At 39.0% G+C, this 72089-nt stretch overlaps 3 protein-coding genes across 6 annotated transcripts; 1 reads left to right on the top strand and 2 right to left on the bottom strand.

The window, feature by feature from the left end:
* Window positions 1-15671: 15671 nt before the first annotated feature.
* dhx38 (DEAH (Asp-Glu-Ala-His) box polypeptide 38) lies at window positions 15672-33691 on the bottom strand. 2 transcript variants are annotated; one of them, XM_040121514.1, is made up of 27 exons: window positions 33392-33691; window positions 32002-32330; window positions 31369-31562; window positions 30820-30981; window positions 30536-30698; window positions 30204-30322; window positions 30036-30112; window positions 29776-29931; window positions 29446-29607; window positions 29219-29326; window positions 28144-28268; window positions 27857-27994; window positions 27579-27765; window positions 26425-26610; window positions 26145-26285; window positions 25838-25948; window positions 25212-25328; window positions 24457-24564; window positions 24226-24338; window positions 23044-23252; window positions 21378-21532; window positions 20362-20517; window positions 19846-19980; window positions 19242-19367; window positions 19054-19149; window positions 18378-18499; window positions 15672-15753 (listed from the first exon to the last, which is right to left on the bottom strand). In XM_040121514.1, the coding sequence occupies exons 2-27, from the start codon at window positions 32325-32327 to the stop codon at window positions 15672-15674; spliced, it is 3774 nt and encodes a 1257-aa protein (XP_039977448.1). In that variant the 5' UTR covers window positions 32328-32330; window positions 33392-33691. The 2 variants fall into 2 exon arrangements, with proteins under 2 accessions (XP_039977448.1, XP_039977356.1); XM_040121422.1 differs by having other exon boundaries at window positions 31369-31565.
* A 1299-nt stretch (window positions 33692-34990) lies between these two features.
* On the top strand, window positions 34991-41081 carry LOC120786266 (cytochrome b5). 3 transcript variants are annotated; one of them, XM_040121806.1, is made up of 6 exons: window positions 34991-35065; window positions 35336-35499; window positions 36658-36786; window positions 38896-38922; window positions 39072-39103; window positions 39512-41081. In XM_040121806.1, exons 1-6 carry the CDS (start codon window positions 35047-35049, stop codon window positions 39603-39605), a joined length of 465 nt encoding a protein of 154 aa, XP_039977740.1. In that variant the 5' UTR covers window positions 34991-35046; the 3' UTR covers window positions 39606-41081. The 3 variants fall into 3 exon arrangements, with proteins under 3 accessions (XP_039977740.1, XP_039977575.1, XP_039977659.1); XM_040121641.1 differs by having other exon boundaries at window positions 35019-35499; window positions 39512-41080; XM_040121725.1 differs by having other exon boundaries at window positions 35019-35499; window positions 39515-41079.
* Window positions 41082-45764: 4683 nt separating this feature from the next.
* zgc:162592 (uncharacterized protein LOC561993 homolog) lies at window positions 45765-49685 on the bottom strand. The gene is made up of 2 exons (XM_040138214.1): window positions 48657-49685; window positions 45765-47051 (listed from the first exon to the last, which is right to left on the bottom strand). The coding sequence occupies exons 1-2, from the start codon at window positions 49492-49494 to the stop codon at window positions 46756-46758; spliced, it is 1134 nt and encodes a 377-aa protein (XP_039994148.1). The 5' UTR covers window positions 49495-49685; the 3' UTR covers window positions 45765-46755.
* Window positions 49686-72089: the final 22404 nt, after the last annotated feature.

A 72089-nucleotide genomic window follows, 5' to 3' on the forward strand; every position in this document is an offset into this window, starting at 1 on the left:
ATCTCTAAGGCCTGGCGTCAGCCTCCTTAAGTGCTGTCAATGTCACATGGTAACAGCAGCACTGCAGCCTCTTAATTGGTTTAGGAAAAGCATCCTTGTCATTTTGCGGTCAGTAAACTCCACTAGAGAAAATGAAGTCCAAGCTGCTGTCACCTCCTCAACCCCCACACAGCCAGCTAACAAAAAAATAATGATTATGTGCCGTGTATATTTGTGTGTTCGCTGTCTGTTTTCACTTTTTGCTTTTAGAAATAATTGCTGTTGGTTGTGTGGCTGCATCAGAGGAAGGGCATTAATGATTCTCACTGGCCGTGAGGAAACACTGCGCTGCAGAGGGCGGGAGGAGAGCTACTAATTTTTTTAGAACTAAACGTGTGTGTGTGTGTGTGTGTGTGTGTGTGTGTGTGTGTGTGTGTGTGTGTGTGTGTGTGTGTGTGTGTGTGTGTGTGTGTGTGTGTGTGTGTGTGTGTGCGTGTGCGTGCATTTGTGCCTGAATATGTTTGTTTGGCAATTTATTTTCAGTAGTTTCCTTTATCGTGCAGTACATATTGTACGCAGCCCATAATAATTAGTCTTGCAGTGTGTGCAGAGATGTATGTATCTCTGAATGACTTTAATATGTGTGTGTGTGTGTGTGTGTGTGTGTGTGTGTGTGTGTGTGTGTGTGTGTGTGTGTGTGTGTGTGTGTACAGTGTATGTGCATGGCTGTCCTTTTGCACGGATTAGCTGGTGAATGCAGCGAGAGGATGATCAGACTGGGAGCACACCAGGGTTGCTCTGCGATCACACAGGGATTATGGGGGATATGGAGCTGTAGTGCATTCCAGGGCTGCCTCCAGTTAGGCTCATCTCCGCCACGCTCCCCTCACACACACCACTTTAATTGCCTTTGCTTCTTTCATTACTTTTATTGCCTCTCCTCTGCATTGCGTGCTCCCTGGGCTTGTGGAAAGGTCATTGTGATGGTGGTTGTGTGCTCAGAGTCTCCGTCTCCCTGAATAGCAGGAAATGGCTGTGGAGCTCAAGCTGGGGAATCAAGAGACACAACAGAGTAGCCACTGAAAGGCTGTATACAGATTTTCATCAAAACATCTTAAATTCATTGTTTCAAACCAAGTCTATGAAGTAAGTCTACACCAGAACTGTATTTTCAACTGCCACTCAATGTGTGTCATTCAGAAATAAGGGGGATTTCATTAGGTGGCAACCTCAGTGGTAGAGATATAGATCCTTACTTTGACCACCTATATGCAAACTATGACACTTAGAAGAATGCTAAGTAAGGCAAATGCATAATGATTGTTAAAAATGTCTTCATCACTTGACAAATGGAGGAGCGGGAGGGGCAATGTAAAGGGCATTGGCAATATTGTGGGTCGGAAGCAGTGAAGAGGTGACAGCCCTTGAATGAGGGACATGTTTGTGCCTTATAGCAAACATGTGATTAAGGAAAATAGATTTCTTAGTGGTGGTAGAATCCCGAAGTGACTTTGAATTATGGTACAGTCAGGTTTGTCTTCCTTGGTCAAATAAGTTACATCTCCCAAAACATCTTCAAGATGTGCACTTTCCTGATAAGTACATACGTAGAGCCTAGCATGTTTTAGTATATGTACTATACACAGATGTTCCATTTTAGCAGTATTTGTGGTGTTAATCATACTCTAACAACATGACAATTGCACTCAGAAGGGCTCAGATTTTGTTGTCGTAAAGTTAATGTTGGATTTTTTTTTTTTTAATTATTATTCTTTTTTGCAAGTAACCATTGCTTATACCACCTTTAATAATGTTTTGTCTAACTGCAGGCTTGTATGAGTGAGTGCAGGCTTGCAGAGCTGAGTATCCAACTAGTGGGGCCAAGAGTAGCTGCCATGGCCGGTAGTCTGGGAGGAGTGTCATTTAATAAAGGTAGTGACAGTATCTCTCAGGGAAAGCTATAAATTTAAGGTAATCCAGGTCAAGCAATATCACATGCAGGGGCCTCATCATTCCAACACCATGACTAGACATCTAAATTTCTTCTTGCTTCTTAGTCCCCCTGTGTGTCTTAGTTTAGAGGCTTTACACTCCAAGCTTTAGTCTGTAACTACAGAAGTACAGTAGAGTGTCAATACCTCAGCTGTAGAGCAACAGCTGAGGTATTGACACAAACAGTTTGCTGCGGATATGTGGATATTTTTTATATTTTTGCTTTCCTTCCATTGCCTCTGTCCTTTATTCCCCATCTCTCTCTTCCTCCCTCTCTGTCCCAGTACACGAATCTCGTGTCTACAACGTCTCCACTGTCAACCAGTTTGCCCCGGAACGGGGCCTTAATAGATGCCATACTACTACTGAGATCCCTCTGCAGTTGCACAGTAATTGGTTTGTATCCCATCAATAGCTAATGCACATGTTATCATATTCCAACATTGCTGCAGGCGAGCAAATGAAAAACTTGCTGTGAAAATAAAAGAGCAAAGAACAAAGATCGTGCATCTCTGCCAAGAAAGAGAAAGTGGACAAATGAGGTTTTTTTATATATATATATGTGTGTGTGTCTGTGTTTGTGTGCTTTACTCTCAAATGCAACAGCGTGTGAAATATAGTCAACTTTTTGTTTGTGCATATGCTTGTGTCTTTAGTTGTATGTACAGACACACGAATCCACACACAGGAGGGTGTGCAAGCCTCGCAAATTGAGATCAGGAGACTTAAAGCTGAGCTTGAGGAGAGGAGGATTGAAAAGCAGAAGGTCCAGGTATATACCAAGAAAATATACCCAGACATACAAATATGGTGATGCAGGTCAGATTTTCCCATTTTTAGTTTTATTTATACACTTTAGGCCATCACAGAAATGTTAATGAAACCTTAAGAAGGTATACTCAAGTAGCATCTTTCAAATATTTTAGAATGATTAACACATATAACTTAGACATTATAACAGAGACCTGATTGGTGAAATTCATCATAATCATTTATCCGATTTTTCTGAAACTGCTTTTTTGGCTATGATGTACAGTGGTTATGTGATCTTGATATTTTTTCTGTAATGAAAAATAATCAAACTATGTTTTATTTTTTAGACATTTGTTTTATGTGATGTTTTTCCAGGAACTAATTACCAAGACAACAACATCCACTCCTCACCCTTACTCATGCAGATGAACAGCTCTCTCCAATGTATGTGTGTTTGTGGTGCTCATCAAATACACAAGACATTTCACTCAACTTATATTTAACAGATTTATTATGTTGATACAGAGTATTAGAAGAGTTTAGATTTGGCCTAAAACCGTATATCCGTGGGTGTATTTACACAGTACGGGTGGTCAATACGAGTTCATATAAGCTGTAAATACAGTAGCTCATAGCACACAAAGTAAACAGTGCCATAATTTCACACCAGAGGAAAAATCTTGTTTTTGATGATCTCTGGTGGTTGAAGTTATCACCCCCCTTCTGCAGCGACGAAGAAGTGTATATCACTGTTGATCACAGCCAACAGAGATGCAGGCTGTGGTCAGTGGTGCAACGGACCTGAAAGTTTAAACTAGAAGAGGTCATTGAAAACAGTACTTTTCAGCTTGGTATTAAGCTACTTTTTAATGCAAAGCAGCCACGGGATGCAGTACGTATTGCAGTGAATAGGGTGTGTGATGTGTTAGTGTAGCAGCATGAGTTGTCACTCACTTTGCTTCTTTTAAGAAACAAAACATTTTCATCAGCATCTGTGAATCCCTATTTGGTTTTGGATGCGTACCGATGACACAGCCAACGGGGCAATTTGGGGTTCAGTATCTTGCCCAAGGACGCTTCAACATGCGGACTGGACGAGCCGGGATCAAACCACTGACCTTCTGGTTAGTAGACTACCCGTTCTACCTCCTGAGCAACAGCCAGCAATGTTACATGTTCTTTGTTAGGCCTCTGAACCCAGTTTGAAAGCCCAGTGCAGTACCCTAGCCAGATTATCCGTCCACTTGATCAACAAAAAATTAGTACAACTACTACCATAGACACAATCGGACCATCATCCTTAGTATACCTGGTGTGGCTCCCTTCCTCTGCCTCCTCTGACCAAGTATACAAGCAACACATTGCAGACTCTGACCTGAGACAGTCCATGACTGCGTAACTTTGGCTCTGATCATTCTACTGTGTAAAACCCTTATAGTCCTGGCAAAGACCCCAGTTCTCTTCCAGAAGAGGGGTGGAAAATCTATACAAGCCCCTCTCTGTGACTGCATGTTTCTGCTTTTGCTCCGGCCGACTCCAGAGACAGTGTCAGTGACAAAGCAGCAAGCTTTCAGACAGAGCGTGAGTGTTTCTGGAGTGGCTCATCTGAAACATGGGTCAATACAAACACTCACCAGCACATCACAGAAAGTATCACTGAAAAGCAAAGCTGCTGCATAACTCCCAGGATTTTATTGGCTGTCATGTTGATTTTTCTTGTTCTGGGATTAGCATTGGCCTCAGTGTGTTTGTGTGACTAATGGTCTGTGTTTTCCGGCTGTGAAATCAGCAGCCTGAGAGCCCTGAACAGCCTGCACATCAGTGTTTGAAGTCCCCCCCCGCCCGGTTCTGCATCTGGGTCGTGCTGTTAATGCATCCCCAGCATATTTCTCTCTTCATCTGACAGAGCAGGGGCTCTCTTTTACATACAACCATGTTTAGCACTCCTCTCCTTCTGTGCCCACGATGACCCCCACTGTAATCTACGCAACTCGGGCTAGCTTGTGTCATCCCCACCTGTGTGGCCCAGCCTCGACTGATGGCTAAAGCTTGTTAACACTGAAGACACATTTTTGCAGTTAGCTGGGAAATGTTGGGGGTGGCTGTGATCAAAGGACACGGTGCATTGGAGGAAGAGGTCTCACCTCCCTGTTCAGAGTTGGCATCTTTTCACCCAACTGACCTAATGACATTCTCTCCTCTGGCCAGACAGACAGATAAGTGTTAGTCGCTGTTAGTGTTCACCGAGACCACCTAGGACACTTTAAGTAAACATGTCACTCAAGCATCACCATGGAAACTTCTAACTTTTTCTAAATAAAATATGAATTTTATGTGTTGCTTGAGAAGGTCTTACTTGTTGGCGGAAAGGTGTCCCACAGTTGAAGACATCTCATTTTTCTCAGCCAATACCACCCTGCCTCACAGTAAGCCATATTTGTGTCACCTGGCATCTGCCTGCAACATATTCCTATCTGATATCCTCTCAAATTGAAAGGAGGGAAATTGGGGCTGATTGAAGGGATACGATTTTGGTGGTGGAAGGACAGGGGCAGCACAAGAGCAAGGGGAGAAAGATGTGAACCCAATCTGCCATATGTTGACTGTACTAAATAGGGGCTTGTGCTAAGAAGAGCCTCTTTATCCCCTCATTCCCTCTGTTTACTTTGAGCCTCACCACCCTTCTCAACACAGGCATCACTGCAACTAGAACGCCCTCCCCATCCTTCTCTTCTCAGCTTCAGCGATATCACCTGCATCACAGGAGACACAATTGCTCCTTTGTATATCAAGCTAGTCCAATTAAAAAGATGACAGCTTAACCAGGGCTAGAAGGGGTTTTGTTAAGTTTGTTAATCCATTAGGAATTGAAGAGTAAGCAGTGTGATTGGTATCCACAGATCTGTGACAAGTCTGAATATCTGCTCAATTTACAGTGGTCTGACAGCTCTTCATGTGTGTTTATTTGTGGAGAGCCGATGCAAACTCAGCCCATTAAGGGCCACAGGGTGAGTGGAGCAAAGTCTGACTAATGTTTTGGGGCATTCAAAAACCTGCAGGGAGCCAGGAGTATAGAAGTTGGCTGAAAGCAAAGCAGCGATCCAGGGAATAATAATAAATAGATAAATAAGTGGATGAAATGGAATGAGAAAAGCTATTGAAATACCACATCTATTCTCACGCAGCACGTTTGTTTATTTATGGCATCTGAAGGCTTGGTCTTGATGCCGGGTGGGGGCTGGGGGAATACATGCACAGGCTTTCCCTCTCAGAGCCCAGCTCCCAAGCTTTCATTAAGTGTCATTACCAGTACTTTCAGAAAGCTGGCCAGGCTGAGACCTGACATCCCCTCTACAGATAGTTGGCCATGCATATGGATGGATTTCTGATCCCTGTTATCCACCACTGAGGAGGGAGAATTAGGCCAGCGAGAAGTAGAGTATGGGGCTTAAAGGGTGCATCCATATCTGACTTTAATGGCAAAGATGGAGCTATTACTTCAATTGAGGGACAGTGTTCATGCTTGGTTAGTTGTTGTGTATGTCGCTCAGGTTATCAACACTGTTAGTGTTTCACTCAATATTTTCCTTTTTATGACCATATGGGTCATGTACACCCATGCCTGTAAGATCAAACACATTTTACGCTCTTGTAAAGAATTGCATTTTCACCGCAGCTTGTGTACAATATACCACAATGCCATTTAAAAATGTGCATTTCTAGCAGCAAGGCGTTCATTAACAATTTGCTCTTCCAGTTCACTTACTTTGAGATGTCCCCTGATTGATGGGGATTGATGGCTTGTTCTGTTTATTTGTATATCTGGGAATGAAATATTCATATTGTATGCTTTTCCGAGCAGAAGTTATCTAGATTCAGTGTAAATGGTACTTGGGATTAGATTTTCACAGCAGATTGCTGTTATTAAGGGGAAAAAGCCAACTTCTTTGAGCAGTCATCTTCTTGGGAGGCAATCTCTCTTTTCTCTTTCACGCAGTCAGAGTGCTGGACCAGGCTCTTAATGCACTGAAGCAAAAGTGCTTCGGTCCGCAACCTTTCACGCCTTCAGCTCTCCTTTATGTGATTGAATAGTTAATAACTATGAGTCGCCTTTGAAAGCTCTGTGTCGTTGGTCCTTCTGAGGCACTTCTCTTCTTTTTGTCTGTTTGGCTGCTGTACCTGCCCATTGCTCTGTCTGCCTGCATGTCTACTTGCCCCAGATGCCAAGTCAACTGATAGCCCACCTCTTCTCCACCAGCCCCTCTTACTTTTATCTTTGTCTCTCGCCTGACTTGCCACTTGTGTGTCTGGCTGTCTGGCTGTCTGGCTGTCTTAGTCTGTACATCAGAATTTTGAGGGCGAGGGATCAGCTTTTTCATCTCCTACTTCCTCTTTCTCTTCCTATACACATTCACACAGACAGACAGACACACACTCGCTCACACAGCTCATTAGCCCATCCCACGCTCACAGCTGTGGCAGAATGTGACCCTGCCTAATTGTGTACCATGCTCATTTGTTCTCCCTGCATGATGTGACGATTGCTTATTTATTCTCCTCAGGGCTCCCATCTCACATTAAAATGATTGACTCATTTCATTCACTGCACATTTTCAAGCTTTATTTGATAAGCTCATTTCCCTTGGCATTCAAATCCCTCCTTTTTCTCATGCTTAAAAGTTATAATGTTAGCGAGGCACATTATTATTCATACTCAGGATTGTTTCTTTCGGCTAATTATATGTGTTAGAAAATAATTTTGCACGTGTGATTCTGTTTATTCCGGTGGAATTGAGCAGCACAAAAGGGTAGACATTAACGATGCAGTCGGAATAGCTGAGGAGCCAATTGTGTACACAAAGCTGGCAGACGCGGTCAACAAGAAGCTTAAGAGGGATTGGGACACTGTGGAAACTCGGCCAGAATAAGCAGCGCAAATTTGCATTCTATTAGAATTTACATCTGGTTAGAGACCTGTTTTACAAATAAAGAAGCCATCAACCTTTTTTGTCCAATCATGTAATAAAGGAGTGTTTTGACACAGAAGGGACCATAACGAGTGATTTCTGATTGGGGATTTAGGCAGCGTTGTTACAGGAGGATTTTAGCTCTTGTGATCTCGCCAGCTGAAAGTCGATGTTTTCTCCCTCCAGCTACTGTATATCGACCAGGCCTCAGCGACACAGCACTTGCAGGAGACCTGCTCAGTGCTCTGGTCAGCCAATTCAGACTGAGATATGTGATAGTGACACAAAAGCACAAAAAGGTGTGACTGGCAGAGGATAGTAATCTAATGCGTACGAGGCATCATTAGGGCTAGGTACTGAAACTCTCCTTTTTTTTGTACTGACCAGAATACAGCAGGTTGACACGACATGTTTGGTCAGATTTTTAAGTGTACTTACTTATTCTTAAATACATTTTTTTAATTAATTTTAGACTGTTTTATTTAGCCAAAGTTCTTATAATGTTGCTGGTTAATAACATTTACCATTTAAGAACTTTGGCTTCTTATGATTAAGGGGCACAGCACTTTCATAAGGTTGGATGATATCAAATTAAAAAACTCTTCAAACTCGAAGCAGAAAAGGCCACGGCATCCGGCCTTTTAGTCTCTAGTATGGGCCTGGCTCCAAAAACTCTGCATTTCCCATAAAGCAGCTCAGTAGTGTCTTTAAATAGACACCTGACAACATCATCAGTGTTATTAAGTTATAAAGGTTAACAGCTGTTTTCACAGGTCACAGCTTGAGTAGCACAGTCATACGTAAACTGAACTGAACTAAAATCAGTGGAGTTAAATGAAAATAAGGTTTTTATAAAGTTTCAGAAAATGCATCAGAAAAAGTATTGTTTTAGTATTAAAAACCAAAACTGAGCTTTCAAGATTAATATATTGGCAATGGTATAAAAAATTCAAACAAAACCCAGCCCAAGGCATTATCTAGTAGTTCTCTAAGTCCATTGAAACATCCCTTGTTTCTAGGTGCCTTAATGCTCTTTGATCATCCATTTATTGGAATGAAGTCTCTTTTGCTTTTGCAGCGCCTTGACTACGAGAGGAGCTTTGATTAGTCAAGCAGACAGCCTGCAGAAGAGGAGAGGAGTGCCAACTTCTACATGCCTTTATGTTCCCAGCCAGCCATGAGTGTTGCAGAGTTGCGGCAGTTTCTGCAGGCCCCGGAGAGAGAGAGACCTTGTCCTCAAGCAAGCACCTAATAAGATTTGGACATCACTTTGATTATTTGGATCCCACCTTTCCAGTCCAATGGACATTTAGCTATTAATGATAAGCACCTAAAACACATGAAAGGAGGATCTGTTAAACCTCACCAAGTTTTCATGGTTTTCGAGTCTGGGGAAAAATAACTTGTGCTGTCAAGAAAAAAAAGCTATAAAGATGTATTTTCTTATGTGTCATTTAAGTATTCAGTTTTGTTACTTTTTGTCCTTTCTGCGTTTGCAGTCTCATTTGAGAATTTAACTGATGTGTATTGTGTTACAAGTTTCTTTAGATGGCCAGACATGGCTGTTATTATACTTTCAGAATGTATGAAGCTAAGGAACTAAATATTGAACTAATTTTACTCTGAAATATTAGCTCTGAATTATAAACAGAGACTTTATCTGTGTGGGAGGAAACATCATTTTGTACCCTGCTATTTGTTATTTGTCAGAATGTCCTAAATCACATAAGTGTTTTCATTTCATCAGTATTTAGTACATGTAAGTTGAATACATGAGGAGCTAAAGCGAATATTAATCTATTTTTATGATTAAGTTTCTTTACATTGATTTCTGCAAAAGAAAAGTAGAGCACTTGATGTGTTTTGAGTCGCACACAGTAACTACTCCTAGAGCCATAGACCCCACAAGCCAAAGTATCCAAAATCTTAATGAATATGGGCAGATAGACAAGAAATTGCAGCCAAATAAAAGAATAATAAAGGCATCTAAATCCTAACAAGCCTGCCTTTGTTCTTCCACTCCACCCACCACAAGTTGGCTGTGTGAAAGCAGGCATTGTTGCAGCTTTGAGGGCAGCTCTGAGAGTTCCATGCCCATCGGCCTTCAATCACATGGGATGTCTGAGTTTGACAGTATAAAGTCTTGCTTCTAGAACAAAATAAGACCCCTAAGCAATAGTGGATAAGCTGTTAGTAACCATACAGTCCACAGGGAGGTAGACCAAGCATGGTAGTACAGTATACACAAAGTGTTGGTTAGGGATAAGACAAAGGACCAGTGAAAACATTACTGGATGCTGCAACACTCTTAAATTTCTTACATTTATTCACAGAAGTAAATGGTATCTGCTATTTTGTGTATTAAAATTCAGTCTTACCAAATAAAGACCAAAAGCAAAGTTTAGTAAAGTACAAAGTGTGGAAAAACTGAGACTATGGTAGGGACTATGAAAAAACACTTAAATTACTCAGTGATACAAAAGATAACCCGAAGCATTCTCTTTCGCTGGCAGAAGTTGTATTGTGTATTGTATTGACTCTCTCCTTCCCCCATAAAAGTTGCATCTGGTCTTGCAACATAGTGTCATTCCATACATTTGGTTTTGCCCATCTCTCGTTTTCTTTGACTTTTCAGAAGGCATCGGTGAGGATATACTGTGAGCTCACACAGAAGCAAGGCTCTTCAGTTGCTGAGCTGTGGTAGGTGTGTACACTCACTGGCAGCATGTAAGGATTAATTCCAGCCTTACAGGAAGAGGACACCATCGGTTTCTGCCTTGGCCAAATCAATAGGCAACATTCTATCTAGCATAGCAGTCAATACACAACACTTAAGGTGTCTGAGGAAACTAAAGAACACCAATAATTGTTATTAATGCCTTAGATATCCCCGAGCATTGCATTTAGAAGCAGTAAAGGCCTCTTTGGCTCTAGTAAAGTGTGTCTGTTCAGGAATGTTAACACAAAAAATAGTGTCCAATATTATATAATCAATTTCTTACCAAAATGCCTTATATGCCTGCAGTATTGACAATCAGAGGAAATTTATTTGTGACTCTAGGGTTGGCGATGCCGCTCGGTCAACCACATTGGCCACGTTGGAGTGAAATATTGTGGATTACCATGAAATTTTGTTCATGGTCCCCAGGGGTTGAATCCTAATGGCTTTGGTGATCCCCTTACTTTTCCTTTAGCAGCACCCTGAGGTTGGCTTTTTTGGGGTTTTACTTCAAATTCTCAAAAAATATTAATTTAATTCAATCCCAGAGTATGAATTGTAATAACTTTGGTGCCTACACCTGATTTATCCAATACTTGTCCAATACTGCTAATTAGAAAATGTTATCGTGTCAACGCACTAAACTAATATTGTGAACGTCATACATGCTAAAGATCAGCATGTCAGCATTGTCACTGTCAGTGTCAGTGTGAGCATGCTGATATTAGCATTTAGCTCAAAGCACCACAGTGCCAAAGTACAGCCCACTAGCATGGCTGTAGACTCGTGTTGAACATTCACACACAGATGGTACTTTGGAGTAGCTTGTGTTGGTTGTTACTTGTTATTGGCATTAAACTTGAATTAAAGAGGTGCACGATTCAATTTACTTTAGATTAAAAAAAATATATGGAAACAAAGAAAATCACATTTTCAGGACGGACTTAGCATAAACCACATACAATTAGCATCTATTCAGTATAAAAACACCACACTTCACTGATTTTAAATAATTCTTACACAAGTCCTCACAAGAATATGCAGTTTGTTGGAGGGACACAACTCACAAACAGGCTTTAGTGCACCAATTCACACCATCTATTACACATCTTATACAAAGCCACTCTATCAGAACAAGCAGTTATCAAGTGAAGGACAGCTAACAGCAAGCATACGTTGCTTCCTGCTTCCATCGTAAACCACATGTGGGTTCAGAACTGGTGAAGGTAAAGGGGGGGGGTTACATTCAAAATTCAATCAAGTGAAGGCCATCTCCAGCAGGGTAACAGGGAGTGGAGAGGGGTGAGGGGAAACTCAGCTGAAGTTTCCACTGGGCCTGCTGTGCTCCTAATGCAGCCTTGGATGTAATTGGGTCCCAGAAGGCTGTTCATTATCTGGGGTGAGCGAGGCAACAAAACAGAAAGGGGTGGAAAGAGAAAGAAAATGTCTCATTCTTTGCTCAGTGCCTCCGTCCCAGCACCATTATGGGACAAGAGTTAATTAAAAGAGCAGTTGATGCCTCTGTTTTTCTCATCAATCTCACTTCTGCTCTTATTAAGTTTGTAATGACAGGAGAGCTTGTCCCTGTCTGCCACAAGACACAAAAACAAGTGGGGGGAATGAGAGGATGGGAAGGGCGGGGCAGTTAATGTGAGGGACAGTTCATCTCAAATAATCTCACAGTGGTCAACAACTACCATTCACCGTAATACCTCCATTGGGTGACGATATGTAGTCAGTAGAGAAGAGCAGCACTCTTATGAAAAGGCGGCTTCTTTATTTGGGGTGTGGCAGAAGAGCCCATATAAGAGGTGTGGCTTTGCACCCTAATCCTGTGGCTACTATCTCTGCCGCTTTGGAGGCCATTTTAATTCCCTCCATCATTACAGGGACCTTCCGTGGACAGCTTTGGTAAAGGTGACTGCTGACACTGTCATTCACAAGGACTATTTCAAAATGTCAGCCCATAGCGGAGATTTGTCTCATTAAAGTTTGCGGAGTCTATTATATCCAACCCCCTCCGCCGCCTGCCACACTCAATCAAGATGACTTGGAGAACTGAGGAGGTCAAGGGAACGCTCATAATCATGCTTATTTGCATATGGGTTACAGTGAGAGAGACTATCACTGACCAACAAGAAAGGAGACTAGCAGAGGGGATTAAGCAAAGAGAAGAACACAGCTCGTTGTTTCACACTACATTGGAAGAAGTCACAGGCAGGCCAGCTTCTTTTTGTCTTTCCTCCTACAAATTGACGCCAGCGATTGAGACTGGTTTCAGCTTAGCGACATCAAGAAATGTCAGCATAACCATGATGAAGACACTGGAACACCATCCAGGCTTTTGTTCAACAGTCCCGTGACCTGAAGATTTACATACAGCTTCAATAAAGCCAGACCCAAGATCCACCCACATATAGCCGGGCTCTTCATCTAAAGCATATCAACATCTTTACAGCTGAGGGGTTTCAAAGCCCCGGGATCACTCATGTAAATGTGTGACATCTGTGGATGCGAGTGCCTGAGTGAGGGAGGGACAGACCCAAGCTTTTTGTTTCTCTGTGATCAGCCTCACTCGCCTCAGCTCACAATTGTGAAGCTGACAATGAAAACAACCATTCTAGGAATTTCATTATGTAGCTCACAGGACGTTGCTGTGGTTAGGCATTTTCATATTTGTATTTCCATATCGTGCTACCAAGGCCAATGACGTCAAGTTAGTTGTAAGAAAAAGTTCATCATGCACTACAGTTGACTGTTTAGAGTTTAGGATGATATGGAGTCCTTTCCCAAACAATCAGTGTCTACATCATGTATAATAATTTGGATGAGGACGTTTTGTAGAGCTAACTAGCTAGTGGATTGACAGAAAATTAATCAGCAACTAAATTTTATAATCAATTAAGTGTTTCTGTTAAGAAGAAAAAATGCCAAAATATTACCTGGCTCCAGCTTCTAAAATTTGAGGATTTGCTTGTGTTTTTTGTCATGATAGTTAATGTAATATATTTAGATTCGGGTTGTTGGCAGAACAAAAAGAGCAATTTAAAGTAGAGCTGAAACAATTATTCAATTATTTACTTGACAGAAAATTACTTAGCAACTATTTTGATGTCAAAGCAAAAATGTCAAACGTGGTTTCAGCTTCACAATTGTGAGGACCCACTGCTTTTTTTTGTCACGTGGCAGTAAACAGAGATTTTTTTTGTTTGCATTGTTGATCAAACAACGAGCAATTTCCATTGGAGCTGAAACAAACTATCACGAGAAGATTAATCAGCAAATATTTGATAGTTGTTTAAGTTACTGCATTGAAGTAATTGTTTAAGCAAAAATCTCAAACATTTTGTGTTGTCAGCGTCCCAGTTGTGAGGAACTGCAGCTTTTCTTTGTTGTTTGTGATTGTAAACTGAATATCTTTGAGACTGTTGCTCACACAGAACAAACAAGTTTAAAACGTTACCTTGGGCTTTAGAAAAACTGCGATCGCACTATTTTATTAACATTTCATAAACCATACAATAAATCGATACCGAAAATTATCATTAGTTAAAAGCTTAATTTGAAGACACCCCCTTGGGCTCTAAGAAATTATAATGGGCATTTCACTATTTCAGTTTCACGACCTGTTAATCCAGAAGTAATCGGCAGATTAATAGATAATGAAAATAATGGTTTGTTTCAACCCTGAAGTGGTGTTACCTTTGCAGTGCCTGATTAAATCTCTGGAAAAGGAATGAACTGTAGACAAACTGTATGTGCACAGCTGGGAACTTCTAAATGAACCATTCACCACTGTTTGGCTTTTATAGATACATGAGCAAGAGTACTGACTGAAGAGAGCTATGCCACATTTAGATAATTTGTAGCCTAAAATAATTTGCATCACTTTCAGTTTTTGAACTTTGACTCATAGCACTGCTAAACTAACTTAAAATGCTTCAAAATGACATTATCTTAAGCACTTGCAGTGCACAAAAAGACATTAGTATTAAATGAAATCACCTTGGATTAAAAAAATAGCTAACATTTATTTATTTTTTTCCATTTACAAAAGATGTTGAGAGAAAAAAAAATCCATTAGCTGTCCCCCTGCTGTCTGAGTTCCATGTAGAAAAAGACAAAGCAGAGCCACTGTCACTATCCAAACATGGCCTTCACTAAACTGTTTTGTTACAGACCGACCAGTCTATCAGAAGCTGCGTGATATTCTGATCAGCTGAGAGGGGAGAAGAGGGTGAACATCAACAAAAGCACATTGTTTACCCATTTAAAAGATATGTTTGCAACCAATTGTTCAGAGGAAAACCACAAAGGACACTGTGTGCTATTTTGAACACAAGGACCATGAAAATAAAACAGTTGATATGTTTAATCCAGTGTGGTGATGTTTCGTGTGAAACAAAGCTGTGGTACATTACATTGTTGGAACAAGGGTAACTAAAAGTACAAAAAGGTCAATTGCATGAGTGTGTTGTGTGTTTATTAGGGGATGTTAAAATACAAATCTAGAGTGTGAAGACACTCGTGCCACAAGTACAGTTTGAATAGTGCTTCAGTCTGTCAAGGAGCACTTCATGGTGACACACACACACACACACACACACACACACACACACACACACACACACACACACACACACACACACACACACACACACACACACACACACACACACACACACACACACACACACACACACACACACACACACACACACACACACACACACACACACACACACACACACACACACACACACACCTTAAGCCACAACAGTACAAAAACTAGTACATGCAAGGACACAAAAGACAGGCAACACTGAAATAAGATCAATGTTTATCAGTCTCCCTCTGATGATACACTCAGGATGTAAAAAAAAAAAAATGCAACAGAATATAGAAAATGAAATGTTTCTCTAAAACGCTTTTCAGTAATGACCACATATAAATACTGTATATACAAAAAAACAACACTGACATCCTTTAGTCTTCCTTAAAAGGTATTATGGAAACAGCTGGCTGATGAAGATGGAGGGAGGGATTTTGATGGTCCTGGCTCATCTTTGAGTCTTGTGCCTTATACAAGTTCTCACTCTAGTGGTCTGTACATGAACTGCAGTTGATTCTGGCCATGCTAGGAGGGACTAATGTTAGTTGGAGGTTACGGTTTTTCCTTGGGCCGGTGTGGTCCAAGTCCGGATGACGCTGAGTTGTAAGGAGTCGACATGGTAGGTGGCCTTTAACTTCTAGGAGGAATTTTACAGTCCAAAGCGGGCAGGGGTGCGTCTGGGTGTCATTGGGGTCTCTTCTCTTCTTCCTGGTGTGCAGATTTTCACCGCCCTGAATTAGAGAAAAGTCAGAAGCGAGACAAGTTTTATTTGCTGTGACAATATACTATTCAGCCTCATTCTTCACTGTTCTATTTAATCAAACGCTAAACATTGCTTACATTAGGTAAGCAGCTGTGGGTTTTTTTAATTAAAAAAAAAAAAAAAAAGGCTAAAGGTGAAGGGCAGACTGGGCTGTGCAGCTGAATGTGAACATGAAAGCAGTGGGACTGGAGGCGAGTGAAAAGACAGGCTTGTGTCTCTCTGTGAAGAACGTTGGGATGTAGAGCCTGACGCCTCTGACAGCACAATCTATCATCTTTAATTACGACAGCGTGACACCCTCACACTGCCCACACTTCCCTCATCTCCCTCTCTTCCTCTCACACACACACACACACACACACACACACACACACACACACACACACACACACACACACACACACACACACACACACACACAAACACACACACACACACACAAACACACACACACACACACACACACACACACACACACACACACACCTTCAGCAATTACAACCATCGGGCCATAACCCCCTACTGTCACTGTGTCCCCCTTTCTCTGTTCACATCAAGAGAAATAGTTGTTTCTCTCCATACACAAGCTTCTACTAGTTTCAGCAATTCACACGATAGTAGTAGTATCAGGATTTGAACACACATTTGCTTCTACAGGGCCTTTTAGGGTCATACCATTTTGAATGTTTTAGATTATTTACAACAAATTATGTGTATTTTAAATCACAATTCATCAAATCATGCTACTGTGTTTTAGAAATTACATTATTTTTGTCCTTCAAATATACAGAAGGGATCCACTGGTTTCCATTCATTTCTGTACAATATGAAAATCTGTTAGACCTGCATTAATTTTTTATCAGACAAATTGTTGTTGAGTCAAAATGCAGGCTTTTCAAATTAATATGTAACTAAAACTGCATGACCACAGAACAGTAGTCTAACTTTGACAAATATTAAAGCAGACTTGATGCACGCTGTGATGGATTACACAACTCAAGTAAGTTTATGCTAATTGATTTTCATCCATGCAGAGATGAACAGAAACCTTTGGCTGCCTGGAATTGTGGGAAAAATTACATCCATAAATCTATACCTATATAGCCGTCAAAATGGTCAGCAAAAATGTGAAGCATAAATAGATCTTCGTATTATTTGAAATTTGTTTGATATTAGTGAAGATGTGATACCAAAGGTTCATTTTTCTACGAACAATGTATGTTAAGAAGTCAAACCTATTAAACACAGGAAGCTGCATGAGAACTATGTCTAAAATTGGGAAAATTACAACTTCAATCAGAAACTGATAAGTAGGGAGAATAAGTAAGGAGTAGTGCAAATCTGACCATGGATTTGATGCCAACTTTCCGTACTTTACAGAAGGGCTGCTACTAAGGATTTGTTAGGGTTTTTTTGTTTTTTTTATATAAATCATTCATCTGCAGATTATTTTCTTGAGTAATCAACCAAGTGTTTGGTCTATAAATGTCAGGAAATGGTGAATAATGTCCTATCAATTTGGGCTTTAGGAAAGTGTTATCTTAAAATGTTTTGTTTTGTTCAACCCACTGTCCAAGACCCAAACATTTTCAACTGACAGTTATACAAGACAAAGAAAAACATCAAAACATCACAACTGCCTGAGGAGTTTGTGGTTGCAACAACAACAAAAAAAAAAAAACAAAAAAAAAAGTAATGAGGTTCAATACCCTGCCCTAAGTATACATTAGGGAACTAAAAGTTATGGTATTGTCCTGTAAGTGCTTCATATGGAACAACAAGGGCCCCCCACTTCCAGGCCACTGACGTGATTCTAAAAACACTCACTCACACAGTTCTACATTTATACACAAAACAGATGACTGGGCCATTTACTAATTCACACCATAGATCTGTTCTGGTGAGCAGGGAGACAGGTGATAAGCAGCTGCCATATGAAGGCGTAGCCGACGAAATGTTTCATCCTGGTCACACTGAGCTCATACGGGAGCTGCTTGTGAGGCCTGCCGGAGGACAAAGGAAGCCAAGAGCCCAGGAGAGCCTTCAGCCTTCATTATCACACATTCAACTTCCTCTGCTTAAATCTAATTCTTAATCACACTCGAGGTATGGGATTATTTCCAAAGATCTGTCACGGATGTCGTCACACAAACTCGAGACAGATAAACCTGCTGATTAATTAACTATAAAAGTTCTTTTTAAAATCTGTCTTTATAACATTATTTCTCTCTATAAAAGTCATGGATGGGTGTGAAATTAATTTTTTGGTCTAATTTGAAAATGAACGTTCCCCTCCTTTCTCTGCTCTGCTGTGGCACAATTTAAATTGCTGCAGTAATGGGGGTCAGCCAGGAGTCAATATTATTTCTTTTTGTCTCGTCTGGCGGGACCAGAGGTGAGAAAAGCTCATCATGAAGAGTGAGAGAGTTGGAGAGGAGGAGGGAGGGGTGAAGATATGGATTGGCAGCGAGGTAGTTAAATTAAACATTTCTATCTTGACTGTATGGAAAATGAGGGCCATGGGGAACTATTGTATGATCAGGCCCATGTGTGAAGAGGAACCGAAAGGAGGAGAGATGGTCGCTGACTTACTTAACACTGCCGGTGTTGCTCTTCTTCTCGTGCTCATCTCGACGCGCTTTCAGCTGCTCCTCAGCCAAGGCCATCTCCTCCTCCATGTTGCTGATCTCCTCCTTGGCCCGCCGCCGGTTCTCCTGGAAGAGCAACCCAAACAGATGAGGAAGGTATAGAGAAAAATAAGACAAACATTAAGATATGTTTAAGTCAATATAGCAGAGTGTATACATGCACAAGGTACACTGTATGACCAAAGTATGTGGAGATCCAAACATTACACCCATTTGTGACTTTTAAACATCTAATTCCAAAAACATGGGTATTAATATGCTGCTATAACAGCCTCCATTCGTCTGGGAAGGCTTTCCACCACATTTTTTAACCTGGCTCCAGGGATTTGCTCCCATTCAGCCGTTAGAGAAGTAGTGATGTTGGCCACTTAAATTGGGCAATAAGGTCTGGGTCAACATCAGTGTTCCTGTTCATCCCTAAAGTGCCAGCCAGTAAAGTTCTTCCACACCAAACTGGGAAAATCATTTCTTTAGAGACCCGGCTCTCTACGCAGAGGCACTGTCATGTTGAAACAGGAACATATTTTCACGAATGCGGTCAATCCTGTCTGCATACTTTTGGCTGTGTTGTAAATGAACCTCATATGAATTGAGCATGTACCAGCCATGTCTTGCCTTACCTGTCTGCTTTTTCCCGCATGTTTGATGCTATAAAACATGGGTCCCAGTTCTGCCAGCCACTCTCCGTCCACCGCAGTCACACACTGCATGTACTCCTAAGACAGAAAGCACAAGCTGAACATCAACAACATATGTATCCTTCATTAATTTCGTGCTGGCTAAGTTCTGTAGTAAACAGACTTTTTACCTTGGTGGTCATGACAAGCTCGTGGTAGATGATGTAGTCAGGAGTGTAGCCCATACCAAACAGCGAGCTGGTAGGATGGAGGTGGCACGGCATGCCTGTCCTCACGTTCACATATTCCCCAATGCCCTGGGAGCAAACAAATGCATAAATAACAGATTCAATGTGTGACTCAGAATTTCTAGATGAGGGAAATGGGACCCTGTGTGCTTTACTGTGCTGAAGTTAGACTGTGTGTATTGGTCTAAGTGTGTGTTTGTGCCTCCATCTATGGTTACACTTTAAGGTCAGAGCAAAGCAGGTCATCTGGGCTAATTTACTTCTTCACCTGACTTAGGCAGCAGGAAAATGAATTTTAAGTTTCACCAGCACTGCTACGATTACTTGGGTTACCCAGCTACTCATAAGTCAAACTGAGAACCTTGATGAACCTTGACTACTTATATAGTCATGATTTCAAATTCCCTTTCAGATAGTAGCACTGTATTAATGTGAGGCCAGAAGGGATATTTTACCACTCTGTAATTATGTTGCTATAAATCTGCCACAACCAGTTGCCACTAGGGCTAAAATATTAACTGAGGAAAACCGAGAGTTCAGAAAGTACCTTGAGCTTGGCAGCCTGGTGGAAGTAAGCGGCACATATGCACTTTCTGATGATGTCCCAGTCTGAGCCACAGGAAATCAGGTTCATCCTCTGCTGAACCATGATGTCCTTTAACTGGGAGCGCACCTCACGCACCTGTACAAAAACAGTATGTATTGGAAGTGGAACCATACAGAACACAAGCGCTATCTGTTGCAACATTGTCCCCCAAGTGAACAGCTGGCTTCAAATAAGTTGTTTGATGGGAAAATAGATCACTGAGTATCACAGAATGAGATATCAGAAGTTGCCATATTTTCAGACTGACAGCAGTTACATTTAAAAATGATTCAGGAGGATACTGAACAGGCTTCAAAGGACCTGAACTTTATCATTCATAAATTCAAACACTTAACTAGAAGCAAGAAAAATACCTTAATTTTAATCTGGGAGATTTCCATATCATAATGTTGACATGCAGGAATTTAACAAGTGAAAACTGAATGACAGGTTTCCATTCAGCAGTGGGAGTCTGACCTTTCGCATGGCCTTGGTGTGGATGAAGTGCTCGTTGCACCATATGCTGGAGTAATTGTTGTTCTTCCACTGCATGTAAACGTTAAGATAGGTCAGGTGGTCGCTCTCTGGGACTGAGAACTTCTCCCTCACCTGGTCACTCTCCTCCTCACGACCCTGCAGAGACACACAGATAGTTTTCCATATATAACTAGAAATGGGTTTTTTTTTGTTGTTTTTTTTTTTTAGATCATTTGAGGTCAGCTTTCTTCCATTGTGGAATATCACAAACAAATTGTTTTAAAATATTTAACAGTGCAAATTGTTAAATACTGTATTTAAAAATGCAATGCACACATTTTTTGGGCATGTAGCGGAAACAAGCTATGAACTCAATATAGATAGATGTCACCTTTTAAGATGATACAGCAAATTTATTAGCAAACACTTGCATATGCACTCTTCCAGCAGATATGCAGCAAAATTAGCATTCATTTGGAGTCAAGTTTCTTCCACACCTGGCAAATTTAAATCCAATATCGATGCTATATTTTCTACTATGTTCACCAGCTAGTCTTAATTGTGTATGTCTGCTGTTTGGTGCTGAGCAGGTAGTGGACAGTGGGCTTTTAGTGCCGTTTCACTGGAAACAGCTGCCTGCTATGGCCAAAAAACAACATTATGAGAGCAGTGAGAGTGAAACACAACAGTAAATTTGTGGTCCGGAACACCTAAACAATCAGCTGAAAAACACTATAAGGCGCCATAGAGCTGAGGAGAACTGCAGAGTCAGGTGATAATTCTCTGTGGGTTCATTATTACAAGCAACCCCTTTCAAATAAAAGCAGTTATGTTATCTATTGTAAATATAAAAGTATTAAACACAACAAAAAACATTAATACTAATGGATTCTTAAAGAAAATATAACAATATGGTTGGTAGCCTCCCACCTATTTTGCACTGGCACTTTTGGAGTAAGTGGATAATCAACAGTAGGTATTTCATTTATGCAGTAACTGCATCAAATGAAATATACCTTAGGTCTGTAGAAGATGGCCGGCACAGACAACATGGAGACAATGATGAGGATGTCAGCACTGCAGCCCATGTCGCATGACACAATCAGCATCTTGGAGAGGGCGGGGTCGAGGGGAAACTCCACCATCAGACGCCCCGTCGGTGTCAAAGCACCTGAAAGGGCAAAAGATAACCCAGTTACAAGGTCACACAAGTGCATGAGATGTGGAAAATGTAGGAAGGACAAGCACAAGTTGAGTGATAAGCTTCTTTTCCATCAAAAGCCTGCTGGCGTGAGGGTGTATCAAGTATAACGTGACACTTATTTGTCTATCATCGTTAGAGCGGAGGATGAACTGCTGACAGTTTAGAATACTTGTGGAGAAGAAAAAGAGGGTGAGATCAAAAACTTTTCCAGTTCTGATTTAAATGATTATACTACAGAGTCTAAGAAGCTTATGAGGAGGAAAAGCAGAGAACCAGAGCAGCCAGTTTGGGGCAGGTAAGCCTTAATCAGAGATAATCTGCTGTTAACACACCATACAGGGAATCATCAAAAGTCCCCCCTTATCCCCAAATCCCTAAATCCCCTGGAATCTGGCTAAGGATGAGACAGAAATGAGACCCGACCAGTCAAATCAAACACAGGATCAGGTACTAGGCAATTACTCCACTGGCTAAACCTCACAACTACCTCCTCCAGGCCTGTTTGTAGGGTCTGCATCATCGCTGCAGCATCCTTTACAGAAGCTAGTCTCCTGCCTGTGTTTGTGGTGTCAGTATAACTATGTAGCAGCTCAAAGGTGCGCTGAGAGGGAAATACAACCTTCAAATCCACAATATTCTCTGTCACATCTTCATCTCAAAAGGAGGATGATTTGTTTTGTTTGGCTCTACTGTATATAAGTACTGTATGTACTGTATAAGACTGTTCTAGGCCAGGTACCAGCTGCCACTACTAGCAATACAAATGGTAATATACCCTAAAATTTCTTGTGACAATATTAATAAATTATCGGCAAGTAATTACTGTAAATCATTGTTTAATTATCACTTTGTTTAAATCTAGATTGAATGGTGTGCAAAATACAAAATGGTTTTACAGTACACACGTTAGTCTGCGTATTTGCATTCAGTGAGGATAGTATAGAGTACAAGTTGTGGAAATTAACATAATCAATTCAGGCTTCATCCAAGTATATTAAAATTTTATGTTAGTTATTTATGTGAGTCTTTTCGGCCTGTCTACTTTACAGTGCCATTTAGCGGCAATAAAACAAGACCAAGGTGAACTGATCTGATTTAAAACTTTACCTATAAAGTTATTTTAAGTTGTGTTAAATTTAATTCTACAGATAAAACAGAAAGTCTTCCTTGGGGGACATAATTAGTTGTAGGGCTGTAAATAACATTCATTTTCATTAATGATTAATCTGACAACCATTGTCCCAATTAATTTATTAATTGTTTTGTCTATAAAATTTCATGTGAATATGAATGTAGTGGGGGAAAAAAGCACAGCATAATTTCCTAAAAACCCAGAATGGGTTTTTTTCTTTTTTTTTGTATAATGAAATATATTGAAATATTCAACATACTAAAAATCAACTGAAAACAATACACTGTATTATGATAACATCATATTATGATGCCTCTGGGTATTCCTACTCCTGTTCACCACCCACCTGTGTTGTCCAAAGATCCCAAAATCCAGAGCTGGTACATGGAGTTGAGCATGTTGTCCTCAGGTGGCGGATCCATAAAGTGGAAGAGGAGCAAATCCTGAACACCCAGAGACTTCAACAGTAGGACTACATTGGCCAGGTTGGTCCTCTGGATCTCCGGTATGGTGGTAGTCAGCATCTCATTCTTAAAAGCACTCTGAGTATAAAGCCTGGACAGAGACGAGGGCACAGAGACATGTGGACATAGACAAAGTAAGTGTGAATTTTAAGCCACAAAGAATGATATACTAAAATCAGTTTATCTAAACTAGTGAAATGTATCGATGTTGCTACATCCTATTTTAAAAAATAATGTTAATTTTAATGTAAACTGAAACACTGTACAGAACACAGGGATGCTTCTGTGGGTCATCTTGTTATGTGGTACTAATGTAAATTATTTTGTTCTCTAATATGTGCAGACATGTCAGTGGGATTCTAACTATGGAGTAAGGACCAGATGAAGATCAGCTGCAAAGGAAAATTCAGGAAGCTACAATTTATTTAGGTAATCATCCAGAGTTTCAGTAAAGAGCCTGACTCAAAGCCTTTTCAACAATTACAGCTGTCTGATGAAGGATCTTAGAAATGCACAATGATTTGAATGTATATGGAGGTTTAGAGCTTGTGTGTGAGTGCGTGCATTCACAGCTAAAAGGGCCTTTGAGTGGGGAATTGTTCATGTGAGTGGAACAAACCAGCGTGACTCACTCTGTGCACTCTCTAACACACACACACACACACACACACACACACACACACACACACACACACACACACACACACACACATACACATACACATCTATTCAAACAACTTAACTGTACTCAGTGTAAAGCTGTATATGCTGTGTAAAGAATCTGAACTAAAATAGATGCCAGAGTGGTAAAATAATGCATGTTCCTGCTCTCAAGACGCTGTAAAAAGAATGACAAAATAAGAATATCATTCCTTTTTTAGGATCAAGAGACTCTCGGTATTGATGAGTAAAAGCCAAGGTTAGGAGCAGCATTGCAGAAACCCAAATGGAGCAAAATATGAACTATGCACTATTTCCAGAGTCACTGAGACACTCTTGTGACAGTGTGCACATATTTGTACCTGCAAGTGTATGCTGACAACAGATAAGGGCCTAACTATTACCTGTAACACTGCCCCGGTCCTGTACGTCCTGCTCTGCCGGAACGCTGGTTGGCATTAGCCTGGCTTATGGGATAAACCTGCAGTGCATCCATTCCAATGCGAGGATTGAAAACCTGTTGATGGAAAAAAAAAGAAAGAAGGGAGTAAGACATCAATGCTGTCAGTTTGCTTAAATATTGTACACGAGTATTAAATATTGTACACACACATGTGACTGACGCCTTGGAGTACCTTTAGTTTGCAGTATCCTGAATCCACAACAAACATGATTCCATCCACAGTGAGGGAAGTCTCAGCGATGTTTGTAGCAACAATGCATTTTCTCACACCATCTGGAGCCTAGCACAGGATAAAAGAAACGTAATCAAAAGGAGGTCAGCTCTGTTTTCTCACTTTGTGTTAATTACAAGTAGTCTGCAAAAAGTGTAGGAAAGCATTTGAAACGAATGAAATCCATTCACAAGTAGAGTTTACATCCATGTCTGTCCAGACTCATATAATATACAGTATGTAGTGAAGACTTTCAAGGAATTTAATAAAAAGGTATTAAGTGCATTTTATCATAATTAGTGTATGAATTTCTGAGTTATGGCCAAAAACTTGTTTTGTGAGGTCACAGTGACCTTGATGTTTGACATCTGCCAACCAAATTCTAAATCAGTTCATCTTTGAGTCCAAGTAATTTGTGCCAGATGTAATGACATTTTTCCTCCAGGTGTTCCTGATATACCACGTTTACAAGAAGGACGTGAAGTCACAGTGACCTTGACCTTTGACCACCAAAATCTAATCAGTTCATCTTTGAGTCTAAGTAAATTTTTGTGCCAAATTTGAAGAAATCTCCTCAAGGCGTTCCTGAGATATCGCATTCACAAGAGTGGGACGGAAGGACGGACTGACAACCCAAAATCGTAGTGCCTCCAGCCAGGGCTGTTGCTGGCGCGGAGGCATAAAATCCAACACTATGAGCAGTGACTGATAGAAACCTTCTGGAAGATCTTGGCCTGGAGGTCAGATGGCAGCTGGGAGTAAATGGGCAGCACAGCCAGCGCTGGAGCATTCTCCAAGTCTTCCAGCCGCTCCACGATCTGATCTGATGTCACCTGCAGGGACAAGTAAATACTTTAATTCCCTTCACACCACAAAATGGACAGTATCTCTTGGTCCCTGTCAACAGACAAAATTTGTTCAAAATAAATACAAAAAGTATGCATACACTATAGACAGCAGACGGCATGCGAGGCAGTTTGCTTTCTTTAGTTAAGTCAGAGTTGATACGGTTTTAGTTTAATTGATTACATTTATTTGTCAGGGACCATGTACAATAACACTAATCTCAAAAAAAGAGAAGAGGCATATTGAACGAAAAAAATGTTTAAAGGCAGAAACACCTTATATGCCCATGGTTGAGGAAACATTTAACAGCATCAACCATTTTGGAAATTTCCCTATTAGTCAACTGATATTTTATGGCTTGATGAAATTTTTCGAAAGAAATCTTATTTATATATGCAGCACCTTTTTTACGTGAAATTCAAATCACAGTCCTTTATGCAAAGTTAATACCCAGTACTTGAGTATCTTGAGTGATAATACCTGCAATGTCCCTCACCTCAATATCCTCCTGCCCAGGCATAAAGATAAGGATGTCTCCCACCAACCCACTGAGGTGGATCTGCAGGGCCTGCTTCACTGCTGCCTCCACATAGTCCTCCTGAGGTGTCTACACATCAACACATCACACAACATAACAAATTATTTTTTGTTTTTGTTTTTTTAAATCGTATATGCCAAAAGTTAGTTCCCATTTCAATTTGCACAGTATACTGTATGTTTTACCTAGAGAGTACTTCTATAGAAAGCTCAGAAAAACTGTAGTGTAAGTGCCTAAAGTGAACGTAGAATGGAAACCAACATACCTTGCTAAACAAGATATCTACTGGAAACGTTCTTCCTGGAATATGGAATATGGGTACGTTGCCAAAAAATGCTGCAAACTTGTCCGAGTCCATAGTTGCAGAGGTAACTATGAGTTTCAAATCAGTGCGTCGAGATACAACCTGGCAGGGAACAGTAGACAGACGTGACAAAGTGAGAACATCATTAAGTCAATTTATCATCAAATCACATACATATACATACAGCTGCCTGTCTTGGAAATGGCAAAAAGAAATGGTTGTTAAGTAGTTGTGTACTGACCTCACGTAACAAGCCAAACAGTACATCAGTATTCAGGGAGCGTTCGTGAGCCTCGTCCATGATAACAGCGCTGTAGTGGTCCAGATCTGACTCCCTCAGTGACTCCCTGAGCAGGATACCGTCTGTCATGTACTTTATCAGAGTCTTCTCTGATGTGCAGTCCTCAAAACGGATTGCGTAGCCCACCTGCAGGCAACATTGTCAGTCAGTAATCAACTGAAAATAGTATGCATGGATTTTAAAATACTTTCTTAAATCAAATACTATTGTATGACATGCTTAAGGATTTCAAAAAATACCAACAAATTATACTACCTTATTAAAAATCATAAATATTATCTAATATCAGTGTTTCTGCCAATAGCAGTTTTAGACAAGCTCTATGTAATATTTAAGCAACTCCAGGGTTTCCCTTTACTGATGCTCCTCAGTTCAGACTGTTAAATCCCCAGCCAGCAAACACGTCATACTTTCATTTTGCCCACTAGATGGTGATTCTACACCACGTATGATTTAATATGGAGTTTTGAGCCAGGGGGGCCTCAGACTGGCTATTACACCATCCATTAAATACTATACTGTACAAGCTATTGTAATCAACTTCATAGCAGAGATACAGGAACACAGGACACAGGAGCTGTGTTTGTCTCTACTCAGAGGTCATGGGGCAACTACATCAGACTGGAATCAAATAGGTCCACAGTTTTACTATATTAGTGAAACTACTACAAGTCAAAACCAGTGCTGAAGCTTCATTCTGATTCAATTTCCGTTGCCATTTTAGATAACTGGGAATTTTTTTTAAACCTGAAGGAAACACTTATGAAGCTGTTGCCATCCGTCTTAGTTTTAAGACCTCTAAATGTTATCATCAATAAAGATGTTGAAAACATAAATCGTGCCTCCTTTTAATTCTGCACATGCAAAAATAGGTTGAATTAGCAAAATTAGACAAATTAGCAAGGGAAGGGTTATGGCTAATAGTTACAGTGAACTCCTAAACTGCTTGTCTACATGCTCAAATCAATATGTAGGACATTATTGTTCCATCCACAGCATTTTAATCTGTATTAGATGGTCATTATGTTTTCAGAATTAGACATACAGCAGCTGGTTGGCTGGGTGTTTGCTTGAGCTCCAGCCAACTGTCTCACCTCTTCTCCAAGGTTGGTGCCAATCTCCTCGCTCACTCTCTTGGCCACACTCATGGCTGCCACTCTCCGCGGCTGAGTACAACCCACCATGCCGTAGCTGGTGTAGCCATCCTCATGCAAGTACTGGGTCAGCTGGGTGGTCTTTCCACTGCCCGTCTCCCCAACAACAATCACTATGCTGTTGTCCCTGCAAGATGGCCATTGAAAGAGTCAAAATTATTACTCAGTCTAAGAATAACTCATCACAGTTTTGATGCGAACACACTGAGTATCCATACCTTATGATGTTAAGAAGTTGCTGTCTGACGGCAAAGATAGGCAGGTACTGTCTCTGCTCCAGAATACTCTTCTTCTTAGCAAACTCACTGCTGGCTTCTGTCTTGTCCTTCATGTGGTCTGCAAATTTCTGCTCTGCTCTGAAAGGCAGAGAGAGAAAAATCCCTGAAAATTAATATGGCAGGTCAGGTAGTCTCACTCTACAGTTCTGCGGTTAAACCTGTGGATTATTAAAAAGAAAATGTTATTTATCATCTAGATCCAAACATTGCACAGACAGTCTGGTCACCTGTAGTCTACTTTGCCGTCCTCGCCTACTACTTTGCCTCCAGAGACATCTTCATCCTCCTTCTTCTTGATCCCCATGATATCTCCCAACTTGGTGCCTGCCAATTCCCAGTGTTTGTGCTGTGCCTGAAAACAGAATTATTCCAATCATATCATGTAACACTAAAGATTAAAGTTTCAGCTTCCAATGTCTTGCACATTCAACACAGAAGAGATGACAAAGCATCTGGTGTCACATTTGTCAAGTTTCCACCTTGCTGATGGTCGTTTGCAGTGAAAATGTCAACATTTGACCAGGTAAGGTAATCATGAATAAATTATTTACTAAAGTGATGAAGTTAGCAGGGGCATCATCAACTGGACAGGTGTGCACCAACAGAGCCCATTAACATTTCTCAACAGCAGAGTATGAAGATTGTGTCTGCTTTTTAAAAAAATATTCCTGCATACAGATGGACATAACAATGATACAGTAATTTTAAATTCATACTGGTTTAACTTTCAAATCTATACATCAACAACAGTAACATTAAGTATTATATGGATGTGCAGCCTATCAACACTTTAATTAATAGCAAATGAATAGTATTACTTACAAATGCAACAAATCCCATAGAAAAAAATGAACGACCAAACACACTATTACTGGTACACTAACCATTGGTAACTTTTCTTGGTCTTGTCTCATTTCATACACAATTTTATCGTGTTTATTTTATAAAGGGTCGATGGTATTTTCAAGTGCTTTTACATGTAAGAACTGTAGCACTTCTGTCTGTGAGATCCAGGACTTGCCATTAAGATATGACTGTCAAAGTAATTTTATAGCAATCTTATACTAATCCTACAACCAATCCAGCATATATATTATAAAAAAATGTGTTAACCGTTTCAAATTTAGTCAAGCAGTGTCACACACATATTAAACCCTGGCCAGGAGCTGGATCATAAACCAGGTCAAACCCATTCAAAAACAACAACAACATTTTTTTTCCTCCATCAGGTCTCTGCATTGGTTTGAGAGCAATAATCATTTACTGTGAAACAGTTACATTTTAGTTATTAATCCAGCAAACCTTCTTGCGTTCTTTCAGCTCACGATGTTTACGGACAAGCTGGCTGCCCTTTCGAGAGATAATGGCCATGTCTGAGGTAGCATCTTTCACAGGGATGACAGGCTCTGGCTGCCGCAGGAAAATAAACACACACACATTTAGATCAAAAAACAAACTTGAGTATAGTTCTGACAAAAATATGACATTTAAGGCACTGAATCATTATTAAATATTCCAGTCTTGGTCACCTGTTTAGTGAAGACTATTCTTCCATCCAGGAAAGGAGGGACCAGGTTGTGAACCAGCAGGTGAACCTTGGCAGCATTGTCCTCCTCAAAGTCTTCATCCACCTCCAACCTCTGCACCACTCCACTGGTCAGCATACGATTGGTCTCCCATCGCTCATTATCCTGAGACAAGAAGTACAGCTTTTTAGAGAAATGCTAACACATGCTTAGACATGCTAACACAGAAAGAACCCCTAACAAGACAAATACACAAATAAGAACATAGAGTATTTGCCTGTGCATGCACACACACAGTTCTGATTAGGCTGATATGAAGCACTGTGGTTGTACCTCATTTATCTGTCGCTTCTGGGCAGATATCCTTTTCTGAGTCTGCTTCTGAAGGATCTGTTCTCTCTTCTTTACATATTCATCAGACGTGGAGGTGAAAGGGTTGTGGAACTCATCATAGCCTTCATCCATCATGTACCAATCCCTGTCAGCTTGCTGCAAAAACAATGAGACAATAAGAGTTGTCAAAAAAAACTTATCACCAGAAAATAGTTAATAGTTTCTATGAGGCATAAATGAGGGATAACTGTACCACCCACCTTCTGGTCCTCCTCCCACTGTCCTTTCTCATCCTCATTATCAAACATAATTCCCCCCTCCCCATCTTCTTTCCTACCTGAAAAAGAGAGAGAGTAAGAAATGGTATTAGACATACAGTATTTAAATCTTGCATGTGAGCATAAAATGGCTTGTCTTTAGAATAGTACCTTTGCCTTGTGATAAGCGAGGTGTAGAACCCAAATGCTTTCTGTCATTGGCCCACTCGTTGTACTTATAGGACGGAGTAGGCAGGGGTGTGTCATCAGGGTAACGGCCTCTGACTGACCTAAGCACACAGCAGACAGATGTTATGTAGGCATCAAGTAGCATTAGTCTCTCAGCCGCGAAGCATTTCAAGTGTCTGAAGTGCACTGAACCATCAAGTATTGTTTTCTATCACAATTCCACTATTAACCTTATGGAGATTTTTCAAATAAAACTACGACTTTGGGGGCAAGGGGAAGAAAATGTGAGATAAAATGAATGATGGATGTTTTACCTGTCCCTCCTCTCACTCTCTCGGCCAGAGCGATGGCTTCGATCTGAGCGATCCGACTCTCTGTGAGATGGGGCAGGGGACGGAGACTCCCACTGGGAATGCCTTGAACTGGCAAAACCACTGTCATCCTCATCCCAGTTGGAGCGTGATGGTGTGAAAACATCTGTTTAAAATTAAGTTAGCTTAGTCAAACAATCTAATTAAAGGTGGTTTGTACAATTACTATAATACGATTGTGCAAATATGATATAAAGAAATAAATAAAATAAATCAAACAAAACTACCTCTTGAGCGATGCTGTGGTGTCAGGGGTTCATCTCTCTTACTACCCCGGCTGATGCGATCAGACCAGCCATCTCTCTGTGAGCGCTCGCTCCTCTCACTGCGCTCCCAACGCTCTGACCGGCTGCTGCTGCTGCCACGACTATAGCCACTCTCTCGCTCATCTGACAGACAGACAAGGGAAAGTTACCCTCAGCAACCCTGACTACTGAACAGGGCTGAATCTAACATTTGCTTTCATTATTGACTGATCTACCAATTGATTTTTTTTCCAGATACTGTACTTGATCCATTTTACAATAAATAAAGAAATGTTTAAAAAAAATAATAATAATAAAATAATGAACAATCATCAAAATGTATTTTCTTATTGTTGTGACATCAGTCTAAAACAAAATGCATCCAATTTAAATTAATATGAAACAAAAAAGCAAGCAGAACCAGGATATGTGTGGAATTTTTACTCAATAAATGATGCAAGACCAAGGACAAAAGTCTAGTCGCATTAAAATGCAATAACTGCTACATGACTGCGTCACCATTAGAATCACCTCTTTCACTCCTTCGGTCTCTGCCCTTATCTCTGCTCCTTTCTCTGTCTCTTTCTCTGTTCCTGTCCTCTTTGGAGGAGGCGTAGACTCCATGCTCACGTCTGTCTTTCTCTCTCTGCTGGTGTCTGCGTCTGAACTCTTCACTGACCCCTCCGGGGTTTGAGGGTGTTTCGGAACCAGTCACACGATACTTCCTGCTGGCAAGACAAAAATAAAATATTACACATTAGTCATACTGTACATATTTGTACGCTACTACAGTAACTAAAATAATCAATAAGTTAAAGGGGAACAAATAACATTCCAGCAATACATAACCATTAAAAGAAAGGGGTGTTATGTTTTGCAATGACTCAGTCACTTTTTTATTTCACAAAGCTTTTTCTCCAATTACCATTACATTCGTAATGTCACTTTTGCATCTCAAAGTCTTGGCAGAGCGACATTATGAAATAAAATTATATAGTTTGTTTGTATTTATTCACTATGATTTTTTTTATTTCATAATCTAGTTTATTTAATACCGAACACTTTCTATCTCCACAGACATAAGGGATGGGTGTTGTCTGTATGATTATACATTATCCATAACTTTCAATAAAATATTATTCTGTGTGAAGCACTGACACCTACCTCTCCTTCTTAGAACCTCTGTTCTTCTCATCGTCTTCTTCATCAGACTCAGAGTCACTTTTACCTTCCTCCCAGTCCTTGTAGGAGGAAACCTTTGACTTCTTTCTATTTCTGTCTTCACCACTAGAGTCTGCCTGTTCCTTACTCTCACGCTCCTTCCTTTTCTGGGCTGCCAGTAGATCCAAGCCCAGCAAAGATGTGCGTGGAGTTGGTGCCCGAAAAACATGGGGCTCTACAGCAGCACTCTTCTTCTTTACGATAAGACCACCAACTTGAGCAGCTGGATCAGTCCCCTCCAGCCTATGCATAGACACATCGTCATCCATTATCTGTGGGGAAATAACGACACATGCAAGTGGTGAAAATGTGTAATGCTGCTTAATTGTTGTTGATGATAATCTGTGTAAAGATTTCTCAGTTACCGTTTCTAACTAATGGGTTGAGCTTTTGAGCATCCCTGAACTAGGGCTGAAACGAATGATTATTTCCATTATCAATAAATCTTTCAATGTTATTTTAGGTAAATCATTTGTTCAAAAGATGTCAGAAAATTGTGGTAAATGCCCATCACAAGTCCTAGGAGTCATAGATGGCATCTACTAATAGCTTGTTTTGTTCATCCAACAGTCCAAAACCTAAAGATATTTGGTTTACTGTCATAGAAGCAAACAGATTTCACATTCGAGTACTTCAAACCAGCGAAATTTTAGTATTTCTCCTTTAAAAAATAACCTAGACAAGATGCTGGAACAAGAGAATGTTTACTAATTTTTCTTAATAAACCACTTGAACAATTAAAGCGTTAGCAAATTTTCCGTCAGTCTACAGTGAACTGCGATTTGTGTCTGTTTACCACCTTGGACACAAAGTGGGTTGAAAAATTAAAGGCTTTTGTCTTTATCTACCTTCAGAACAATTAATTAACCCATCTAATCTTACTTTCAGCTCAAAGGGGCGACGTATAATTGTCTTATAAATTACACGGAAACAACCCAACAACCAACAACCCATAGTTAACTTAGCTAAAGAGTCGTAACTCATCCTTATATGACATGCACACTATCAGCCTCTTATTGGCCAAGAGTGGCCCCATTTGTGACCATAACACGTAGTACATTACTCAAAGATGACAAATGGGGCTAGGCTCTATTGTAGCTCTCCGATCTTTTGTTTTCTGTCACCAGTAATGTTGTTTTACGGTTTAATGTTGCAGGAGTTGCTTTGTTACTGGTGTGTTTCAGAGGAGGAAACGTGAGGGCAGTTAACCGTGAGTCAGTGAAGAACCTGTAAGTAAAATAATTTAACCCCCCCTCCACCCACACTGACCCACACACCTCAAATTAAATGTTAAATTAAATATCAGATTAAATGACATGAAACAATTACGTACCTCAGATAGCGCAGCTAGCCTTAGCTGAGCCGAGGTCGGCTGCAAAACTGCGGGAAACTGCCGCGTGTTTCTTTGGGCCTCAAATGCAGAAACTTTCAATTCGAGTTAAAGGTCTACAGTCAGCTAATGGACGGATAGGCAATACAGAGATTGAGGGATCTATGGCTGCCACTGGAAAATATTCAAACCGCAGCTGTCGCAAATACGACGCGTATGTTTACAGACAAGACCGCAGCCATTGCAATCCCACAATTCTACGCAGAGGCAGAAAAAAAATATTTGAAACTTTATTTAAGCGAGTTGTGTTAACAGCGGGAGAGGAGTGAGGAAAAACGCAGCATATATGCATGAGGCTCATGACTACACGGAATAAATAAACCAGGTAGAGAACAACCAGAAGGAAATGTGAACGATAAATACGAAGGAATGTATGGATTGGAAAAGCTAAAGTGCACTGAGTGATTAAAATAATAATTGTAAAAACAAGAAAAACTGAGTTGATTTTTTTTAAATGTCTTTCAGAGATTTAAAGTCTTCCAAACAGTAAATACAACATCCCAAGAGAGTACCTCACCTCACCTCTGTCAATAGATAATAGACAACAGGAATTAAACCATAACCATAACCATTCTGTCCATGTTATCAATGTCAACAACTGAGATAAGAAATGCCGGTGATAAATATTATTTAACGTCAGCATTTTTTAGTTAAGGTCTGAACAAACTTTAATAAGTCGTACAGAGGTATTCAAGTACTCTTTTGGGCTGGGGGTGGGGATAGTGACAGGCTTTGTAACTTATAGTAGTAGAGATATTTTATCTCCAGACTTAACGTGAATTTTTTGGTGAACCACTGAAAAAGCACATATCTGCCCCTATCATCTTGTGGTTGGTAACCATGACCTATCAGTAGAAAACATATGCTTCTCATGCCACTCATCTCCACAGAAGGCAGCACTTCAAAACTTCTATCTGGCCATTTAGCACAGCATCAAGGGGCATCACTGCAAATTATTATTTTCTATTGTAGTAGTTACAATCCTTAAGTTTGTGTTCACACTGTGTAACAAGCACAACGAATGGCTGGGCACTGATTTTTTTTGTTTACTATGTGACCTTACTGTAGCATGTCTACTATGCATATATTAGATGATATGAATATATGCTGTTTTTTTTGTGTTAACTAATGATTCTACTGTTCCAGGATGTGGTATATAATACAATATATTTACTCAGCATACAGTTTTAAATTAAATTGTGTACCCTGCCATCAGTTATTGCAAGCCAGCAATATCATTTGCCAGCCCATTTTCGAATTAGACAATAACTTGTTCGTGTAATTGAATGAATTCCACACTCGTTATTATTGCTTTTCATCTGAAACGGGAAAATTATTGAAATGCTTTTTAAATATCACCAAAACAAACGAAATGTTACGAAATGTTAAACAGACGGGTTATGTCATTGGAAACGGGGGGGAAAAAATCGTATGCGCACTGACAGCGCATAGTTGACAACCTTTGTAAATTCAACGTCTCATGATCATCAAGTGGTCGATTGTGATTGGTCACGACTCTGAGAGTCACATTTTCGTTGGTCAGTTGTGGTGTTTGTGCTTTATGGTAAAAATACACGCATGTCATTGGTCTGTTTCACATGTCTGCTGATATGCCGGGTTAGGCTGTTTTTTATTTCGTAACACAACATTGTGTAGTGTTTGAGTGCTGTTTTTTTTGTCATCCCTTTTCTGCGAGGTCATTAGGAGTTTTTCTGGCACTGCTAGCTTTATTCAATTAGGGGAGAAACTGCTCTAGACGTAGCTAGCGTTACATCCACCCATACCTGGCAAAAAGAAGCTAACGTTAGCTAGCTGCACAGTCAATATAGGTCTTTCTCATTAACATTAGAATGGGTGAGGAAATTAACGACAACCTCATTGATACAGGCAATGGATCTGCTAATAACGCCAATGTTGAGGAAAATGGTGAAACAGTTGGAAGTGATGTACAATATTACACATTGGAAGAAATACGAGTGCACAATATGAGCAATGACACATGGCTCATCATCCACGATAAAGTATACGACATCACAAGTTTCCTCGAAGAGGTAAGAAACCCTTTCTTCCAGCTGGAGGCAACTACTTAATCATTAATGCTGCCATGATTTACGTTTTTGTTTTAAACCAACGGTTACCTCATCTCGGCCAAGACTACTTCCTGGAGTTACAAGACGTATTGTTAGCGTTAAATGTGATGCTATATAATGTTTGCAGACTGTCTTCATCCAAACAGTCGCTGATAGGCATTTAAACACTGTTTGTATAAGGTCGCGATCTCAAGTTACCAATGGGTGAAATTAGGTTATGTCAAACGATACCTGATCTAAAACTTGGAGCGACATACATGTTAGCTATCGTTAGCGGTTAGCCAACGTTAGCTCATGACCAATTAACTAAGTTAATACCCACCGTTTGCATAACGTTGCGTCAAAATATCTGCATCACATTAGATTTAACGGAAATATTGTCGTCAGCCCAGCATTAATTGTAGCTACTACCAGTAACTTAGGCTGACTGTGAAAATTGCACGTTGGTGACCCTGTTTCATGGGTTTAACCTAGGTAATACCAGCTGTAAGATAAGCAGCGGTTTAATAAGTTACATGGTCATTGAAAAAAACAGTACTGGAACAAGTATTAGGATCCCAGAGTTAAAAACAAAAAAATACATCCTTTACAAGTAGAAGTTCTGCATTCAAAACTTTAGAAGTAAGTTTATGGACGTATTGTGAACAAAAAAAATTAACTTACTCAACGTATAGAAAGTGTTCATAAGTAAATACTAATGCCAAAACTGCCCTTCTCAGTGTTTCAACAATATTACGTATAGTCTAATTGGATTAGCGTTGATTCTGTAGATCCTTAAACATGTAAGCAGCATTTTCATACTGTAGCTGCCTTCAGTGGAGCTAATTTTAACTACTTTATACACAGTTGGGTAGTTTAACTAATAAGAATGCATTGTATTTTAGAAGCTTACCATATGCTTTGTGTGTAAAGTCTGCATAGTAAGCAGTAACATTAGCTGTCAAGAAACAGTACAATGCTTCCCTCTAAAAACTAATGAAGTAGTAGTACAAGTACAATACTTGAGCAAATATACTTAGTTGCTTTCTGCCAATGAGAAATCATATTGGTGCTTTTCTCCAATTGGCCTGTGATTTTAAGTCTAGAGTTTTCATTGCTTTTAAACTGCTTTTATTTCAGCATCCGGGAGGTGAGGAGGTTTTGCTGGAGCAGGCAGGTGCAGATGCCACAGAAAGCTTTGAGGATGTGGGTCATTCCACAGATGCCAGGGAGATGCTCCAGCAGTACTACATGGGGGAGCTTCATATGGTAAGAGGAAAAAACCTGGTTTCCTGTCTGTAGTGTCTGTACATGATCATCCAGATCCTCTCTGTGAAATACGGAAGGTAAACATCTAAAAAGTCATTATCATTGCTTAAATCTAACCTAATTAAACAGAATAATTAACCAGCGTCGCCAGACCTCTTTGAGAAAAAGGTTGCTTGGAGTCACAAGATTGTGCCATGAAATGATTTTGGTTTTACATGCTAATCAGCCAATCGAGGGAAATTACATCAAATCAAATAGAAACTTTCTGTAACATCCTTTAGGCTGCCATGTGGGCATTAGTTATGTGTCCAAATTGTTTCTAACCTAACTGCTAAAAACTATATCCAAGGCACAGTTTTAAGCTAAGTGTTTTTTGAAATATCTCTCCTATATCCCATTCAGTCTCATTATTCAGTTTTTGTTATTCTTTGGTTTTCTTCCATTCATTAAGAAATGATATGGAAATATTGAGGGATGGTCATCCAACTAAACAAAGCAAAACTATTGGTGCAGTTGGAGATCATGCCAGTAGGACAGCAGGCAATATTAATCTAGTATGCATGGAAGAGTGGCTGGAAAAGACCCTGTCTTCGGGGACAAAAAAGCATGAGTGTATGCCAGAAGACTCAAAACAGTCATGTGAAAGAATGTAAGCCAGATGCAACAATTCTGTTGTATGATGAAACAAAAACTGAACTTTATAACCCAAAATCAAAATGTTATGTCTCTTGGAGACATAAAATTTTCATCAGCCCATCTACAGAACACCTACAATAAGTATATTTTAATGTTCGTTAGGGATAGATACAGACAGGTGACAAATCAAAGGAAAAACCTGAAAAATTAGTAGAGAAACAGGATGACAGTTCCCCCATCCGTAGGCTACGTGGGGCCGCTGAATGGTTGGATGAGAATGAAAATGATGTGGCTCATATGCTATGGCCCTCGTAGTCAGCAGATCTCAACCCAGTTGAACAACCATGGGAGATTTTGGACCGACGTGTTAGACAGTGTTCTCCACTACCATCATCAAAACACCAAATGAGGAAATATCTTTTGGAAGAATGGTGTTCATCCCTCCAGTAGAGTCCAAAGATTTGTAGAATCAATGCCAAGGCGCATTGAAGCTGTTCTGGTGGCCCTTGGTGGCCCCGCACCTTACCAAGACACTTTATGTTGGTTTTTCCTTTTAGTGTGTGTGTGTGTGTGTGTGTGTGTGTGTGTGTGTGTGTGTGTGTGTGTGTGTGTGTGTGTGTGTGTGTGTGTGGAATATATATAGTATATAATAATACAGTCAGAATTTGTATTACCATCATCATAGTATTAAAGGATAGGTTTTCTAAAGGTAGTGTCTTTTTAGTAAAATACTTCTTTGTGTTACTATCCCTCCACTGCAGTTCAGCAAGGAAATACTGTGGAATTTTCATAACAGCGCATGTCCTCTCATGTTATTACTTTTTACATGAAAGCAGTATTGCATTGCTCCCATTTTTTATGTCCCCAAAATTTCACGTTGCTATATCACTAGTTTTCTTGTTGTTTTTTCAAACACACTGCTTCAAACACACAATTCTGTTCAAAAATTCATAAGACTGTCGAAGGTGGAATCTGTCACTGCTGTCTTCCTGTTCTGCTGTTTATTGCTGTGGCTCTCTAGGGACTGATTTCTGTTACTGGCATCTTTCCAATAAGTTTTGTTTTGTCTGCCCTTTGATAGGAACTAGCAACAGACCACACAAAACATTGAAATCATTGTTTTCAATCCAGTGGATTCAACCATCCACAAAGGAATTCATGACTTTGTGATAATCAGCTTTCTGGTGCTTTTACCAGTTCCATTTTTCTCAAATCTTGACTGCTGAATGATATTTGGAGTGTCATGTTTATTACGGTAATAGTCATGTGACAATGATCATGATGTGGCTATCATCAAGAGGAATGGTTGTGTACATGCTCCAAAGTCCAAGTTTAGAGTGATGTTATAATTATTAACCCGGTAATACATATGAATACATTTGAGTTTTACATCTGACTTAATTTGTGTTCCTGTTAATGAGTGCCAGCTATCGCATGGAGACAGTAATGCTAATTTATTGAATTTCTTTGTAGGATGACAGGAAAAAGGATAACACAAAGGTAAGCTCCATTGTCTGTTTCTCTGACCTTGTCTTAACTGCAAGGGAAAAATCACTGTTTAAGAACTTGCAAAGATGCTACAAAGTTTCTGGTTTGTGTCTAAATGATAGAATATCTATTTTTAATTTGTGTCCTTTTTTCTGCTGCAGGATGAACATGTCACAAATTCAGGAGAGTCCAGGTGAGTCGTCATCATGAACATCATGTGTCAGGCTCATTGTTGATCGTTTCACATTTGTGTTCATATGCACCAAAAAGTCAAGTTTCTTCAAGATTGATCACTGCAGTTTGTAGTTAACAAAGCCCTCTTGCAATATTGACCAAGTTCAGAAAGTGTTTGTGGAAATTGGAAGTTAGAAGACAAACAGGGGAAATTATCTGCTTTATGTTTATGAATCCCTGTAAATATGTAAAAATATAAATAAACACAACTAAATAGTGTTTTCTTTTCCTGCATATGGTTAAAAATATGATTTTCACAGATTCCGGTATTATTTATTTATGATTCCTAACCACTTTTCTTTTAAATTATCAATATAAACACTGATCAATTCACAAATGTGACATTTGATCTTTACTTTTTTCCCAGCAGCTCCTGGACCATGTGGTTGATACCTGCTATTGCTGCAGCTGTTGTTGGTATCATGTATCGCTTCTATGTGTTTGAACACAAGTCCTCTTGAGTGCTGGCATCCAGTTTTCATCTCATTCTTTTCATCTGGAGGCCTTGAAATGTTTGACCAAAACCTCCTCACACTGAATGCACACAAGGAAAGGAACAAGAAAAGGAGGGGAGCAGTTTGATAAAGTACTTTTGTCCTTGTCCGTCTACATATAGTGCACCAAACAGACAGTTGGGCCGAAACTTTATTAAATTGTCTGCCTTCAGTTTCTTTGTATTTCATTGTCACTATGCCTGTTATTATTCATGTTAAATGTTGTCTTTAACTTAAACTTTCATATGCATTTGACCCAGTTTGGTCTCTGTATGGTCATTACACCTTTGCCAGCTAAGAGAAAGGTTTGGAAACAGCCTGGTATGCACCATCATTACACAGAGAAACAAAATGGAAACATTTAAGGAGATGTTAAGTATGCAGAATGGTGTTGACATCAGGGTAATAGTTACCAGTGATCATTCTACTTTTTACAGTGAATTATAACTTCCAATGCATTTTCTTATCTTTTAATAAAGTGAGAAATGTTATTGCTACCCAACTCTCAATAAGAATCGTGAGTTTATTCCATTGACTCCTTATTGCACAGTTCCGGTGTTAAACAATGCTAGAGTGCATTTATCATTTGGTTGTAAACATATAATCTTTCCAATTATGTAAATGCAGTGTCAAATCTTTGTCTGTTCCTTTTAGAAAATAGTGATGAATTATGTTGTATCAGTGATTATTTATGTTAGAATGTGTTCTGACGTAAATCTATTTTCTACAGCTATGTTAACAGGAATTTGTAGATGTTTAAAATACTTGATCCATAAAAGAATATAAATTTATGAAGTATGTAATACTACAATGATATTTTATTACCTGGATGTAATAGCTGACAGGGAATGACTGAGTAATTACCCTTAAAAGAAGAGAAGTATTTGTTATTTTATTGTTCTGTTTTTAAAAATTGTATTGTTTCACACTATGCCATTTGTTATTAACTGATGCTCTTTCGTGACTTTGTTTCATTTTAATGCATCTCAGTTGACAGTTTTGGGTGAATGCTACTGGCAACTGTCACTGCAGGGTTTGAATTATATTGGATGAAATCTGGTGTGTGTCTTTCAGGCCACAGTTGGTTACTACTTTTTCTCAAAGTTGGTTACTTTAATAATCTATTTTAGTTACTTGGCCTTTTTGAATTTTCTAGCTTGCTGTTCAGATTTTGGCAATGTCGCATAGGATTTGATTTAGATAAGCTTTGCACAGCATTTCTAAAATCAGTCATTTTATTTCATATTACTATTTGAACCATTTGTCAGCTACAAAGATGCTAACAATCTGAAATCCATTTATCGCCTGTCAATTCACAAAATTTCAAAATGTCTGAATATAAATTGCTATTTTTACACATGACTATAATATTACTTGCAAATGTCAAAATTTAGTTGGTTAACTATAAATATTTGCCATCTCTTTGCCATTTCCTGTCATTAAAAGTCTCTTTGAATAAAATTAATCTTTCAAAAAGACTAAATGACTAGTCATTTATATACTGTGCAAATAACTCAACTATAAATTTACAGTATCAGTATATGGTTTTTTTTTTTTTACATATATATATATTCATCACAGTATGGGATGAAGATTAATCATTGTTAACAATATGTTTGTTTAACTGTTCTTTTGGGTATTCATTCTGTGCCTTTGGCAGTTGTCAGTCAAATACAACAAAACATACAAAGAGTAACATTAAAAAAAACAAAGTGCTCTGTGTACAGACCAAGAAAACCTATTTGTGTAGAAACAACACTACATAATCTATGTGAACAGCCTTTTATGCAAAGCTGAGGGAAGTATTGCAGCTAAGCTCATACAAAAAAATGAAACAAAAATTAATCAGTAAAAAAATCATCACAGTCAAGGCCCTAAAACATCTGTAATTTGAGTGGCTGGAGGATGCAATTTTAAAATACTTTTAAGAAGAATTGATTAAAAAATACCTGATCAATATATGGTTTGAAACCGGTTTATTTGCTCATAAATTATTTAAATATGACAGATGGTTTTAGAACGAAATTAGTAGCCTTGCAAAGGATGGACTAAATTATGACAGCCTAATCTAGAAAAAAAAAAAGGATTGGTATGTTAGCTAGAGAGGACAGACATAAACTAGCATCTGCTCCTAATACACTCGTAATAGCTGTTAATCAGCTTCTGAACTGAGCATCGGGCCTTTTTCAAGGCAAAAGTCCAACCTCAATTATTGTTGAGGCCATTCACAAGATTAAAATGCAAAAACACAAGTGCAGGGTAGCTGTAGCAACAGCTGCAGGTGTTTAGCGGTCTGGTGGTCCACTTGAAATGACACCTTAAAAGGCAGCAGCCCAGAAGACAACGCCACTTACATGCTTATCACTTTGCCATTAGCTTAGGCAGCTACGCTTGTATCCTGGACGGTCACAACTGTTGGGTTGGTACATTATTCCTTAAACATCTGGCCACTTCTGTAGAAAGACTGTCTCAGACAATTAAGACAAAATGACAAGTTCTAGGTATTGGTAAATATTCACCATTATGTAGTTCTCCCTTTCCTTTAAAAATTCATGAATCCAATAATGGATAGTATGTTATGTAAGTGCTATGCTAATTTGAAAGGAATACATGGATGAAAAATTTAACAGCTGGGTTTTAGTTGACTCTGTGGTCCCGCTCTTGGCCACACTTGCTGAGATGGGTGTTCATTCATACTTTGATGACCAAACACCATGAGCTGCTTTAAAAAATGGCATGAAAACCCTAACCGCCTAACACTTTAACACACTGTAGTGGTAGACAACAAATGTATAATAGCACGAAGAGAGTCATGCACTTTTCATGCTTTACGAGAAGGGGAGTGGTATCAGGCAAAATGGTTGGATCATCCCCACATTCTGGTCTCCCTTTATTGAAAATGTAATCATTGTGCCCTTGTGATTCAATGTAAAAAATCGCATTCAGGTAGCTGATAATGTGGTTATGTACTTACACTCTGATCTGTTTTTCTTAGGTAACCATTTCATAGTGCAATATCGGCACAAATCTGAATAATACTTGGGTCCTGCACATGCCTGCTCCGCTTAGCTATTTTTCCTGTGTAGAGGAGAAGGAAGCAGTGATTGAAATTAAAGCCTTTCCATCTGCAATCTTCACAAGAGCCCTCAAAGTGCAGAGTGCCCATAACCTCAGAAGGCACAAATCAACACCCATTGATCCATCCTTTTTAATCGGGTGGGGCATTTCAAGATCCAGATGCCCTCTTGCAACATAAATTGATGAATTGTTTAAAAAGAATAAAGTTGAGTTTATCTGAAAAAAGACTCCAGTACATTTACTGCTTGTAATGGGTTTGTTAAATGTACAACAGCGCCACAATTTCAGCAACAAACAAAAACAACATGGAGCAACCTTAATCACGAAAAAAAAACAAAAAAAAACAATTCACACTCAATGGTATAAAATGACAGCAATTAATTCTATCGAACACCAACACAAACAGACAGAATTTTTTATAAAGTTATTGATGTTTGAAAGGCCTGTCCTTTTTTTTCATGCCATGCTTAGTATAAACAGGAGGTGGCACTGCAACCTCAAGATGTTAACATGTCAGTTGTTTCATTTGGCCTTGACCAGAAAAAAAGGGAAAACATATATTAAAATGGCTAATCTGACTTCCACGCCCACTCTAATACATTCATCACAGAATTCAGAAGAGTTTATCTCGAGGTTTTCATGGGCATGGAACCGCAGTTAACACAATAAACACAATGCTGTCACACGTGGTGGGAAAGACATTATGCAATCATGAAAAACAAAAACCTGCCACTCTGTTACTGTGATAGTGTAATATTGATAAAGACTGTGTGCAGTGAGGTGATTTAAAATAATATCTAAAGACAATTTACTGACAAATTAACATGAAGCTGTTTTTTGCAAACATCTGGACTGTTTTTTTTCCCACTCCCACCTGTGTCTTAAACAGCTTTGCACTAGTTTGGAAGTACTGTGCATGAGCAACAATATTTTACAATAGAAGCCCCTCTCTCAGTTTTTGACCCAAAGGGCATTTAAGCCACTGGCCATTTTACATCCATGTCTGCCTGTTGTGGCAGCAATTATGACCAGGCAGAATAATGAACTCTTATGAGACAGCATGTTGTATCTGTGGGAATATATGAAGCCATCATATAGACATCATTCCCAATGACTGAATCGCCTGTCATTTCTATCAACAGTCACCCTCAAGGAGAGCTGAGGCTGCTAATGCACAGCACTCCAGTGTCCTGGGAGACCTATTCGGCAAAATTTCTCAAATGGCTGGAAAAACACTTATGGGTGCAGCAGGAATAAACACGATGTCTGACAAGTGGATCGAGATCGCTGAAAAGGTCACCGATTCATGGAATACATATTCATTATTTGTTTTAAATGGGATGATGTTCAAATCAATTATCCTCTCATGTTTTCAGGCATGTAGGGACACTATGGCAGCAGAGATACACTCGCATCCACAGAACCAGCGTCAAATTTCCTGTCCGCAGAGGGAATCCCAAATGGATTTTGCAGCTTTGACAACTGCCTAAAAGGTTCACTTAAAACCCTCACCTCTACAATAAAAACATTCCCAGCTTTACTTTATTCTTAAGTACTTATACCCATTAAAGCATTAAATCCGCTCAAGAAATAAAGTCAGATTTTCTTTCCTGCCAAGCGATGTACGTGATCCCTGGTCTTTGCATCATACCACATAAATGTGAGTTAATAAAATATCCTAAATATAACAGTTTTGCTGCAAATAGTGTCAAGGCTATGAAATTTATTTACCAGAGACATTTAGGGTTGTTGAATACCGTACGGTCTATGTGATTAAATCTTCATATCAAATTTTCATATCAAATTTTCATTGCTAGTTTGCAAACCATATAGGCATCGCAATCACTTCACACGGCTGAAGGAAGCAGGTCTGTTATTTTTCTTTCTAACCTCATTCTTGCTAAACTGGTTTTGTGAAAGTGCTCGTAGTTGCTTCACAAACAAGCTGTTGGCCTCACGTATACATCGACCGGTTGTTCTGTTGTTGTTCATCCTTCAGCGGGAGCAACACCAGGCACACAATTAATCAAATTTGTACCCATCCAATATGTAGAAGCATCTTCCTCTGATTATTTTTGATGAGGTTCCCTCAACTCCATACCAATGGTTTAACCTGTTATCTAAGAAGTAAGTAAGAAGCGCTGGTAAGAAGTAATTAGTGTAATCCAACTCAAATTATTCATCGTTCATCAAGACCTTTCATCGGATATAAAACCGAAGAAACTGAAGAGAGCGAGAGCAAATATAACCAAAATCCAATGACAAGTCAAATTTTTGTGCATAAACTAATTTTTTTTTTTTTTCTTGTCTTTGTTTTTCTTTACTTGGTTGCACTCCATATCAGACACAAGAGACTCCTTGGAAAACATTCCTCCAGCTCTTATAATGGTTACCAACAACTTTGACAATGCATACTAATTTTGAGACATTTATTATATCAAAATACAGTAGTCTTTAGGAATTATGAACTGTATAAGAATAATATATAGGCAAAAATTATATTTAAATTCTTTCTACCCCACAAGCACACACAGTCTACCATGAAACAATTACAAGCAATTACAAAGCCTTGTGTCAGTTTCTGTAGGAAACAATGCATTCATGAAATGCTAGGAATTGTGCTTTCCACTTCCAATTCCAGCAATGAAAACAAAATAATTTTATGAGAAACAAACCAACATCATCATCTACTAGTGATGAGGAATATTTTGCAGTTTGACTTTACACCTGGCCCCAGGTTTTGGATATATAAGCACAGTATACGAAAGCAGTGACGCTAACCGGAAGCAAACCAGACTATTTTGTCTGACTGACTCAGAGAAAGTTACACTGCTCTTCGCTGTTCCTTTGACAGGTCTGCTCGGTTCTTTAGTGATGTGGTGTGCAGCAGAGCATGCAAGACCAGCAGTGAATCATGATACTGATGATTAAAAAACACTTTTCACTTTATCACAATTCTGTAATGCAACAATGTGTTTTTTTTGTTTTGTTTTTTGTTAATGATACATTTGTGAATATTGAACTAAATGAAGACATATCCATACCAGATTCAAAGGCATAATACTTTATTTCACAGATCCAAAAACCAATACATTATCAAACATTATTTGTTCATTCTTTATAACTTGCATAAACGATTTTGAATTTCTGTTTCTTTTGAATGTGTCTGGAAAATTATACTTTTGATCAACTTTAAATCTAAATCATCCTTCAACATGACAGTAAACTATTCAGAAAAGGTTACATGGGGATTGCCAAATTGAATCCATTCTGTAGTAGATGATACTAAGAGGAAGATCATGGGCTTAATATTTCCAAATAAACAACCACAGCCTCAGAAGTTACCCAAGTTATCTGTTGCCAGCACAAATGTGGTGACCTTTCTACAATGTAGAGGCTTAATTACTTTTCTCCTTCCATACACTGATATGATGTGACTTAAAGGTTAACGTCTCCCAGCTGTTATATGCCAAGGTCTTCGACACAGTTTAAATTGTGGAAAGTGACGAGTCTTAATACACAACAGCTCACACTATTAAAAGACTGATTATATAGCTGTATGCTGAATAATGGTAGGAATTTCTGGGACACAGACGAGGTTGATGGCTAACTATAAAACAACTAAAAGGTGGTTTAAGAGGCCATCTCTGACAGTAAAGCAAATCTTGGCAACACTGTGTACATGAGTAAAATAAAAAAATCCAAATAAGTTAGAAATGAAGCCTGTGTTAACTGAACACTATTCTTAGAGTGAAAATGGATAAAAAAATAAAGAAAAATATACAATAAATCAATATAATTCAAATTAGAGACCGTACAGTGATTATTTTAAATATTTCCCATCATAGCCTTTGTATCAAACGATTTACATTGTGAGCCATGTGAACCATTACTCTACTTCTTACCCTTGATACCTTCTGTAAGAATATATCAGTAACTTGGCTTCAGTTGACCAGCCCAGCCAGACAATATAGGACCATACAGAGGTCACTGACCAGGTATTTTACCATCCCAGTGATGCTCTTCAAGTGCAGATATCCTAAGCTAAGGTCAACAGGGTGCAGGTGGAGGATACACTGGAAGATCGTTCATGGACAGTGTTGTTATTATCCTGAACTCCTGACACAAACTGTGTCTTTGAAATGCTGCAGCATGCAAGGGTGTCAGCCAGTTCGGGGCAAAGGGCCATAGTCAGCCTCTGGAGGACGAGGTAGAATTTCCTGCGGAAGCTCCGGTTTATCCAGAAGTAGAAGATGCAGTTGAGGAAACCATTGGAAGTCGGCAGCCATACCACCACAAACTCAATCCACTCTGGCACGCTGCTACCTGAGACTACTGTGGGGCAGAAAACATGGGGATTAAAGTAAGCCAAGTATCCACAGCATGACAACAACCGAGTTAACGCAAGACAGCAGAACAATAAAAGGGGGTCACCTTTTGGTGACCTTTTTAATTGAAGGTCCCAAATGAACCACACACACAGTCTAGCTATGGCTGGTCTATGATCATATATATAAATTAATACATCTATAAAAATCATGGATGAACATATGTAATCAATCAACTGATAATAAAACACGAAATATCACCCTTGGAGATGTGAGTCTTTCCCCTGAGGTCAATGATATGAAGCCATAAACTGAACATTCATAGTCTAAATCTAAAAGTATAAAATTAACTGATAGATTTGGTGGAGTGGGAGCAACCACTCAGCAATCAGCTTCATTTTTTTTGCAGGGGATTTTCATCCATATCAGATGAATTACAGGCCTCTCTGGAAAAGGTCTTCACTTCTAAAATATTCAGCTGTGACTTCACTTTCCGTCTTGATTACGCCAAGACAGCACATTGTTGGGGCAAATGAGAAAAAGTCAAAAAAAAGGTCTGAGACATAAAACTGGCCTTGAATCAGTATATTTCTGCCTGGTAGTACCTAAATGACTGACAGCTATTTCTCTCAGTACAGGCCCAGCTGAAATTGATGGAGAAATTTGTGAAGGGGGGAATACATTAAATGTACACTTGGTAATTCTTAATCATTACATACCCAATTTTGAGTTCTCTTGCTACCCCTGAAACCCGAAATTTGACGTAAGCATAAAAAAAAAATACAATATCAATAAAGCCCTGGTTGAACTTTGACCTATGTTTGCCATTAGATTTGTGTCCCTAAGGAGCTTAAAGCTAAAAATTATGACATGTAATTTCCTGTATGTGTCTAAGTAGCCATTGCACAGTAATTTTGCTCTTCGTTAGTCACTGGGTCCACATCAGAGAGCTTTAGTTCTAAAACCCTAAACTACCGTGTATAATTATAAAACCTAGCCACACAAAAAGTGTGCTGCAAGAGCAGTTTTTAAATATTTCACAAACAGTCGATGCCAACTAGTCTAGATGTACATCAACAGGATGAATTAGCTACAATATCCTTTTATGTATGCAGCAGTAAGATGTGAATTTGAGCTGGTTACACTGATGCAAGAGAAGCAACACAAATACGTCCTCTTAAGATTTTTGGAGTAGTCAAACCTTTTGAACGAATAATGTTTTCTTTTTGTATTTGTATTTATTTAGATTTTCAGTTGTAGGTTTGCATCATAAAATGCAATTAATGAAAGCTGAACACCTTTGTCTTTGTTGACTTTGTGAAGTCCTGTTATTTGAGTAAATGTATAGAGATGCCAAAGTGTGGCAAATTCGCAGACTGGGACCAAATAAGAGATTTTCACTCTGAACTATGCAGGTAAATTTGAACTTTTACCATATTGCTAGGGAGTTGTGGTCTGTAAAGAAGCCTTACATTTCCATGCATCCATCATCTATATATTCCAAGCAATTTCTAAGTGTCATCGATGGAATGAGGAAGTCACCTTCAGGCCCTTTCATGCCTTTTCTAGCTCTCCCTCTTTTAAAGGGTTTATTCCCATTGGTATTGCTTACCATTGTAGATCAGAGCTGCCATGCAGGGCGTCCAGCAGGTGTAGTAGGCTGCCATCACGGGCAAAAGCACTCTGGAGGCCACATTGTGTCTGTTGCGACGCGCACGGTTGTATTTGCGCAGTTTCAGTCGCTGCCTCTTGGCAACGCACCACACTCGCAGGTTTGCGTATGTCATGATGATGGAGCAGGGGAAAAATATAAAACACGTCAAAGTTAGGGAGTATCCAACATTTGTGGAGTAGGAGGGATTGCAGACCAGCGATGCAGTGGAAAAATGAACCTCGATAATGCCATCTGGGAAAGATATCGGCGACAGCAAAAAGGGAGGGAAGCACCAGGCGAAGGCAATCAGGAGCAGTGTCCTTTTTCTAGTCATCAGGGATGAGTATTGCAGCGGGTAAAACACTGCTATGTACCTCTCCAGGCTTATTGTAGCCAGCGTATACATGCAGGTGGAGTAAACGGTGGCATTGCAAAAGGCCACGACGTGACAGAGGGCGTCTGGCCCGTCAGTGTAGTCCTTTAGCAGACTCACCCAGAGATTCAGGGGCATGACCAGCAGTCCAAACGCAGAGTCTGCAGCAGTGAGAGAGAGGAGAAAGTAGCGAGAGTTTCTTGACCAACCGGCCACGGAGGAAGTAATAACCAGGAGAACTGCAACGTTTCCCAAAGTGATCATCACGCCGAGAACGATTATTATGCTTACTTTGACGGACCGGTGCGTCAGCTCCTGCAGTCTCTGGGGGTCAACACCGGACAGGTTGGACTCGTCAGAGGTTGAGAGGTTAAGTGCTGTATACATTTTTTCTTCACGGTTACATGAGTGCGACCAACTCATCAGTCACGTGAGGCAAAAATGGTTGACAGACAGTTGAAGTGAGCAGAAGTAAAATCAAGAAAAGATGTGTGTGTGTGTGTGTGTGTGGGGGGGGGGTCACATCAGGGAGAAGAGCTGCAGCTACTCACAGCCTTTCACTCCGACCTCAACAATCAGCAACACACCTGAGGCAATTTGTGGTGGGTGGTAACTACTGCCACGAGCCACTCTCAAAAACCACAGTCTGTTTGTCTCATACCAAAATCATTTATGCGTCATTTGAACTATTTTTATCATTGTAATTTTGTAAGTTGTAAAATTTATTTTTATAATAGGTCTTTCAATGTGCTATTCTAAAATACGATCAGGTATTCTTGCCATAGTGATATATTGTAAAGCCTAACACACTGAAACAGTCCAACTTAAAAACAACAAAAAAAAATCTTCCAAAACATACATATGTGTTTTTTTTCCCTAATTGATAATGGACAATTAAGGGATATATTTCTTTCAGACTGAAGACTTGAGAAACACCACAGAGAAGTAAGCAAGCCAGAACATGAAACTGAAAATGACAGACACAATCTTTCACCAGTCTAAAAGGGTGAAAATCGCTTCACGATCGTATCTTCACTTTAAGATACTCCCAATGCACATGCTGAAAATTTAGATTTATAAATTTATTTATCAATGCATTTAAAAAAAAAAAAAAAATCAAATTTATTGATATACTTATGAATGCATATGTGTGCATCTGTTTGTGTGTGTGCACATCGTGAGTTCGATATGCAACCAATATGAGCTATTTCTGTAGCATCTTTGGGGCGAAGTACCAGGAAATAGCTCAAGTATCAAGCAACGTGGGGCCACAGTAGGCCTTCTCTCAGGGAGGGGCAGGAGGGATCAGTGTGATGGTTTGGTATTTTTCAATATCTTAATGTGATATTCTCGTGCCGTAAGTATGTTAAGAGACTTATTGGTCACTGTAATCATTCTTCCTGGACTTACTGGCTGTGAAGTGATTGTTTCCTAGTATGACTACTCTGTAAGAGACAACATTCACAGCCCTTGTTCCATGCAAATACTCATTGTTAAGTTAACCCAGGGCTAATAAGAGATTTCAACAGTCCTAGTTGGCCAATAACTCCCTCAGTTTACTTATGGCATGTGAGTATTGTATTTAGTTGTCAAAATAGACAAAAAATCTGAACCTATCCTTTTAAGGTAGTATTTAGGCACACACTGGCTTCTGTTTCTGTGTCATGCTATTGAAGTTATTGGAGATAAAGCAGGAATCCGACAAATCTATAGAGTGACGTTTTGTCCATTAGCACAATAACTATACTGTAGGTGCTGGGCTAAACCTCACTCCAGTAAGAATATGTAAAGGCTGGCTAGTATGCTCTCTCTGTGGCTTTATTATTTACAAGCAAGACAGTTTCAGTCGTTCAGGGCCTTTATGGAATGCAGTAAGGTTGTCCCACTAATTGTCATTAATAAAGGTGCCATGTGAGTGTTAAGTGTGACCTCTACAGTACATACTAATAAGGACTAAATGTATCCAATATCTCCCGTGAATAATTAACTTGACAGGAACATAGTAGGACAAAATATCTTGTAAAGCAGAGATCCTTACATGTGTTCAATTAAAATTACGATTTTAAAATGTTTCTGTTTTTTGCCAGTTGAGGCGGAAGAAAATGAAAATGTCACTTCTGACTGTATTAACAACCATCCAGTCGACCTTGGCAGGTTTCATTGCCAACAATAACAATGAGTCAGTCAACAATTAATCACTACCAAAAAAGGTCCCAAAGAAGATGTACACAGCCTGACTTCTCACAAACAATCATGGCCCAATTTCCACGATCCCACACCATCAGTGTCAGCCTTTCCTCCACCTCCTGTTCCAGTGACAAGCTTAAGTGTTTTTGTTCGCACTACTGAGTGGTAGCTGCCAACTTCCCTCCTTCAAAAAATTACATGACACAGGGGCAAAATAAGGGCGAGGAAAGATCGTCACCAACAGGTAACCATCTGTTTCAGAGGTATTCTTCTGTGTGACAGTCAGTTCATTAAACGGCACACACAAACTCACTCCCACCAGGCACAGTCACCCACAACCTGCATCCTCAGGGACACTAATACCACATATGATTTATTGTATCCCGAGGAGACAATCAAACAGTCTTACACATCTTAGTGTCTCCCATTTATAAGATGACTAACAAGAAGATTTTAACCCTTGATGTTACAGTAAATTCCTCCTATGACCTTGAAAAATAGGGACATTACTTAACATGTACATCCCCAGAATGAACAAAAAACATGGTTTTACATTTTGCAGGAAACATTTCGATCAATGAAAAATGAAATATTTGTAATGTAGAATTCTAGTAAAAGTAATGAAACAATTTTTAACTCAACGATGACCTTACCCAACACAGTAACACGGTGGCTTCAAAGTCATCGATCTTCTATCTCTACTAAGAAACCACTACTAATCATATTAATGTTTTAACAGCAGTGTAGCAGCGGCTCTCTTGTGCCATGGGAGAAACTTTTCCTACAAACGGTATACAGCACACAGATAGGATAGACTGTAAATATACATGTATATACGGTACATGGCCCTTAGACACATAGCTTTTCTGTTCTGCTACCACAGCGGGATCCCCCAGAGGAGAACTGACAGCTATCTGCGTTTGATATATGTGTTTCTCGCTGTCCTAATGAGCAGATTTCTCTTGGTGATATCTAACACGGAGCCTGGAGGAGGGGATGGACTCAGACTCTTGGGTTAATATTCTCAGTCCCCCTCCCCCAGTTGCACTCCTTCATGTTCATTGCACAGTCAATTGCATGCTTCTTACCTGAAACTGTCTCATTTTGAAAGGATGTGAAAGCACCAGACAGTCACAGATATAGCACAAGATTTTATATACAATACTAAAGTGTAAATGGTTTGTGGTAGCCAATTTATCTCATAAGGGATGCCAATACCCAGTGAGGGAAACAGTTCTTAAATGTTTTACTTAAGTAAAAGTAGCAATAGAAATACCCTGTTACAAGTAAAAGTAATGTATTCAAAATGTTACTGGAGTAAAAGTATATCAAAATATACTAGTACCGAAAGTAAAAGCAATCATTATGCAAAATGGTCCGTTTCAGAATAATATATATTATATTGTTGAATTATAATTATTGATGCATTAATATGTACATCATTTCAATCTGGCAACTAATTTTAACACATTCACTGCAAAGTTACTTGTAACTACAGCTGTCAAATAAACAGTGGAGTAAAAAGTACAATATTTGCCTCTGAAATGTAGTGGAGCAGAAGTATAAAGTAACATAAAATGGTAAAATGGTATAAAATAGTACAGTAATTGAGTACATGCACTTAATTACTTTCCACCTCTGCCAATACATCCAAAATCTATTTATTTCTTCCCCTACAATGTTCCAGTTTTGCTCCATTAGCTGTAAAATATTCACTGCTCGTCTTCATGACACTACAAAATTAACTCGCAACCAGTAAAGTGGTTTGTCAGCTGATGTAAAGCAAATGTAGCCCAAAAAATTTATGTAATTTTAAAGAGAAACCTAATGCACATTTTGAAAACAAAATAAAAATAATAATAAGGAGGTGCAATCATTTTCATATCGTCTCCGCTCATTCATAAATCCAGCTGGTTTTAAGAGTATTTCTGTGTGGTTCAAACCGTGAGGTGATTTTATTTGACAGAGAGGGAGTGCTCGTGCATCTGCTTCTGTGCTTGGTCTACCTGTGTGGGTGCGCACACACAAGCAGCACTGGCCCAAAGGTGCGTGTGTAAATGTAGTTGATGTGAACATGAGTGAGATAGAGAGCAGGTGAATTTGCACATGCTTGCAACTGAATATCCTGTGAGTGGGTGGAGTGCTCAATTGGCCACCTACTGTACAACATTTCCTGATGTGGAGGGAGGTAGCCATTGATTTGATCTGTCTGTGCATGTGTGTGTGTGTGTGTGTGTGTGTGTCAGTGTTTGTGTAGGCAGCATCACTATCTAATTCTACCAGTGAGGGTTGATGCATGATGTTTAGGAGACATAGTAAAGCAGGGAGGTTTGATGGGCGATTGTGTGAAAACTTGATGTCTTTCTTGACAGTCTGTCTAACTGATAACAGGCCTCTGCCTGCACAGACGAAACCAGCCTGGCAGGTTGAATGTTATTAAAGCGGTGTCTAAGATATATCTTCTTTGTGCCTACACACCAATGTGTATCCCTCTGGACTCAAATAAGGACGACCATCCCATGCTGTGAGCAGAGATAAGTGCAGAAACTGAATGGAGTAAGTACTGTAAGTGGACTGCTTATACATAACTATGAATTGCATATCAAAGAAAAAAGAAATATAGATCAACCTTATTCAGATTTAACTTAACAGTTCCATGCAAATACAATTTATATGGCTCTGCTGCTGCATAATCCTCCTATTCTTGGACCAAATGCTTTAATGTAAACTTCAACACGATGTTGAATGTTTTTGCTGAAAATGGGGACAGCACGTATGCGGTTTCCTTTGTGTTTCATGGACATGTTGAAAGACGATATACCAGCGGTGAGACAGAAGCAACAAGACAACAGTGGGAGTTTATTGATTAAGTTTAGTCAATTAAAACAAGCTTATCTCAGGGATTTGCACAGAAACATGCTCTATTCTTAAACACTGTGTGTGGACCCAAAGATAGCAATCTGGTGCTCCACATTCCAAAAAAACAAACAAACAAACAAACAAACCCTGGGTAATTTAAGCAGCATATACTGACCCTGTTACACAATGTTTGTATGTACAGTGCCTCTGCTTCTCTCCCTTGTACAAAAATACCTAAACTGAAGCTAGAATTTCAGCCTTGCGTAGGAGCTATTCCCCTTTCATTTAAAAGGCCTGGGTATCGAATATCATTGAAGATCTTTTTACTTTTAGTGTTTTTCAGTGAATCACCACTGAACTCAACTAATGTGCCTCTCTGTAGTCAATGTTATGTAACAGGGGTCTCATTCTCTGACACGTCTCATCAAAAAAGAGTTGTTGGACATTGGCAAAGTGATAGGCCGAAGAGGGCAAAATGCAAAACCTTAGGGTGTTTAACAGAAATGCTGGACCCATTGATTTGACCTTTAAATTTTTGCCCGTGGTTGCAACTTATACAAACCCACGCAAGCAAAGCAACCACACAGTCCTTTGGTTGCCTTGCTGGTCAGCTTTATATTTGAGGCCAATTTGTCCCCAGAGAAATGAATAAACCTGAAATTAATGCAAACTGATTTTTATACCGCAGCTTTTAGTGACAATATATCATATTGTAACTCTTCTTTGGAGTCTGCTGGACAATTTCTACAGTTTAATAGTGGGAAGAAGACACACTGAAAAGTCTTTGAATAATTGAATAATTTCAACATTTTAATCATATTTAACTTAACAAAAATCTGAACTTTTCTCTGCAGCTTATTTGAACTGCCATTTGCCATTCCTTGGCTTAAACGAGATAAGACGACAAAATAGATCCTGCTGCTGGATAAAAGCTGCCATTTAATCATTTCAAGATGCACAGACTTCAGTCCTTGTGGCAAATGAGCAAATCAAACCCAGTCATTTGTACAAACAAATAATTTTGTCTGTGATTTGTAGCTTGAATTTGTTGTTTTTTTTCTGGTTGGTTATGACATATAAAGGTGCTATTAGTATAATCTAAAATAAGATTTAGAGGCTGCTGTTGGAAACTAGTCTACAACATCAACGCGTCGTAAACATGTCTTCCATAAAACACCTTGTTTTTTTCCTTTTCTATCAGTTTTGGTCAAGAAGCCAGGGAAATGTTATTGCTCGTAGAAATCATTCTTTGGTTTGGGCATTTGAACTTTGCCAGCATGTGTTGTGAGCCCCACTAAAGAATGCAGTTAACTTATCAAGTAAAAGAAGAACAAACGGGCGAGAACTGTGGTATAGATCAGTGAAGAACAGTAGAATACAGTAGGTTTTTAGTCATTAGTTTTTGTGAAATCTGCTGATGCACAGTGTTGTTTGGTCAGTGAAATGAAAAAATGTCAACACTTGGCACTCAGAGGCCCATCACACATGAGTCGGCTTTTCTCTCTGTGCTAGTAGAGGTCACCACTGCTTTATAGTCTAATACCATCTCTAAAACCCAACCTTGCCTTTGTCATTCCACTCCAGGGCAAATTCTGATAAAAATTACTTTTGTATAACTGCAATAATAAGACCTTGTGTCGGAATTATTGTGAAAGCTAAAGGTCCTGAAAGTAAAGTCTACAAATATTGTGGTGTGCAGCACAACCTTGTCCATATCTTCACAAATTATTTAAGCCGTAAAATACGATTTATATTGTTATGGTAATTTGTGACAGTGAGATGATGAATTTCATTTGTGAGGGTGAATACGCCCAAATTTGCTCTAATATAAATGAAGTCTGTAGCAGTCTTGTTGAAAACAAAAACCTATTTACCTTTTACAGTTTGTTTAGTCTCTGAATACTTATTGCACTAGACACCACTTAGGCCTCTGTGATTATGTCAGGGTGTGGCCAAGAGGTCAGGGAAGAGAGGAGAGGAAAACATTGTTTGCAGTAGTCCTCTGGCAATGATAGGATAGACACCCTCCAGACAGTAAATAAAGAATTGAACAAGTGTCATCTACTTAATACTCTGTTGTATGGCTGGCTAGCTTTGGTCAAAGTCTCCTTTGTGGTTGCCCTCTCTCTAAGCACAGCTGGTCACTTTTATCTTTCATCAGTTGGATCCTGTTGAGTGTGTGGAGAAATGTTTATTATATGACGTCATCCATGTGTGCGTCAAACCTATTACGCTGAGTAACATGCAGTGAATGACAATGAGCTCACTGAGAGAAAATTGTGTCTGAAAAGGCTGTCCATTACATTTATGGCAATAATTTCCTGCTGTGCAGCTGTATTTACCTCAGAAAATGCAGAGTTTGTTAGCAGCCTAATATGCTGCTCTTCAACAACCACAACAACAATAACAACTGGTTTTTAATAAAATAGTTATAGAGGCTTCAGCAAACAAAACAACTCTTCTGGATGTGTTATATAATTTGGATGCAGATACTTCTGAACTCTAGCCTAAAAATGACATACTCAAGTAGTTACTCAAGTACAGTCAAGTTAAATTAATTAGAAAATCAAAATAGAAGGGTTATATAATCCAGTTGTACTAAGTCCAATACTAATTAATGCATAAATGCTAATGTAATAAAATGAATAAAATAATTTCAATGTGATATGCCCATCATGTACTATACAGTAAGGCAGACATGCTGTAGAGTATATTTACAATGTATTATACTAATAGTGTTGTTTTGTGGCACTGCTCTCCCATACTCCCCTCAGAAAGGCACACACACACACACACACACACACACACACACACACACACACACACACACACATACACACGCACACACCAGTTTACAGGCAACTGTGCAAAAGGGTGGTTGAAGTGGCAGATACAGACTGGTTTATCTCATGTTTTGGAGACCACATAAAAAGAGTCAATGTAAAGCATGCACCGTCAACTTTTTATCTCTAGCCTCAGGGCTGCTGTCAAGCTTAATAATGAGCACCTATTAAATACATTTGTTGGGAAAAATCCCTTTATTTACCGTGCTAACAGGAAATCAGATTGTAGGTGCCTCAGATGAAATCTTGCCGGAGAAAACAAAAACACATTTAAAAAACCACTGAATGAACAGAGGAATGCTCATCTGCTGCCCGAATCTTCAGCACTAGACTGTGATAAGTGTCATCTTCTGGCTTCATCTGCAGGCTCAGAAGGAGAAACGTTTTTCGCTTTGTTACCTGATAGTATGGTTCCAGCTGTTGTCAAGACTCTGTAATGGTGTTGTCAGACAATACAGCTTTTATTGCACACAAAATTGTGTCTCAAAGATTTTTCCAGCTGCTGCCATCAGAGTTAATATATTGTCAGTTGTACTGGCGTAAGATGTCATTGGTTTCTACCCCTAGAGAATTATGCAAATTTGATTTGCATAAAATTAAAGTTTAAGGTTAAAGATGATAAGGATAAAACAATTATCAGTAATATTTGAAAAATTAACGGTTTCTTATTGTGATGTAAATGCCTGTACGTGTGATGTAATAAATAGAAGGCAGATTAGATACAGTTAGTGGCCATAATTTTGAAAATAACTGAGCTTGCTCTGCAGCTAATTGATGTGCTCAATTCTGCAAGGTGGTTGCACGTCAAGGAAGAGGTGATGAGGGTCTCAACATTGAATAATTGCTGAATCAAACATTTGGGTTCACAACTCACATCTGTAATAATTTGAGGAGGTGGCCGGAAAAGTAAGAAAACTATCCATCACCCAGTTGGAGCAACTTGGAAGAAATGCCGTTTGTGAGGAACCTATAGCTGTATGGTTCATGCCAACACTGAAAACTGACCTGCTTGCAATGTGCAGATAAGTTTGCATGTTCTCTTACATGCTCATGCATAGGTGCAAGTATGACATTCATTTGGTTAGCGAAACACGTCAAAATGCGAAAGAGAGAAAATACTTGCAAATCGCAGCTTGTATGTCGCAAATTTGGTAAACCGGGCCCCTGTTGAACTGTGAGTTTTTGTCAGAAACCAGAGAGTGAGCCTCCACAAGATTAGGGAAATCTTTCTTTTAAAAATCGGATTTCATACATATTTTAACACCCAAAATAAAAATCTACAGCCATCCTAACGGCTTTCGTGAAGCTGTACTTAGGCACAATGGTGCTTTGAACTAAATGGTGATGTCAGCATGCTTACAATGACAATACTAACATGATGATGTTAAACAGGTATACAGCTGAGACTGAGGGAAATGTTATTAGTTTTAAAGCTATTTGTAATAAACCAAAGTACTGGACAAACTCAAATTCGGACTTAAAGATTTGGACTGGATGAAAAGTTCACCAAAGTTATTACAAATCAGCCTGATGGGAACACAAAACCAAATTTCATGGCAGACCATCCAATAGTTGTTGAAACATTTCACTTAAAATCACAAATATCAACCTCATGGTGGCTCTTGAGGAAAAGTCAGGAGTCCCTTTGGGAACCATGAATCTCTGGACATAAGTCAGTTAAACAGTCATTGAGCTATTTCAGTCATGGTGGATTGACAGACTAACAGACATACATCGCCACCTCTAGAGGCATGCTACTAGCATGGCCAATGAAAAACCCAAGATGCATGTTTATTTTTACCACACTGATTGGAATTATTTCCTGTCAGTGGGTAACATATATGGTCAACAACCCCAGTGAAGTTTCATGCTCTGTTTGTTCACATTAAAAAACATAACTGAGGCAATAGTCACCTCATTGGCTCATCACTGCAGCCAATCAGGTCACATTTGAAATATTCAAATATCAGATGTTGAGCTCTATCAATTTTCCTATCAATTTTACATCAGACATACTACAAACTGTCATTGCTCAATGATAGAGCACTACACCCATGGAGAGTATACATTCCTCCCCGTCCGTCCTCCCCTCCCGCTCAATCTACATCCCCTCCTGTTCTGGATTCACTGCTGTTTATCTAAGTAGGGGCAGGTGCTTGCAGAACAATCGCCTGGGATTTCATCTTCATATGAAGATTGTTTACCATTCATATACTGGTGCCCTGTTCAGTGTCAGCATGAAGCTGTCGCCTTACTGTGTAGTGGAGAAACAGGTAAAGATGGATTTCTGGTATCCAGACATTACAAAACAGCAGCATATTCTATCACTGAAAAGAGAATAAAAAGTAGACTGACACAGGGCCATTATCATGATGTGGTTATATATACACATATATATATACATACATATATGTATGTATATAATGGATTTTTTCAGCCCATTAGTGAGAGGGCCCTTATCAGTGTGATACAGTTTTTCCTTCATCTACCTTGTTGCTTGATAAATGACTGGATTTATGCTGTTTTTTTGACATTCTTCTTCTCTCCTCCATTCTTTTATAACCACTATCTATAACTTTCAGGTTGCACAAAGCCACAGGTACAGAAGTTTGTGTCTGACCTGCTGAGAGAACAGACTGTCCTGTGTTTGTTGCGACCCGGGTGAGTCATAAAACATGGGAGGTCCCTTTGTTCCATGCAGAAGAACCATAGGAAAAGAAATGAATTTCACTGTTTATAGAGATTGCATAAATTCATATGGTGTGTTTCACAAATCTCAGAGGCTGCATTGGTTGTTACTCAAAATGCAAAAGGCCTTCCTAGGAAAAATTTTCTCCCCAGCTGTTTGAAATTTTCCAGTGTACACGACTCTATACTTAGGAAAAAACATAACGAAATAGTTGTGCAGTCACAAGAGAACCTTCCAGAGTGAATTATTTCTTTATTCTGGTGAATTTAAGAAGCAATATGAGAATGTCTGGGCCTCAAACTCATTTAGTGTAATCAGACACAAGGAAGTTTGAATGCAGACTTCTTCAATTTATTATCCTTTTAATTTTCTCCAAGTCATCAAGGCACACATTCACTCAGGGACTGGTAGATTCTTTGTGTGCATTCACTTGAAGATCTTCAATGTTTTGTCTGTCTTTGCACATAGTCTTTGCTACAACAAACAAACAACTCTCTGGGTCATTTTATCCTTTGAAGCTACATCTAAGACATGTGCATTTGTATTATGTACTACAGAGCGAAGAAGTGGCATTATGTTGGGCAGCCAAGGTTTCAGAAGCAAAAAAGACTCAATAATAATAGTCCCGTCATAAAGAATAAAGATAGCTCAAAAAGTCTGCGGTCAGCGACCACATATTTCTGATCACACTTCCAGGGTACCAATGGACATTGCAAATAAAGTAGTGTACTCCGAAGTTGGTGAATGTAATGTAATGCGCCATCAGGTCCAGGATAAATTTTGCTAAATAAAAAACAATGATACTACATTACTTGCATTAGGGGGGAAATTAATCACTGTGTCAGGATTAAAATGCAGATCAGAGACAATGAGGCACTGCGCCTTTTTTTTTTCCTTTTTTCTGTCCTAAAAGAAATATGTGATACGATGAAAATTGGATAGGAAGGCCTTATTAAACCCTCAGGTTTCACATAGAGTAACTTCCTTAAGCAGATCATTAATCAGCATTACTTTAGTTGAGAATATAATATTTGAGGTAAATCTTCAGCAGTTCACTAAAGAGATACTAGCTAGATTTACAGCAGTATATTTAGGTATAAATTCAATTAAGCTAATATGATTTCTGTAATAATAGACAAAAGTATTATTTGATTATTTGAGCCTTGCCGACAGGACACACAGTGTCTTTACATAATAGGTAAACTTTAGTTCCAATGTGCAGAAAATGTAGGAAAAACTAAGTTAATTAATTAAATTAAAAGTGTTTCTATTGCTTCCATATACGTTTTACATACAATACACATATTGTTATCAAAACCAAACATTGTTTGTGAAAATACAAAGGACAGATAAATGAGAGGCAAAAATACATACTGAAGCCACATTTCGTAGAATAGAGAATTCAGGTAGCTCTTATCAAGGCTGCCATTCATACACTTCCTGGTCAGTTCACTCAGCCATGAACATCAACTGAAAAAATCCCCAAATTAACCAAAAGTACCAATGGAATCCAACTGAACAAACTATGCTTTTTCCAGCTTTTTTTCTGATGTGTTTCTGCTGTCTACCATATCCAGCTGCTGTATCTTTGCAATGTACAGGTACTGTAAGGATCTTATATAGGCTGATATTCAAATAATGTGTCCATTAATGAATCATTAATGCAGCACTACTGTGGCAGCCATGGTGATAATGAATATGGATGTTGGCAGTGTTGTGTCTTTCAAATGGAAGCCTCAGTAAGAGCACATTGTCACAGAACGAGAAATGTGTTTTTTGGCTACTGCTGCATCCCATGTGTCACGGACTTGACAACTCCCTTTCATCCCTTCAATTTACTGTCATTTCCAGTTACCCACCACCTGTAATTCATCAGAGCTGTGGTAGCCAAAAAGAATATGAAATTAAAAAGGAAAAAAAATTATGTTAGTTTACATTCATGTGCTGATTAGTCTGAGAGAAGAGTAAAGGAAAGGAGCTACTCTATAAATCATACAGTAGGTAGCGTTTACAACGCTTCTGTAGTTATTCAGTACAAAGATACAGAATGTAAAGCATCTCTGGGACTCTGAACACAACACATTTCAGGCAAAACATTCTTCATTAGACATTACATGGATGATTGAGACACACAAGACAACAAAAAGTAAAAACAACTATAGGCTCCAGGCAGGCATAAATACCTTCATCTATTGTAGGTATCTAGCCTATAAATTGGAATATCCAGTCTGACTGAAATGTGTTGCTTGCAGATTACTATGTCTAATGTGCCAAAATCAGGAAGAAAAGACCTGAGGCTAATTATAGCCGAAATCACAGCCCTGCTGTTGTCTTTAACTTCTGTGTGTGGTGATTTTGTCAGGAAACGTCACGGTTATAAAATTAGGATTTTAGCAGTGCAGAGCAGCAGCTTGGAAATGACTTGGAAGTGACTGCTGCTTAACATATAGTCTTAACGGGCCGCATTCCAGTCACTATTTCATACTTGTTCCATTGTCTGACAACAGAAACAGAAAAAAAAAACATGTAAATGAGAACAGCTTTATTGGGAATTCAGCTGTATTAAATTACTGTGTATGTGAGCACAAAGAGTAGGAGGGAAGCAAACAGATAAAGGGCTGAAACCGGCTGACACTAGGCAAATTGCAAATATGACACAGTTACGTCATGAATATGATAATTAGTGTATTACCTCATATAGCAACACTTAGCATCTCTTAAGCAGACTTAAGCTAATTTCGTACATTGACGATACTCGGTCCAGCCATATACTAGGTTTTGAACTAGTCTTGTTTCCTTTCAGCTACCCTTTTTAAACTAGAACATCTATTTTCTCTCACCTTTTTGGACATACTTAAATAGACTTTAGACTTGAAGTATGGGTCCGTGGTTAGCATTGTTGCCTACCCCAGAAAGGTTCCATTCAAGTCCTGCTCTTGAATCCCCCTCCTTTCTGCGTCGACAAGTTCCATCAACCGCAATTAAAATATGAATCCTGAAGATTGTCTTTTGGTTCTTTTAGTGACACCACCGGTGATAAGTGGTCAGTGCAGTGTGTTTGCACACTGCAAATCCAAGCAATCTCTGAAGAAAAAGGACAGGTGAAGCAAATTTTGTAAATGATGGCTTAGTTCCATTAACTGTCCCAGTAAGCCATGCCACTCAGCCAGCATGAACAATACTGGCCACCTGCGGCTGGAATGCAGCCATCATTGATACCATTAACACCTGCGCTTAAAGGATCTGAATATTTATTGATAAAGGAAGTCATTGCATTATAGTATGGTTTTAACAGATTGTACATTACTATCATTTGTAAAGACAAATTTTTAAATTTTGCTTTGCATCATGTTTATTTTTAAAGTGGCAGTCTTGAAGATTTCACTCCTGGTTGATTTGGCGACACCTGTAGTTACTTGTGGCAACAGCAAATGTGGTTTAATACCACAGGTCACGGAATTCTGGGGGCAGGAAAAACAAACTTGTGTCATTTAATAAAGTCAGGCGATAATTGGCCTTTTTCCTTCATTCTGAGAGAAACCGTGATCTGATTTAATGCTGCACACGGCATGAGTCTGCGACCAGCAGGGCACAGTGAAAGGAGTTGCTGACCTCTGCAGCTCTTCATAACAGCTCACTGCGGCTGCTCCTTCTTGTTCCATTACTCCCTGCAATATTTCAAACTGATCCGCCGTCCAAAACTGCCCAAAATGACCGTTGTCCTGTTTTGTAGACACATTTTTGATGAACAATATTGGTAAGTGCTGAGGTCACTGACAAACACATGGCATTTCCTCCGACTACTTCATAATAAAAGTTAACTCATTTTTCTTCTTTTAATGTGATGCTGCAACAGTTGGAAATGTTCCGTTTGCATTTGCAGTAACTTTATACATCGTTTTTTCCAGGAATCTCGCCGCAGATACTCAGCTCATAATACTGCAACTGTATTAATATTGCAATACTTTCATCAGTGGGTCATAGGGTTACCTCATTTGGCGATAAATGGTGACTTGACAGACATTTACATAAAGGAAAATCTTTCCCATTGCCACTTTAAGGCTGGGTGAAAACCAGAAAATCGTGTGGTAATTTTAAGGCATGAAAACCTTCAGTATCGAACACTGCAGTAGAGCGCTGAGCAGTAGAGTATTTTTCACTGTCACAATCTTACCATTAATCAAATGAATACCTTCAATATATAAATATACTTTATTTATTGTATGTTTGAGCATTATTTTCGTTTCGTAATTCTGAAGTGCATATTGGTAAGAGTTCAGAGTCATTAGCAGAAAGACTATGGTTTTAAAACTGTCAGTTAAAATTAAGCCTTTTAGTTGCGCAGAACATGAAGAATTAAAGGCTTTCTCAAACAGTGTCCTCCCTTTGAATTGAAAGATATTGTCTTGTATTCCCTCCCACTCATTTCCCTCTTCAGTTTAATTCTCCACACAAATTAGGCAGGAAAAATTCTACTATGCAGCTCTTGTCTTAAGGGGATGGTATTGAGTTTTGTTTAATTTAAAATGGTCAACTCTTGGGCAAAGAATCTTACTTGCAGTATAAAACTACAGCACCTTCAGAAAGTCTTCAACATCCTTGACTGTTGTGAATTCTGTGGCATTGCAGCCTGAATTCTAAAGTGATTATTAGATTGATGTAGTCTATCTCTACCAAGCTGTACTGAGGTCAGATTCTCAGGTTGAAGGCTGCTCAACATCTTATAATGTGTTTTTTCTGTTTTTTCTTTTCTTTTCTGTTCTTTTCTTTTTTTTTCTTTTTTCTTTTTTTTTTGCAAAGCTGGGGTGGACTCATTAAGGACAGAAGGCAACCTGACTGCCCAGAGATGCCACATGCAATTAGACTATGTAAGCAGAGGTAAATACTAAACTGAATAATGGTTTTGATCGTGTGCAGTATTCCTCAGATTTGTCACTGCATTTCTTTAACAGAAAAGCAAAAACAGTGGAAACAGGGCCATTATTTGCTTTTAGAAGGAAAATGTGTATATGATTTTAGCTGTGTCTCCGGCTTTCATTGAATTTTCCACGACTGAAGGATTGGTAAATTTAATTTTAAGAAAATGTGTGTATTCTTGCCATTTGTGGGTTTAAAAAGAAGTTAATGTAACTTTTCTTGCTAGTAGAAGGACAAGTATAACTAAAGTAGCTTTTCCATCATATTTGTAATTATTCAGGATGATGTGATCAGTGTTGCAGCATCAACATATTGACATGAGAAATATTTCACATAAAATACAGTCTCACAAACAAAACAACACAAAAAAAAAAACAGTGTGCTCCTACCAGCTCAAAAGAAGCACTTATATATTAAAGTCATAGCCCACTGATGTCAAGTAAACCGATTGTGTTATTTTTCCTCAGTACTGAATGACAAGATGTTGTCAGCTTTCTAAATGACCGATCACTAGAGCATTTGGAAAATAAATCGTATTCTAAAATCATGATTTAAAATGCTATGATTAATCTAGGTGAAACAATGGCCAACCTAAAAAAAAATGACAAAGACAAAAAAAGAAAAATAATGAACGACTTTGAGAGTGAATGCGGAAGGAGACTTGAATGGGAATGAGACAGGAATGTGAGAGATGGAGCTGTCTCCCACTGACCAATGACTGCATGATGAAGCAGTCACCCTAATTATCAGACAACTCATTTAGCCTGACAGAATGATTCACAACCACTGGAAAAATATCTGCAGTATCCATGGCTAAGCTCAATAACAAACACACACACACACACACACACACAAACACCAAGCACTATGTCAGAAACTGCTACTATAAGGCATAAAATGCTCAAATAGATGATTGATCAATATTAGAGTGTTAAACACATGACTGCAAAGGCTCCTGTAAACATTTCCTAATGGAAATGAATGATCAATTTGGTATTCCAGAGCACTGCCTGAATTTTCAAACTTTTATAAAACATTAAAAAGTAATGAACTTTGATATGACCTTTAAAAAAAATGTCCATTTGCTTGAAAATAACGTATGTAAAATGTAGACTTGTTCTTCATTATGTTGTATTTGCGTAAGGGAAAAGAAAATGTGTCAAAATATTATATCCTCTCTGTAACTGTATGTCCTGTAGAATTCAGATCCACTCAAGAAGGAGGTTGTACTTTTTGTTGATTATCATTAAAACACCAACAAAGAAATTAATGCTGTGAAAAGTGTGAAACATATCCGTGTTTTTCAGCCCATGGCAACTCCAGTATGCTAATATCAGAAACAAGGTTGTAGCACTGGAAGTGATAAATAGCACCAATGTCACGTTTTATTTTCCTTTATTTCTCTATCAAAGGGTTTAGGACTTCACAAGATTAAACTTTGGCTCAGTTGTTGTTGATGATGATGATAAAAGGCATGAACTTTCTGCCGTAACCGTCTAAATTAAACTACATTCTAACAGACCATTACTTTTAATGTACCTGGGGCAGATTTTGTATCATAACTGCAAAACCAGATACCCTTTACTAAATCTATTTTTATTTATTTTGTTTCTCTAAAAACATTAATTGTTCAGGGTAGCATGCCGAACTTAAGAAAAAAAAAAACTTTCTCATGGCACGTCAGCTCAGGACAGGCAACTATTCTGGTAGATTGTAGATGTGTGGACCACTCTTTTGGCAAACCTTTCTTCCGTATATCACTGTTTAATTAATGTATCTAATGAAAAAAAAATTCTTTTAATGGTAAAAAGCAAATATCTTCAAAAACAGATTTTAAAGGAGATTTCCTAAGGTAAACGTGCAAACATTATAAAAAGCCTCTCAGTCCAAATACAGAACAGTATGTTCCACGTCTCAGTGTCCTGAATGGAAATTGGCATAATCTTGACACCATCAAATCTGTGGCAGAGATAAAGCGTCAGTCAAACATTTTAAAATGTCAGGCACATTGATATGAGGCAAGGCATAGGTGGAGGTCCGTTTGTGCCAGAGGGAGTATAATAGAGAGAACTTCAGGGATGGATTTTTCCACTGGTGGAGACACATCACACTGCCTTTTAACACTAAGCCTTGGCCTGAATATCTAAAGTACACAAAAGCGAAGTAAAGAAGCGATAAGATATGTAGGTAAGGAGCCTGGTGTTATTACTATTCCTCATCTTTTCTTCTGTCATTCAACTGCCCACACCATCATTTGATATAAATGAAGGATAAACTGTGGACATATTTCTGTGCATAGGAGAGTTTTATTCATGGATGGAAAACAAGCATTTTCTGTGTTTGTCAAATTATTTTCATTGAAAACAAAGGCTTGTTTTAGTCTTGTATTTACAGCACATTAAGTTATTTTTAATTAGTTATAATAACAGAATTGAAACAAATCAAACAAATAACAGCAACTGAAATAACAATAACTCGTCAATCAGTGTCAGTGAAGTTGGGATTGCAGGTTCCAGTCTTGTGTTTTCAATTTTGATTATGTGGATTTTTTTACATTTGTTCCTTTAATTTCTAAATGAAGTACTGTACTGTACTGTAAACTGTATTTTGTTTGTCACTACCTTCCAAAACAACCTATATTAAAATAAACATATTCATATTTTATGTTTTTCTGATCTCTCAACCACAACATCGGTTAGGTTTTGGAAAACCTAACCAATGCTTTTTCAGGTGTTTTTGACGCTGCGGGACTCTTGCTGCTACTTCTCATTTTTCATCTTCAAGCTCATGAAATTGCAAAATGTTTTTTCCACATTGAGGGCTTCAGTTTAGTCAGGAGGATGTCTTCAGGGAGGAGTTTATGGTTCTACAACCTAGGATGCTTTTTACCTGCTCACACTTTACCTGCTTATATTTCAAACTCCTCTTGTGTTTCCACTTTTTATCAATATCATCCCGGGCTCTAAGGCCAGTCTTTTCTTAATCTAATGACTCTCTCATGCTGGAGCGTATATTCCGCGTTTGCAAGATGATGTTTAAGTGCCTCCACCTCCCCCCACGGATTTACTTTGGTTGTCTGGTTCTTTCCATCTTTGTCCAGATCTCTTTCTGGAGCTGCTTTTTCAAATGCTCCATTTCTTTACAGAGACTTCATTTGTCCAGTTCCTCCAGCTTGATGGTAAACACCCTTGTCCTCTTTTGTTGTTCTCAATATTTTGACGTTTTAGCCCTTTACTTCTCTTTTTTTTTCTATCTTCAGTCCCTCAGCTTCCTAGGCAACTTGTAGACACCCGAGGACCTCTGGCTATCAGCCTTGTCCTTCATGTCCTCCATTTTGCTGGGGGATTCAGTTTCTAAGAACTCTTTCTGAGGTTGCTGTGCAGGGTTGTCTCTCTGATGAAAGCGCTGCCTACTTTCACAGAGGCTGCAGTGTACACAGCATTGAAGAAAATGAGTTCCAAAGCTACATTTACCTTTTCTAAAGTATTCCTGTATAGTTTATTTCACCCTCCCTCACCTGTGCCCCTAAGGCACAACCTGTAACCCAAATGTAAATGTAAGTCAAATGAATTAAAAAAAAAAATATATGACCAAAATTACTGTAAGTGTCCGGTCTAAGGTCCCAGTCACACCAGAAAGCAGGGGAGCAAAATTCTACTGTTGCGATCAGAGTAAGTCCCATCAGCATTTGTTTCATCTATCTTTCTGAAAAAGAATTATCCTGCTTTTAAACCGGTGTTTAAAACCAGTTGTAAACACTGGTTTACTTTCCATATTCTAAGATGAAATGACTTCCACTTCGGCACTTGGTATTACAGCATATAACGTCATGGTAACTTGGTTTCGTCTGTATCCATAAAACGCATGATAGCTCTCTTCTAAAATCTTTTTTTCCAGCTTTTTAGCTGTTATATCTGCTACAGAGTACAGATTGAACCACACAACGTACTGTTGAAACTGTCCTCCTGTAAGTCATTAGTCGTCTGTACATGGAGCTTATTATGACCTGGAGTTATGTTTTATTGTTAGGTGATTTCTAGCGGCCATAAATTATGTCGGGAGCAAAGGAGGGAGTCAGGAGAAGGAGTATCTCCCTGTTAGGGATGGGTTGACAAAACACAGGACATTCACACAGGAGAGCACTGTTTGTTTCCTGCGTGACACCGAGAGTCATCGTGGTTCCTTTTCCCCGTGACTGTTCCACAACCTTAAGGAAGTTCTGGCATTTTTGCCATTATTATGATAGAAACAGTGGCGAGAGACAGGAAGGGCAGGGAACAGAGAAAGGGGATGACATGTAGATTCAAACCTGGGCCACTTGACCAGGTGAGCTAAAGGGCGTCTCCTGGAAGTATTTATTTTTACCAAACCCTCGACCTTTTCCTAAATCTAACCAAATCATTTTTGTGCCTAAACCTAACCAAACTGTGACCGTTCCACAGCTTTAACTATTTTATTATTGTGTTTACTGTTTTATTACTGTGTTTATTATTGTTAGAAATGATTGATAATCTTGCATTGTATGAATTGCATTAACTAAAATGACAGCTATTCCTTTGTAATTTTAATGAATAAACCAGCAAGCACAGATAAATAACTGTGCAATAGTTCAAGGAATATCATATCTAATACCAACACTGATGCAGAAAGATTGAAATACATGGCTAAACTAGAGTAAACATGTTATACTGTATTGATGTCAAGTGCACAGAGATGAATTTCATATCATTCCCATCATCTAACTTTGCAGCAAGCGTACTTCCCAAAGTATCGGTGCGTCCTTTATGATTAACAGTGTCTGATCTATCCTCCAATGATATAAATTGGGGATATTGTAGTTCTGTGTAAGTAGTCTTTGTTTTTCTTACTTTAAGACCCTCTGGTGGTTCAATATTCATTCTATCGCACTGATGCAAAAACAGAAATATTACGCATTACTGCATGTATAATCTGACAACAATGGAAGTGTTTCTTTCCAATGACATACCCATGAGTTCAAACATTTTTTCTCTTGCAAGGCTCTTTGATGGCATGATGGTAAACCTGCAAGTCACTGAAGATCAAAGATATTCATTTCAAGGTACCACTCCTTCACTTACAGAAATGACGTTTTGAAGGATTTAGCCATCTCTATTTTGAAAGGCTTGACTTTGTAGATGATTGAGAGGGAGGATAGAGTGTAAAACATGATTGAAAGGAGTTCAAATGATATGATTTTAGAGTATCGCCTGTTGTACCACAGAATGTTTTGGTCGTGCAGCCCAGTTTTGTGACTAAAAGATTTATCAAACAGTAAAATTCAATATGTAGTCTCTCTTGCAGTTCTGTGCGGCTATTGTCATTTCTAACAAACAACACGGAGCTCATCCTAATGCTCATATATGCCACCTAACAACCAGTGCACATCAGGGGACATCAACTACAGAACATGTAATGGCCTCAAGAAAACTTTCCACTCTGAAGTTTTATTATTCACAGCAGGTTGTTGAGTGTTTATGCTGGTGATCTTTCTGACCGTGGGTCAACCTTGTCCCAGCTGGCTTCTGCTTTGTGACTGTGACGCCACCCTGACCTCAAAAAACCTGCCTGTCAAATAATAAAACATACATAAATACAACACAGCATTGTAGAATAACTCTACTCTGCTGCATACCCAGTGAAATAAGAAGATATGACATTTTATCTCTAAGAACTATGTCTGTCTGATTGCTGTAAACTCACTATGATATCTCAAAATCAGATGTTTTTAGTTACAATTTCCAAAATAATTTTTTTCTTGATAAATTCACCCTTCTTTCGATCATGGATGATAAAACATGGACTACATTCAAACACAACCTATGTTGGACAATGATCACTCGTGGAAAAGGATGTACACAAATCATACATTTATATATATAAATTTATATATATAGTATATATATATTAATACACATTTAACTAAAAAGGGTTTATTCTTTATGTTACTGCTGAGCCATTTCTAAGCATTTTGCCCCCATACCAAGTTTTTAGACTTGGATTGATTTCCTACTTCCCACAGAGCCATTATCCATTTCAGCACACCACTACACTAAAACAATTTGCAGAGATATGAAACTTGCTTAAGATAATCCATCATTGTAAACTATTTGTCGCTTTTAGTCTTTGGTTACATTACCATTGTGTAGTAATGCGGATGTGAGCTTTGAAGTGAGCTGCACCTTCAAGTGTGTTGTCCACATGTTTAGCAGAAAGGCATTGTTCAAGTTAACAGAACATTATCATAAGTTCAAGACACATACAAATATGATACATCTACAATAAAGACTTAGTCAGAAATGTGTAAATGTGCACCAAACATCTTGGGTTTTTCTTTTGATGCATTAGCTTAACCATGGAAAACATGTTGTATTTGTTTTTAATATTTAGCTCAGTGTAAGCATGTTATTGCCAAAATGAAATATTAGATCAACAGACACATAATACATATATAGGTGACACTGTGATACAGTGTGGAACATTATTTTTCACTTATTAACCTTTACAGTAAGTAGAAAACCAGAGTTTAAGAGGTTAAGAGTCAGGACACAACAGCGTGTTATTAAACAAAACCCTGGACAAATGTTCAAGAAATAATCTATGTAACATCGTTCTTCTAACAAGCCATGTTGGTCTGACAACACAAAAGATTTTCACTGTCAAGGTGTGTGCTGTTTAGATTTTGTTACCTACGGTTTTTAAACAGTATGCAGAGATGATGACTGGAGCCACAGTATCTGCTTTTATCATTTTTAATAAACTAGTACAATGTTTTAAGGTTATTTGGCTACATGATTCCATTGAACTACGAAACTTCTGAAGCTCAGAAAGCGGAAAAAAGAGCGACTAGCAGTTGCACACAGTGGAGCTGTTTTATGTGAAGTGCATGCTGCATCTGGAAGCATCTTGTGGTTTTTTTTGTTTGTTTCTTTGGGTTTTTTTTTCCAGCTAGTGACCTGTGGAGGTAGTTGACTGCAAAGAGGACGCCTTCTCTGGATGAGTTCTGGCTGATGACAAAGCCGAATGAAGCTGTTGGACCAGGAGGCTGACATTGTCTGTGATGCACTTTACTCTGTTGAAATTTTTCCTCAGAGTAGCTGTTGCATGGACACTATTCAAATGCATTGCAGTTTTTGTCAGTCACAGTCTGTTTTCATTCCAGTTTTTGGGTTGGCCTTCAGTTGTTTACCCAGATTCAGATTCGGTTTGCTTGTGTCCTGGCAAACAGCTCAATAAAAACATCACCAACAAATATGTGGAGCTGTACCACATAGTCTGTTTGGATGGCGCTGTATAGATGTGGCTTTACACCCTCACACTTGCGAAGAAGTGCCTGTCTGTCCACTAAAAGTGACACCTAGTCTGCCAAAAAGTCAATGAAGCTGGGGGATAGTGACAGAAGACAGAGACAGGCCAGGGCGTATTGAGCTAGCTCCACATCTGATCCTGTGGAGAATCAATGGCATTGATCACAGCATTATTGTACAGGCCAGGAAGCATAGGAA

Source organism: Xiphias gladius, chromosome 1 (assembly GCF_016859285.1).
Source record: "Xiphias gladius isolate SHS-SW01 ecotype Sanya breed wild chromosome 1, ASM1685928v1, whole genome shotgun sequence".
Lineage (NCBI taxonomy): Eukaryota > Metazoa > Chordata > Actinopteri > Istiophoriformes > Xiphiidae > Xiphias > Xiphias gladius.

Coding starts and splice junctions, on each gene's coding strand:
- zgc:162592 (XM_040138214.1), bottom strand. CDS start 49,494: ATGAGTTGGTCGCACTCATGTAACCGTGAAGAAAAAATGTATACAGCA. Junction 47,052..48,656: donor GGCAGCTCTGATCTACAATG/GTAAGCAATACC, acceptor TCTGCCCCACAG/TAGTCTCAGGTAGCAGCGTG.
- dhx38 (XM_040121422.1), bottom strand. CDS start 32,327: ATGGATGACGATGTGTCTATGCATAGGCTGGAGGGGACTGATCCAGCT. Junction 18,500..19,053: donor ATGCGGGAAAAAGCAGACAG/GTAAGGCAAGAC, acceptor TTGCTCTTCCAG/GAGAACCGGCGGCGGGCCAA. Junction 15,754..18,377: donor AGCAACACCGGCAGTGTTAA/GTAAGTCAGCGA, acceptor TCTCTAATTCAG/GGCGGTGAAAATCTGCACAC.
- LOC120786266 (XM_040121641.1), top strand. CDS start 35,299: ATGGGTGAGGAAATTAACGACAACCTCATTGATACAGGCAATGGATCT. Junction 38,923..39,071: donor GGAAAAAGGATAACACAAAG/GTAAGCTCCATT, acceptor TTTCTGCTGCAG/GATGAACATGTCACAAATTC. Junction 39,104..39,511: donor ACAAATTCAGGAGAGTCCAG/GTGAGTCGTCAT, acceptor CTTTTTTCCCAG/CAGCTCCTGGACCATGTGGT.